Here is a 67110-nt window from a genome sequence, read left to right on the forward strand (position 1 = left end):
AGGATTAAACTTGGAGTACGTTACTGTTTTGCACCAGCTCAGTATCACAGAATCTCTCTCAGTCTGTCTCATCTTACATTGACGGTTTTATGTGGAGTGTTTATTGTTTAGTGTCCTTTGTCTGTCTGTCTGTCCAGGGACAACAGATGCAAATTAGCTGTGGGCAAACTCCGGTGCAATTGCTTTTAATTGTGCGCTGACCCTTTTAAAAAACACACAAATCAAATGAAATCTCTAACAACAGCATAACTCTCTGTGATAAATGACTTTTTAATCCAGTTTTAAGACATCATTTCATGTCACATGTACATCTTTACCTCGAGTTATCAAGTGACATTCACGGCCACCTATAAGGAAATGGGGAGAGTGAAGGGGATGATGATATGAATCCTTCTTCCTCCCATCACTTTTTGCCAGTGCCAGCGTTCCACCTATCCACACAGTGCTCTTACTCTGCATGCTGTTTGCATATAAATCAGGAGAAAAACAACAAACATTGGTAACTTGGTTCCCAGTTCAACACACGAATTGGCAGCCGTGCGTTATGGGAATTATCAGAAACAGTTGGAATGTGTTTTGACCGCTTGGCTGAAAACTACCAGCTGTATGAATATGCAGCTTTTGTGTTTTTAAAATTGCAACGGGAGACACGACACCAGGTGGCTGACGGCTTATGAAATTATACGGAGATATGGATGCAGAAATCCGAATTGATTTCTACAATATTGCTGAAAAAAAAATAAAAAAACTCTGATACTTGCAGGATGGCACCGGTGAGCTCCGGTTTTATGAAACCGTCATCTGTACGACTGAAATGCTGCAACGCTGTGTAACTTTTCTACCATAAAATAATAGATTTTAAATCATGTCGGATCATAAACCAGCCCCACTACCTGAGTACCAGAGTTTCCTGATGGACAGTAATGTAAACTGCTGGGGTGGTCGGTAGCGTAGTGGGTTAAGCATCCGCCCCGTGTGTGGAGGCTGTAGTCCTCGCTGCAGCTGGCCCCGGTTCGAATCCTGCATCATACGTGTCTCTGCTTCCTGTCTATCTTTAGCTGTACTATCAATAAAGGCATAAAAGGCCAAAAAAGTAATAATAAAAAAAAAGTAATGTAAACTGCTGCGAACCGTAGCTACTGTTAGCTCCATCTGTTAGCCAGGCTATGTGATCAGAGCCTTAATGTTTGTACCACAGGCATTTTTGACCACCGGGGAAGAGGAGGTTTTCATGCCCGCAGTGCATGGGAATGCATAAAGGGACTAGAGCCAGAAGCGGGTATTGTAACTGAGCTCAGCAGCCTCTATGGACATAATGACAGAGGTGAAAAGACCAAAGAGGACGTTGATGGAGGAGGCTAAGAAGAGAGTGATTGAGCAAGAAGCCATTGGGCAAGAGTAAATCTGGGACTGACTTTTAGTCGCTGGCAAGAGCTCAGTGGAATAAAAGGCTGGAGCTCTTGTGTTGTTGCAGTTGCTCGATGTTTGGCTGTTAGCAAAGTTGCGGTATTACACAAATTCGGGGAAACTAAATTGCGATTTCTACCCGGAATAACTTTTGCTGATACACATTTGACCTTCAGAAACACACAACAACTAGTTACTGCCATGTGACTCTGCAGGGTGTTGGGAACAAAGGCAAACACACAAACCCTCCCACACACACACATGGAGAATCAGTGTTTATAACTCACAAAAAAAAGAAAAAAGAAAGATGGACTCTACATTTTCCACTCAGCCTCAGGGTACAACAGCCTTGTTGAGACTACCTGCTGTGCTAAATAGCTACAGTGACTTCACTTACCCGTTTTCACGAGCCCCACAGCACACAACACACACATGCAAATTACAAAAGAACAGTTAGGCATCTCCAACGTGAAGGCCTCCAACCCTGCAGCCGCCTCTTTGCTCTCTGCATCTGCTGTTAATTAGCAGTTGGAGCAGGCTACGCCGTGTGACAGCCAACCGAACGCATGTATCTGCTTGTAGGACTGGACAGAAAAATCACAGGAACTATAGTGCCCTACACCGTCTTGACTCCCGGAGGGTGATGGAGAACAAAGCTTCTGTAATGTAAGAAAGCAAAGATAGAAAATAACATAACCGCAGACAATGCGAGGGCCTGCACAGCAGATGGAGAACGTCTTTAGAGTCTTTTTTTTTTTATGATGAAACCCCAGGCCTCATTTCCATCTTTAATGGTGCAGCCCGGCTCCTCTCTATAACACTATTTTCCTTACTGCGGATGCAAGGACACTATAGGCGGTATGGGAGTCAGCGGACGAGTCCTCATTAGTTTTACGATTCCCGTCGTTCTGTGCAGTTAAACGAACGCAGGAATTCAAAGTGAGAAATAATAAAAGGTGGGTTTCGTGCTTAGCAAACCCAAATGGCAGCTTAATAGTTTTACTGCTCCAAATTCCCACTTTGAGCGAGTGTTGAGGCTGGAAGCGGAGCTTCAAATATCCTTAGGTGTTTTGGCTTTCTCTGGACGGACACTGTCAGTTTGATTTGTCGATTCAACAGCGGGCGTTCGTTTGCTTTCTTTTGCCATGACCAACAAGTAGCGCTCATGAACTTCTACCACTGCACCATTGAGTTATTATTACCAACTGAAAGCACTGCTTCTCCACTCCCTGCCATTGACACCTTTCACCCACTTCTTCCTATTCTTCTTCTTCCTCATCTTTCTGCACTCTTCTATGTTTTCTTTGGCGCATTATCACCACCAACTGTCACTGATTGGAACAGCGTGAAACTGGCAGCAGGTATGTGGATCACATTGTGCACAAGATACAAACAAAATAGGGACCCACTCATTAAAAAAATACTCCATATATACGAAAAAAAAAAAAGAAATATGTCAATTAAGGAGTCAAAGTCAACGTACGACAGCTTGGACAGCTGCGTTAACCCCATCCACTCTTTCAATTTTGTGTTAACACTTTTAGATTTAAGATTATCCTCTAACCAACTTCACCATGGAGGTGTTTTAATTTGAACTAGTAAGAAGTAGTATGATGCCACATCCAGACAATTTGTTCACTAGTTTACTACAAAGCTATGATCTAATACGCACTGATTTTTGTCACATTCCCAGAGGATCTGGAATCACAATCAATCTTTGTTTTCCAGTTTTTTTAGTCATGGCTAAAGGAGATTACCATCTAAATGTGGGGAAATCCCAGATACAGGTCAAAGCAATGGAGAGGTCACATGATGATTAGCAATCTAGGAAATTCACCGTTTATTCCGCTGCTCTTTTATCTGACCCTTGCGTTTTTATTGTGTCATATTTGACTCATCAGGGCTCTGAAACAGGCTGGAAAAAGGGAACATGAAGCGCTGAAATGATGCACGTGTTTTCAGATATTTGAATGTGATAAATGGTAGATAATGGTTAAAACACTTAGGCATGCAGTAAATATGTTTCCGACAATGAGCACTTTACTGGTGGCCCTCCTTAACTCACATTTTAAACCAAACTGTAACAGCTCTCTCCTGCCGCTGATGGCAAACACTAAAAGCCTGAGGTCAGGAAGTTGCTTTGTACCTAGTGCCTCCTGGGATACGTAGTTTTGGTCTCTCCACCCCATTCCCACTCAGCAGTGCGTGATGCTCACCTCCTGCTATTAGACACAGCATCAGTGCAGCGTGAAAACGCGGCTCGAGTGCTTTGAACGCGCTTCCTCCTCCTAGGCTGGACAGAACAATAAACCTTTACATGCAAGAGAGGAGATTATTAGATTACGAGGAGGGTTACGCCCAGATGATGTTTTCACAGATAGCAACTGACATGGGGGTTTATTTGGTTAGTCTGCGAGGCCCTTTAAGTCTGCAGAGGGAAAAGTATGTCAGAGACGGTGTGCTCGGCTAAAATATGCATCAGTTATACATCATACAGATTTCCTTAAAGCAGCATTGGGTAGAAATTAGTATTTTTGTGATTCAGTATGTGTAATACCACTGTGGTAAATATGGACACGTGTACATGTGTGGGAAGTTGTAGTGCACAGTTTTTTTGGGTTGTTTCCTTTGAACTGACCTGAAATATTAAAATGTTGCAATGATTTTGACATGATTTGCTGTGTGTGAACTCGAATTAATCTGCAGTCTTGGCACAGTTGAGTCAACTTTGGACAAAAGCGCCAATTTCGGTGACGGTACAGATGCGAGAGTGGTGTTTCCTCATCTAACTCTATTCTCCAGATGTCAAACTATCACTCTATAGTGTGTTTCCTGCTTGTCCTGCAGGTTAGGACAATGAAAGTAATAATGCTGAGTGCAGGAATCTGAGAGATCGTGGCCTCACAGCACCTGAACCACACACAGCAGCAACATATAAGGTCTCACTTCTTTCCCATGCTTCCCCCACCAACCTGCATAAGCACTGTGGTTTATAGGACTCCCTAATGGAGGCCTGATGTCTACTTGGCTTCCAACCCAACACAATCCCATTAAGTTCTGGTGAGTGGGCACATACTATATCTCTGTGTGATGCTTGTTGCTGCTGCTGGCTCAGCAAGAAGTTTGGGAGGAGGGAGGCTGATCTCCTGGAGACAGCTAATGGAGACCAGGAGCTGATTGTGTTGCCGGTTTTATTAAAACGTGGACACCCTGTGGATGTCTGCATGTGTTTAACTGACTGATCCCTCCTATCCTTAAACAAACTGTAATTATGTGCATGTGTCGCCGCTGAGAACGATCATCTATGATCATCATGAGACAATCATATCTGTTAAAGGAGCTGTACGTGCTCAGGTTTGTACACCAGGGACGGAATAACTGGATTTGGTCTGGAGAAAATACAAATAACTTCATAAAATAATGACTAGAATCAGGATTAGTTGATCAGTTGAGCGAGCACTGAGTATAATGAGTAAAACTCATCAGACATCTTCAGTTACTTTAGAAATTAAGATTTCTTTCATACGAAACACATGAAGCATTTATAAAATATGTTTTAGTTGTAAATTAAACTACCTGACATTTTATACAAGTACACCTGAAACCATTAGTTTCCATTTAGTTTATATTTTGATAATTGTTTTAATAATTTTCATACAAATGTGAAGATTTGCTGCTTTTATTTTGAAGTATTTTAATCATTTTGACTGATTTCTTTTCAGAATAAGTGTTCACTAAGGTATGTCCACACATGTAACTTTTACATGTTTATTTTATTTGCATCCACTGTCTGTTTGTACCTGCTGCTGCTGTGTTTTTATATAAAAAGGAGACATAAACATAATGCAATAAAAACAGCCATCCCCATTTCCCGCACAACCCGAGGGTGACATCTTCAAAATGCATAAAAGAATTAAATATTTATCGATATACACTTGAGGACTGGGCCGGCTGGTGCAGTGTTAGGCCTCTGCATTGGGGTGTCGGCTGGCTGGAGGCAGCAGAGTACAGTTTTACCCGTCATTATATTTTTTCAATTTCAAAGGAGTTCCCTCACGTCCCCGGTGTGCATCGTCAGCTGTGACGTCCGAGCCACGGTTCACTCCAGGGATGGAAGCACTGCACCAAACTACTACCGCTTCAATTATAAATCATTATTTCACAATAAGCAGTTAGTTAGCTGAATAAAGGTGTCACGACCTTGATGCTCTTTTTTTTTCACCGCTGTTCTAGTGATGAAAAGCTGCAGATTAATGGGAGTAACAAAAGACAAAGAAATGAATAATTAGAGGTGCCATGCACAGTTCAGTGTGCGGACTATCTCCTTTCCCAAAATTACAGGTGTGCCTTTTTTTTTTCTTTTTTGTTTTTAACTCTGGTCCATGTTCTCTTCTTTTTTTCCTGCAAACTAATGACCCCAGCTGTCCACAAAGACAACCAAAGGTCTCATTCTGATCTGGAAATGGGATGATTGTGTAAGAGATGAGCCAAGCTGCAAGTTAAAGGATGCTAATTTTTTATTTTTTTATTCCTCAGACATGGTTATGAAACACGTGAAAAAGATGTGGAATGGAACGGAAAACTTTAGTGTCCTTTTTTTCCCTTTAACATTTTATAATAGTAATAATAGATTTCTTTTTCCTGCATTACGTTGTGTAAATAAATTCTACAAAGATTCTCATTCTACAGACAGTTTTAAGCCTTTGGAGCCCTACAGATAGTGACTCACTGTGGATGCCAGAAGTGATGACATCATTAGTCATCATAATGAAATATCAATGGAAAACTGTCCTGCATAACCTCATACAAAACGCATAAAAACATTATTTATACAACCGAAATGGAGGATCATAACTGCAGCACACACTGACATGGATTTCTAAATAAAAAATCCAAAATAGACCTTCACCAAAAGACATATTTGAACCCTTTTAATGAGAAACAAAACCAAACACATATTCTAAACTGCAGTCTGTCAGTGTCATTACACTAATGAAGGGAGTCTCTGAGTAAAAACACTGTCACTTCCAAAAGGAAAGATCCCAGTTTTTCTTCCATCTTCTAGCTCTGAGCCATGCGATGAGCTCAGTGGGTTTGTTGAGTAATGGACTGAACTGATCAAAGCCATCCAGAGTTAGTCATGTGTGACAGACAGAGACTATCAAACCCAGTGAGAGTTCAGCGGGTTCATATATGACAGGTGAGCCGCAGCTGGGGCCCTTATGAAGAACACATGAAGCCGGTCTGTCGGACGGCTTCTCACGAGAGGAGGGATCGGGACAGGGGAGGAAGAGGAGGGAGCAAGTTTGAAATGATTTCCTGGATCTAATTATAGAAAAAAAACACGATAAATATTTTGGTGGCTCTTCGAAGGGGACTTTTAGGGGCCCTTGGGACGTTCCAGGGGGTACGCCAGAAAGATGAGAAATAGTTCCCATGGAACAGGAAGCAGAGTGTTGTTTACTTCCAAATTTGTACATTAGATAGCGAGGGACTTGTTGCAAATATTGATTGGCTTTTACAATACCCAATAGCGAGTGTGCGTTACACTTTCCCTGCTTAGACATTGCAGGTAGCAATGATCTAGTGTCAGCATCTACCTCCTAGTGAACATGGATGGACCCGGACCGAGCACAACATCTGGCAAGGAATATAGGGTTGGCAATTTTGGGGCCTGATTTTGGAGATAATTTATTTTAATTATAGATTAATTGGAATGTTGAAGAGGGATGAGTGAATGAATGAAACACCTTTCCCTCTCACCAACACAGCCAACTTTTGGAGGCCATATTGCCTCCTGGATGTGAGTGTTTAAAGGCCCCTACAGCATCATTAATAACTTCTTGCCTGCTGCACCAGAATATATATTCATATAACACAATCATGATCGATCATAAAGTGTCTCACCGTTTGACCCTGATGATCTGATCTCTCATGGGCTTGATGTCCTGAAAACTTTGCTGGTTGACCAGACTGTAGACCAGAATGAAGCCTTGTCCGTTCCTGATGTAAAGGTCTCTCATTGAGGCGAACTGCTCGGTACCGGCTGTGTCGAGGATCTCCAGCACCGACGGAGAGGAGTCCACCTCGATCTCCTTTCTGTAGAAATCTTCAATGGTCGGGTCATACTTCTCTATAAACGTCCCGGTGACAAACTGGACCGTGAGGGCGGACTTCCCCACCCCGCCGCTGCCGAGCACCACCACCTTATACTCCCGCATAGCGCTCCTGCATGCAGAGGATCAAGTCTACAGCAGCGGAGACAAGAAACGCATCCCCACGCACAGACAGTGGCCTGGACTCTGTGCTCTACCAGCCTGCGGTAAATGAGATGCTCTCGCAGTTGAAGGCGGGTGAATTGACAGGATGCGGGAACATTTAGCCCCTGAGACGCACAGCCAACAACCTCTACTGAAATATTCCCACGCTATCTTGCAGGGACACCATTCCAGAGGCATCCATAATGTAATAAGGCGTCGGTGTGGTTAGAATAAGATTGGCTATAATTAGAAGCAACTAGACGGCACATCTTTGTATGGAGGCTAACACTACATGTCTCTGCACGGTGGGCTTGAGTCGTGTTAAAGGCAAAGAGCTTGTTTATCCTGAAGAAGAGCACAGAGCTGGAAATCCACGCCTCTGGAGTCGGTGCATCCACTGGATGTTGCTGTTTCCTGGAAGATATGGGGGGTGATTAGTGCCACACACAGAAAAGAGTGCAAGGATATGAGGGAAGTGTTGAGCCGCATTTTGTAATAACGGTGCATTTTGTAATAAACGTCCAAAATGTAGTTATTACATTTTGGACGTTTATTACAAAATGCACCGTTATTATTATATTATTTTCATTTCATTTTGTAATAACGGTGCATTTTGTAATAAACGTCCAAAATGTAATAACTTTTTAATTTCATTTTGTAATAAAGCCACATTTTGTAATAACGGTGCATTTTGTAATAAACGTCCAAAATGTAATAACTTTTTCATTTCATTTTGTAATAAAGCCGCATTTTGTAATAAACTGCCGCATTTTGTAATAAACTGCCCCAACGCATTTTGTAATAAATTTTGCCGCATTATGTAATAAGTTATTACATTTTGACAAGATTATTACCAAGTGCAAAAAATCTGCAATTTACATAATATTCTCTGTTAATGCAACCCTTGAATAGTGTACTGATAGTAATTGCTAAGTACTGCTACTAGGCTAATACAGTGATACTAATAATAGGCCTAGCTTTTACAAATACTTTAAAGTAAAATCAAATACAATTAACAAACAAATAAACTATGCTTTAGAATTGTTATTACATAATGCACCATGTTATTACATTTCCTAGAAAATAAAAAAGTTGCAAGTGCATTTTGTAATAACTTATTACATAATGCGGCAAAATTTATTACAAAATGCGTTGGGGCAGTTTATTACAAAATGCACCGTTATTACAAACTGCGGCTCAACAGGGAGACTGGGATAAAGATCTCAGTGATTATAATAGAAATTTGCATTAAATCATCTTTTTTTTTTGGTAATGTTTTTAAATAAAATGTGTTTTTCTTAAAGTCCCCATGAAGTCAAAATTAATAGTCAATTAGTTTTCATCACGTGTCACATATACTCCAGAATCCGATCCAACAGTGACAACAACATCAATTTTTTAGGTATTTTCAGCTGTTTTTCATTTGTCACTTCCTGAAAAAAGGCTAAAAAGTTGTTGATGATGTCATCCTGCACTCGTGGGCGTGTACTAATTTAACATCCAATGAAATGCTTTCTCTCTTACGACGCTGTGTTTTCGATTACTGTACAAAAGTAATGACTTTATTTAGTAATTTTGGTGAAACTGGGTCATATTTTATACAAAGTATATGTTCTTGTTTTCCCTCTAATGTGATTTACAGAGCTAATTAACTGCTGTCAACAGAACTGGGCTCAGCAGCCAGAACCGGACCTAGTACGAGCATAGGAATAATGTTACACTACCAAGGTGAATCTTGAGAAGATTGCTTCCTGGTCAGCATCCATCACCTCCTGCTTCTGCAGACTCAGTGGCTCTGTAGTGTCTGACTGTATCCTCCAAACAGACACAAAGAGTCATAAGTGCAGTGGACTCTAGAGGTCTTTTGTCACTTCAATGTTAAAACATGTCGTCTTTGGGACATTGCTGTATGGAAGCTGCAGAGAAAGTAGGTTAAGCATCCATTAGATGACAGGAGTTGTTCCAGACGAGTCTCAAATGAGTTTTCTGAATGTGGACACCAGCAGGGTGCCCCCCTTTAACTTTGTGTCCAGTGCTCTTGACCCTGTCTGGGACATGCTGGTTGTTATCAAATGTGGTATTTTCTTTTGTCAGGACAATCTGTAGCATTTCAGAAACAGTGTGATCGCTTCACTAGGGAAAGGCGTTTGAGCATTTATTACCCATCCTTGATATTAAATGTAATTTCTTGTATGTATGCATGTACTTCGGCAGTACTTGCATGGCATTTTGGCATACTATACAAATTACTAGTGTACTAGTAATTACTACTTGGTAAGACATAAAATTCCTTGTACGGCTACTTGTAAGTTGTTTTTTAGAGCCTACTAGTAGTACTAATGCACATTTTGAACCTTACGAGTACTACTAGTGATGTCCTTTTGATTTTATTAGTCATACAAATATGAATTTTGGGTGTTAGTTCTAGTACTAGTAGTACATTTTGTCTTACAAGTAAGGTCAGAACGGCTACTAGATGCCAAAATGCCAAACCAGTACTACCAAAAACTAGAGTCTGACATGACCCTTTTACTCGTCACAGTTAAATAGCATACCGACTGTACCAGAAATGAATATATATATAGAATATCTTTGACTACTACAACTGTAGCCATTAAAATGTGGTATTAATGACCCCTCATATAGATGCTTCTTTTTTTTTTTCCAAAAAATGCTCCACTGCAGTAACAGGAAATGACATAGAAAACAACAGACAAAAGAGTTTGCTCTTCCCAGCCTCGGCCTCAACATGTTTATCATCTGTGGTAAAAAAAAAAAAAAAACTAAATTCTTGAAAGCTCAGATTTACAAATCTTGTCATAAGCGTTTGTATATTTGTAGAGCATATTGGCCAATTAGCCTGTGGTCTGCTGTTGGCTTACTTTTATCGCAGTGGTTCCCAGAGTGGATTTCAGGAGACTTCTTTAGTCAATTAGCCTTTCTGGTCTACAGTATACAATTATAATCCTGCAGCAATAAGCATGTCTTATTAGGGGTCGTTGGAGATTTATGATACACAAACAGGACCTTTGCATGACACAAATACACGATCCAAGCCGTAGAATTCATTTGATTTTCTTTATTTCTTTCTTTCAATAGATTTTACACTATCTTGCTGGAACCAAAGAAACATTTGACTATAGAAACATAAAATAGCACAAAATATATGCAAAAAAAAAAAAAAAGAATACATTTAAAAATGATTACATTGAAACTATAAATCCGATGAGGGTCTTCTTGTCAATTTATCTTTATGTCTTTACTTTGTTGGTGGGGGCACACTGCAACAATGATGGCACAGGCAGTCAACAATTCAGAACCTGCAGTCTCCGGTGTAGCGCGCTCTGCTGGCTAAAGCTGTGAATTACGGGCTCCGAACAGTCCCATTGGAAGGCAATGGGACAAAAAAAGATCTCGCTACAGATTCTGGGAGACTGGAGGTAAAGACCGATGACTGTTCACTCCGTCGCAGTCGCCCCCTTTTGGCCTTTAACCGTTAAAACCTTTTAAAAAATGATTTCAGATATAAAGATACAATATTTGAAATGAAACTGAGAAAGGGGTTCGAGAAAACAGAGACTCCGAGTCTCCTGAATAAATTTCATAAGAGCTCTTTAAAACGTAAAACCTTAAGCACGATGGACTCAAGATAAGGCAAAGTGTTTGGATAAGCTGAGTCTGCTCAGTTGACCAACTGCTCAGAAAGTGCTTACATTTTTCTTTTCTTTTTTTACCGTCAGTCAATCATTGCCAACACATTTAAAAAAAAACATCACATCTCATGAGGACTCCATACACAAGGGCATTGTGGGGTCACCAAATGAGGACATTTTGTGTACAGACTTCTGTTTTTTTGTCACTAGAAACATTCAGTACGTTATCATTTTAGTAAGAAAAGAAAATATTGTTTTCTCATGCAACATGTTGAATTGAAGTTATTAACTGGTAGTATCTGCTTCTGATTGATAGTCGGGGGGGTGTCGGAGGGGGCAGAAACCTCTAAATCCTTAAAGGAAATGAAAAAGATCACATCTTTAAACAATATATAAAAAGTGCAATCCTTAACTCTAGTGATACATACGCCTCGAATAAAATGTCTTGGTGTGGAACCTAAAGGTCCTTTGTCGGGGGGAGAGAGTTGTATATCTGAACTTATTAATTTATAGATTATTTAGTTCTTATATATATATATATATATATATATAATATATTTATATATAATCTATGTAACATTGATGACTTTAAATCTATTTAAGTGTTACAGTCACAGCTCTATAGAGGCTGTCATTTGCTAATGAAAATATTAGGTCATTGTCATAATCTCAGTGAAGAATAAGAAATGTTCGTATCTTCTTTACAATCTACCTTGTGTACAGTGTTCTAGCAAAAAAAGAAACAAAAAATCAACTTAACAATGTCATTTACAAAAATACCGAACTTTAGTAATCGCAACGTTTGGTTGCCACAGCAACAACTTAATATTGTTATGAAATACTATTATACTAGAGTGAAAAGTACATCTTTTTTGAAATTTTTTTCTCTTTTTTTGGTAAAATGTCATCTATACAATAAACATTTTTTTTTCCCAACAACACAAGCAACTCTATAACTATGCTCATTACTGCAACACCGTGATCTTTTTATCAATGAGAAGGCAAGAAAGATCCAGTAGCTTTCTGTCGGTGGGTCGACTTTTAAACCCCCACCCCTCAGACGTGTGCGACTTCTCATACGCTGACCTGACAGGTTAGACCTTGAAATGACCAACCGTGCAGAATGTAGCACAGCTCAATAAATTACATTCATTTCAAAATAGAATAGTTAACAACATTGTTTTTGACTAAAATTTGACCAAGAGTGACATAAGATAAATTACAACAAAATAGAACTTTTACCACCGTCCACAAATATTACACACAAATCAAAATGCATGTGAAGAGACAATCAAGAGTGAGTGGAACCAAAAATGTGGAGCCAGAGTGAAGCGCTCCGGCTCCACAGGTATGATTGTGGATTGTCAATGTTAATCAAGCACCATGAAATTACATCAGAACTTTTTGAAAAAGAAAAAAAAAAAGGGGAAAATAAGATTTAGTAATCGTCGAGTTAAAACACGCCAAACAAAGAGAGGGGTTGGTCTGAAATAAGAACAAGTTATGATCTCAGGCTAAAAGACGAATGATTGTTCTGTGTGGAGGTGGAGATGGGTGGAAGGTTTGGGGGTGTTCAAACATACCTTGATAATAGACACAACACAAATTTTAAATAACTTTGAATACATTTCTAGAACCGTGAATATAAACTCTCAAAATAAGAGACACTTTACATACATTACACAGTTTACAATACAGTTTTTTTTCTCACTCACGTTCCTCATGTAAACTACTCAAACCATGGTAAGAAACGATGGTACACCGTGAAAGTCACCAAACATTCTACAAAGCTATTTTTGATTTGTCGTTTCTTTAACTTCTTTTTGTTATCGATAAAGTCACTTGTGATGTTTGATGAACGCTTACCGGAGGACTGTTTTTCCGGTAGCGGTTTCGCAGGATGTGATGTCTTCCCTCGAAAGGTCCATGTAGCTTCTGACAGCCAGTGTTTCTGTGACTTTTAGTGATACACTCTGGATGCATGTGTTGTTGTCGTTGATGAGCATTTTTTAGGCACTTCTACAGTTTTTCTAAAATGGAACAGGATTATCGGTGATAGTAGGGTTGGACAGGACAACCGACGGTCACAGATAGCCCTCCAGTCGAAGTTCAAGTCATCTTTTGCTTGACGATCATCGTCAAATGCACCTTTTTTTGTTGTTTTTTTTGTTTTTTGTTTAGTCTTAGCACTTAAGTCCCTCACCCACCCCCCGAAAACCTCTCCTACCAGGCCTGGTGTTGCCATCACCTGCTAGACCTCGCTTTTAGTCCCAGTCTGCCGGCAGACCATCAGTCTCCAGATACGAACACACATGCACACACACACACACAAGGCTTGGTATGTCTGGAACGAACCCTCAAGCTTTGTTAAGCCCTTGGCACAGACCTGAGCCTTTAGGCTTTTCGGTAAATGGCCACGACTATCTTCTGTCAACACTGGGCACTGTCTTCCCCAGTCCCGACTACATGCAAAAAAATCCGTGCACAATCTATCCCACGGCTCCTGAACCCAGCACCGAAACAAATAAAGGGTGCGTTCTGAGCAGCTTTCGCAAAAAAAAAAAAAAGAGTGAGGAGAAAAAATGTGGCTCTGCTGTCTTGGCAGGTTTATTCCACCGACCTCTTCCAAGCTGCGACTTTGGCAAGATGTTTCCGGAGATGAAAGGTTGGCAGGGAGGAGGGGAGGGTTAGCTTCATCATGGCATCTTTAACAGCATCTGGGGCAGATGAGGGTCTCTGAGATACCCTCGGGCGGGGACAGTCACGTTGAGAAAACACACGAGTCTGCCCCCGAGGACATTCAACTTCGTAGAGGGGGAAAGCAAAGACCGCGAGACGACGAGGACCCTCTTGAAAGCGCCGAGTGCGTTGGTGTGGTTGTGCACGGGTTTTTTTCTCTGACTCTTCCTGTTTTCCACCTCGACATTGAGCACTATAGTTCTCACATAGTGCAAATCAAGCATCTCTTTTTTTTTTTTTTTTACTAACCAAAGGGATGAACGTTGTGCAGCGGTTTTTAGAATAAATATGAAAGAGAGGGGATCCACGGTACTTTGGGAGAACAGGTGTTAAAATGACCTCTATAGTGTGTCTGCTATGTATGTAGTACTATACATAAGAATATTTTTGACTTTTTCATGTTAATAGTTTTTTTTCTAGCAATACATACAGTATATATCTTTTTTTTTGTGTGTGTGTGTTACACCGGCACTGCAGTTCTTATGGTTAAATTGAAGTGTTACACTCTTAGCATGCAGGTTGCTGGACCTCTATGGGAGAGGTAAGGTAGTATTTACACAGGGGCTGTTTTGGGTTTCCTAGTGCAGCTTCGTGACACTCCATTCCCTTCCTGACGCTTACTTCAGGATGATCTGCAGGAGAGAGAGAGAGAGAGAAAAGGAAGGAGAGAACACAAGGGGAGAAACGTTTAGTTCACCTGTAAGAGAGAGATTTGATTTATTCACATGTAACATGGCAAATACGAATGTGCATTTCGACTGATTTTGATTCATTAAAACATATAAGAACATATGTAACACGGGTACATTGAATCGATGCTTTTATTGTGTGTGTTTGTGTCTCTTTATAATCTGTTTTTTGTGCTGATTTGAGGCCTCAGTGTGCTTCAAACAAAGTGTTTGTCGGATCATCAGACCAACGCCTGAAACCACCTGAAAGACGACGCAGTACGTTCGACAGTCACGGTCACTTTATGTCGCGGCTGACCTCGCATAAAGGTGTAAGCAGGCAGAATTTCAACTTCTCTTAGTGTCCGTGTGAGTGTTAGACTTTGATCCAAGTGTTAGACTAGTGATTACGGGAGCGAGGGTCAGAGCAAGGTCGGATCAAGATCTCTTTGCATTTGGTCCGTGCACAAATACGACTTCTGTGTTGAGATCAATCTCGGGATATCATCGGATATCGCCTGACAACAATTTCGCTTTTTATCTGCATTGGTTTACATCTGTTCATAGATTGAACATAATCTCTCGCCTATCAAGTTGCTCATCAGGAATCTGTTATCTGGTTTCCTGGATATCAACGGGTTCCAGCGTAAGCCTGTAAACTTTGGTCGTTGCCATCCAGAGGGCTATATCACGCTTTAGACTCGCTTTGGCAACACTTTTGTACTTTGTTGAAGCATTCTGAGGCATCAAGTGGGCGATGTGTACTTGAGACAATCACAATACTTCTTTGTGGTTGAGTCGTGGTTACGCCACCTGTCGGGTGTTTCATGCAGATTTGCAAATAGCATTTGACCCAGGTCTGGTCATCTCTGTGTGTATTCTCTTTAGGAGGTAAAGACTAATCCAAAACACGACAAAGAGAGAGAGAGAAGAGGAAGAGAAAGAGAGAGAGAGAGATTGCCTATAAGAGGGGAAGACAGGTAGAAGAGCTGCTGGCTGCCATCACGTGGTTGCCGCTGGCAGCGAGCCAACACAGAACAAAGCTGCATGGTGCTTGTTAATAGACAGCAAAGGACAGAAGCCACTGGTCACATCGCACATCACAGAAGGTTCGCCACACATGATGTGCACGGGCTGAGAGGAAAAGCCCGCTCCATAGAGCAGTATGGAGATATTACCCAGGTGCCAGATGGGTGGGATCAGCCAAACCCCACCCGTCTGGTACCACAGGGGGCGGGGAGTGAAAACAAACACCAGGATTTGTTTGCAGGTCCTGTTTGTCTTAGATGTGGCGCAGTGATACTAGCAGCATGTTTCAGAAAAGGTCAGCAGTTGGATATTAAATGAAGCTATCAGCAGAGTTTCAGGAGCAGGAGCACAACTCTAATACACCCTTGTCTCCTCTCGTATTCTGCACCCTACATGCCCACCACGTATCTATCTCCTATTTCTTCATCTCCTTCCTACCCTCTTGGGGTCCTGAAGGCGGTCTGCTGTGCCCGGTTGCTTCCCTACAATGCACAATACACTCACAATCTTTCCTTTTTGCTCTCTTGCTAGAGAAGTGTGTGTTACAGAAGTCATGGTGGAGGTTATTATTCCAATCGCACTGGACCTTTGCGACTTAGTCTGTTAATTTGAATAAATGCGATAAGAACAATGACAGATTCCCTCCGCAGGGAGCTGAGAGCTCGAACCGTCGTCCTCTAGCTGAAGAGCCGCTCGGTATGACGACTTCTAATTCTGTTTAACTTCCTGCCAGTTCAGTGGCCACAGTGAATCCTGTGAAGTTTGGGATGCAATGCCATGTTCAGACAGTCGAGGGCGCTGCTACTTCAAATCTCCCAGCGAGAGGAGTGACGTTACCCAGAGTTAGCGCATGGTTTAGATGAGCTGGAAGATGGGATGATGTGATTGGTCGCTCATGTCTTGATGACAGTTCAGAGGGTCATGACTTGACCGGACTCTGAACCTCTCAACATGTTTGCAACAGCCTGTCCCTCTTTGCTTGTTTATTACTCACTGTTTTATTTACGTCTGAGGTAATCAGTGTTCATCCTGCAGCTCACGATGAAGGTGCATGATTATTTATGTGACTACAGTTCTCCTCACTAAGCTCTGTCCTGACTGTCTTGGCTCAGGATGTGCAGTACGTGTAAGAAGCCACGTAGCAATTAAGGAGATGCTGATGCAAACCGGCTCGAGATAGTACGAACTCAGGATTTCAGCAGTGTGTGCTCTTGAACAACAGGAAGGAGGGGAGGGGGCAAATCATACGGTGGGGATGACAAGGCGTGTACTGTATGCAGTACAGCTGGTGATTATACATCAGTGTTAACTGTGTCCTCGCTGGTGGGATCTCTGTGCAGGGCGGGGGGGGGAGAAACAGACGGGGACAGAAGGAGACAGACAGCGAGGGCTGACGTCATTGTTTCTCCGGCTCCTTGTCCCACATGCATCTTTAAAGAGCAGCTCTGCTTCCTGCTGCTACTGCTGCTGCATGCCAATTACAGGAAGAGACGGTGACTCACAGGAAGTGCACACACTGCTGGCCTATGAGGGGCAATAAAGCACGAGGTGGATCAGTCGTTAACGGTGGAAATGGAATCTGAAAAATTATTTCATTTATTTTTTATTGTCATTCCAGATGCGAGATTAGTTTTCAACGTATTTCTTAAGAGACTTAAGTTCATATATATCAAAGCGAAGAAAATAGAGCGACACACAAAGAGACTCTATATTTCTACCTGTGGAACACTTCTCATCTGTCCATCTGCGTGTCCTCAAGGCACCTCTGTGCTGAACTAAATGATTGCCAGCTGCACGAGGCCGGAGCGCCAGCATTGTGCTGAAATTTCCAGGTTTAAAATGGGGCACACATGCGTCACTCTGGCATTCAAAACTGGCCCCCGCTCCCCCCCCACCCCGGCTCCTGCTGACACGCAGCAACAGGAGAGCTGCCGATCAGAAAGCCATTTTTAGACGGCTTCTGTGATCATTTTATTTCGGCGTCCGTCTCGCCCTGACAAGTGGTGGCCCCCGTTAACTGTTTCCTCGCATGATTTACTCTCGCTTTTATCCGGCGACCGGGGGGGAGGAAAGGTAAAAAGGTGAAAACTGGGTGGAGTCGAAACAGAGGAAGGAAAATAAACACAACATGGCAGCTGTTAAGTGCTGCAGAAACCGCCTGTATGTGTTTGCTTGAACGTGTGTGTTTGCGTAGCACACAAGCAGTACAAATGAGGGGCCCCTGCTGCAGATGGAGAGCCTTTTTGTTTTTTTTTGACAACAACAAGAAAAGTGGAAAATAAAACTTAAAAAAAAAAAAAAACAGAAACATGCAAAACAAAACCAGGAAGTAGTGCAACACAACACAACTACTACTTTGCAAATGTGGGAGCTCTGAAGAAGTGCTTGTCGGGAGTGCCTAAAGGGGCCGTGCACGGCGTTTTACAAAAGAATACAATAGAGCACGCTGCTCGCACCCCCCTCCTTCCTTTTAAATTCTCTGGAAAATACCCACTCACATGCTTTCATGCCAATGTGAGTTTGCCCAGTGCGGGCGGATGGAGGGATGGAATCGGGCTGGGCGTGGGCTAAGGCTCAGCTGCAGGTTACTGCGGCTCACTGTTAGAAGGCAGTACTTATTCAGAGCTCCAGGGACTGATGAAAGAAAGCTTTAAAAGGAGCAAACCTGATTGGCTGGTGCTGTTGCTGCGTAGGGGACACTTGTGGCAGGAGTTGTTGCTGCAGAGACAGTAGCAGGCGTAGCACTGTACATCATTGGGACTTTGTTTTCAGGGTGGGAAAAGGGGGGGGGGGTTGAGTAAGGGGGGGGGGGGGGAGAGGGAAGGAGGTGGTAGCAATGGACAGGTAGGTGGAGCGTTATGGTAACCATGGCAACCGTTGTGATGTGTGTGTGTCGACGGTATCGTTTTGTTGTTGTTGTTGTTGTTGTTGTTGTTGTTGTTGTAGATGGTGGTGGTGATGGTGATGGTGGTGGTGGTGGCAGATGTTACAGAGAGCCAGCAAGCCATCGTTAGGGTTACACCGGCAGATGGCATGCAACCATTCACAATGCAAAGCAAGGAGGACAGAAAGGAAGGAAGAAAGAAAGTAAGAAAGAAAGTAAGAAAGAAAGAAAGAAAGGAAGAAAGAAGGAAAGAAGAGAGCATGGGAGGAAAAAAAACAAAAAACAAAAAAAAACAAGAGGAGAGAAGCTGATTACAATCACAAATAAGGAAATTTATACGGAAAATCAGTTTGCTATTTTTTCCCAGAGAAGTTGAGACACCAATGACAGAAATCAACGACACTTTTTGGCATCAGGGATGGGAATTTTACTTTTTTTTAATCCATGTGGACTGACAACAGCAGGAAGCACGCCAAAATAAAACATGCAACTCTGATGGATTGTTGGTAAAAAAAATCATTATTCCTGCTTTTCATTTTTCCATTTACTAACCTAGGACCTGCTGGTTAGTTGTTTTGTAATTCCCATCACCGCTGTTTAGCAGAGACAAAAGCTCCAGCTATGTGGCTGAGATCATTTCTCTGGGAAACTGATTTAAATTTCCTGATCAACACAGCACAGCAAACAGACAGTAGCTATCCTACAGCTTAAGAACAGATCAGTATTTTAATCCACGCTACCATTTTAATCATAAACACATTAGCGAGAGAGTCAGTAGGACTGAGGACAAGGACTGAAGTCACAACTCTTTCAGGTGATAGAAAATGTTTCACATCATATGTCAGCATAAAGAAACACACAGTTTGATAAACATTTTTTTCAACACCGCCCACAGGAAGTGATGCGCTGAGGCGATGACCTTTTTTGTCTCACCTGCAAGGGCCACTCCCCAAACCCTCCCTCCACTCTTATATACACATATATATATATATCAAACAGTGTGTGTGAGAGAGCAAAGGGAAGGTCAGGACCTACCAAGACTGCTAGCAGGTGTCATGCACAAGACTGACCCTGTTGTGTTCATGCAGAGAAAGACAGAGAGAGGGAGGGGGAGAGAGAGAGAGAGAGAGAGAGAGAGAGAGAGAGAGGAGGAAATAAATGGGTTAATCGAGGGAGGAGAACAACAAGGTTAGACAAGACAAAAAAAAAAAAAAAAGCTTGAAGACGTCGCTCAGGTCAGATGCTACTGTTACGGTGGTGCTGTCAGGCAGTTAACAGGAGCAAGCAGAGGAACTCACTTATTCAGTTATGCATTAGTGAGAAATACTGCTGATATACAGACAGACGGAGGATGTGTGACTGTGGCCACGTTTAAGCAAAGCCGATTCACAGAGTTTATCGGTTACTGTTTGAAGGAAATGATGGATAATTAAGCCACTTATTTACTTCAAAATTAGCATTCAGTGTCACACTGCAGAGCCAACTTAAGTACATCAGCATGCTGCTGTTAGAGATCTCGCCATGAGCCACGTGCAGCCAAGATAAATCACTCGATGAATGTGCTAAGTCGACTTTTCCATCATTTTCTAAGTCATCCTCGGCCACAAGAACCCTCCGTTTAAATAGCTACAGCTACCGCAGTGCATTAATGTGTATAGGGAAAATAATCAAACAGAAATCTTAATAAGTGAAATCTAGAAAAAAGAGAGAGAGAACGCTGACTAATAGAAACTACGACTAAAGAGGTGACAGAGCAGCATCATGCAGTGTCAGTACGATGATGTGCACAGGCTTGCATCCTGATCTGGACTGTGAAGACGGGTAGGGTTTTACTGCGTCAGAACAATTCATGTAAGCAGAGAAACCCCCCCTCCCCGTGTGAAGCTCAAAGATTTGCAATATCAACCCAGGGCTACTTCCCACACACAGATGCAGAGAGGGAGGGAGGGTCGGGGATGAGGGGGCTGTCAGGCGTCTCGCACCACAGGGACACAAAAAAAAAAGAGACGAGGTAGAAATAAAGAGTGAGGGACGGCAGTCTCATCCTCATGACTCAGTCTGGCTACAGGCTAACGCATTAGCTGCGGTTAACTGATTTAGCCGGTGACCCCTCGGGGGCTTAAGCTGCTGTTAGTGTGTGTGAGAGGAGCAGGCAGAGAGAGAGAGAAGGCTTTTTATTTGAGGAGGGGATGTGAAAAAAAAAAAAAAACCTGAAGAGGAATAAGGGAGCGGACTTTTTGGGACTAATTTGGGGAAAATTGGAGCAAAATTGCTTTTTTTAAATACAGGATTCTTCGAGGTAGATTAAAAACACACTGAAGGGAGCTCTGTTTGCTCAAAAATATAAGTCACTACTGCCTTTAAAAGTCTTTGTGTTGGATACAACTCGTTTGTATGCTCAGGCGTTGGGAGACTGACAGGTGTGTCATATTCATGTGGTAATATATCACATCTTTTATTGCTCTGATCAAAGCCTGCACTGCCCTTCCACCTGGGAGCAATTACATGTTCGTACTGGCAGATCAAAGTTTCGGGATGGTACTTGAATAGTTGTAACATTAGCGCACACGCCAGCGCAGCCGGTCTCCTTATGTGCGTCACTCTGTCTTTTCTGACTGATCACGAGAGATGCTCTCCGATGCGTGACGGGACGGGAGGTTAGCTGAGCACATTCAGTGAGCGTTATCTGTGTGTGTGCGCTCGCATGCTCCGCATACCTACGGGCGCTTTTGTTTGCGTCTGCGTGTTATCTTACCTGTGGGAAAGAAAGCGGGCTGCTGGAGCTGTGCGTTGGCCAGCGCCTGCTGGTAGTGCAAAACACTGGGGTTGAACAGGGAGCTCGCTCCGTTGCTCTTCTCGAGTGCTTGTCTCTTTGGTAGGGGCTGGAGGACGCCGTGGGGGAACGCCTGTGTCACACAGCACAGCAGATTTTGAACTGTATACAAGTCAACACTGATATTTGCTTTTTAAAATCTGTTATTTGTCTAAGCACAGCACAACAAGGCAAAAATGGAAACTTGCTGTAACTATCACAAGGACAATGACAAACTACAACGTAGCAACAACACATTAAAGAAAACAGTGTGAATAATTTTAACATTACATCGTTCATTTAATTAACGTACAGTACAGTCTAGAATCTGATCGTAAATGATAAATATTTATACTTAAAAGTGTCTTACAGGGTTTCACAAAAACAAAAGAGCCAACTTAAATTTTGTGAGTGGCTACAGTACAATTAAAGAAGCTACATGCAAAGCAAAAGGTGAAAGGTCAAAGTACCAGGTCTACAGTTGCCTCGAGGGGTCGCTTCATTGCTTTGGCAGTCGACTGAGTCTTTAATTAGCAGGCAGCGAGCACATGATGGCAGTGGGCCAATGGGATTCAAGCGTATTAACATACAGGTAACAGCAAGCAGAGGTGCGTCATGGGGGACAGCATTGCATTGTGGATAGGTGAGAAGGAAAAAAACAAAAACAAAAATAATCTGAATGCAAGTATACCACATACAAAACAATAGGCATGCACATAAACAAAAATTGTTTTGTTTACTTTAAAGAAACATTGCTACTTTTTGTTGTTTTTTTGAATTAGTACAAAAGCAAAAAAAAAAAAAAAAGCATCTACATTAACCTTTGGTTAAAAAAAAAAAAAGCAAGAATCTATGATGTACTTCAGATCTACTGGGAAAGCATTTAGTAGTAACGTCAACTATTTCTGAACAAGGAAATCAACTTTTGTTTTTTTAAATATCTACGCAAGAAGAAAATGCAGTAAACACAACTGATTGAGACTATATGTGAGATGTGAACATAGGGACGCTACAGTCCTACACACACAGTAGTTACAGTGCTCTCTGGGGGGTTCACTATTGATGATGTGCGGTGGATTTGAAGGTGGGACGGGGCCTGAGAATTGTCGTAAAACGCCCACAACAGATTTGTGAGTGAGATTTGATCAAAGCCCCTCGAATGATTGACCTCAGCGAGGACGGGGTATGTTGTGTGGACAAAAAGTGGTTTAACGATCACATCCTTTTTGTTTCTGTAGTCAGGCGTGAAGTTAAGTGACGAATCTCGAGCGCGTGTTAGTGTGTGACGCAGTGTTATCGTTCGATCACAGAATGTGGAGCTCTGTTTATTCTTACGTTCCTCCCGAGATACGACAAATATCTTCTACAAATCTAGTATTAGTACGAACCTACATTTATTTCAAGCTTTGTTCATTTATTTAAAAAACCTCCATACATGTGATGTCACTGCTGAGAGAGAAAAAAGAGATGACATGGATGTGATGAGCACAGCACTTAGCGGTCCATGCACAAGCCTCTTGCCTCTTGTATGTGGATTTTCCGTGCAATACATGTCCTATCGACAGAGCAACAAACGATGCACTGCTGATGCGCTGCGGTGTTAACAGATCTGAACACGGCTGGTTAGTTAGCCTCGAATGGAAGATGGTCAATTAAAGTGACATGGAAAGCAAAGAGATGGCCGCATTCGACTTGCAATGAGGAAGAAGACCGCAGCGTGGCAAGCAACACATGATGTGGCACAGCAAAAACAACAGAATCTCAATACGAGGATCTTCTTACTGTAACTGTATCAGTTAATGTGTAACCTTATCTACAGCACACTTTAGCCAATTTGCTTTAGATTAAAAAAAAAGAAAAAAAAGAAAGTGAATTATGGGTAATGATATTAGCTATTTGCAGCAGTGCAGCAATACAGGTTTTATGGCTCTCTGCTTCAATAAAAGTGTTAAAGGGCTAAAAGAGAATTGGATCAAAGGTGCTGACTAAACAACGGATTGTCCTAAGGTTAACCCTGCTCACCTCTGGCACAGCGTGTAACTGCTGATGGTAAACTGGGAATTGGGTCATAAAGTTGATAAACTGGTCTGTATTAGGAACACAAGGAGGTGTTTGAAGCGTGGGCTTTAAAAAGAGAAAGCTTGTTTGACCAAGCGTTGTGTATCTGATGGGGAAGTTGCTGACAGGTCAACAATCGGGCTTTATTTATGCATGTGTCGATTCCTTTTCATGCAGTATGTGCACAAAGCAAACTAACCTGCAGTCACGGTCGCCTTAAACCGTCCACGCTGTGGACGTATGGAGGAGAGGACAGTGGGGAGAGCAAGCAGCAAAAATGGAGCCAGCCAATGAGAGAGGTATGTGCAGCGCGTAAAGCATGCCCATGCCATGGAGGAGAGAGAGGGGAGGTCAGCACGCTGGTGCAAGACGAGGTGCGCGAGTTGCGGCAGCCAAAAAAAAGGGCGACCGTTCAAGAGAAGCCACTCAGAACCTGAGGGGTGGGTGGGGCACAGCCAAGACACACTGCCAAACCTTTCCCCACTGTCTGTCTGCATCCGTCTGCCTGTCTGTGGTACACTTTCTCTGTCTCTTCTCCAACAACCATCCCCCCACACCCCACACACACACATGCACACACACACACACACCCCGTGTGGCTACATCCTCATCCATCCCTGATTCAATTTGCACTGATCTGCAGAGAGCCGCACTTATCATTGAGAGCAAGGGGGGGTGGTGGGGGTGGGATGGGCCAGCATATTGTCTCCGTATGAACCAAGGGCATTGGAAAATAAAAGCAGACTGCGGTGAGATAATAACAGATTGTTCTTGCGGCATTATACTGATGCGTTTAGGTCCCACTAAGCCCTGTTTATTGTATACAATGGCCTCGCTTTGGGATGACTGTCGTGCGTGAATTGCACACTGGAGTCCACTAGAACGAACCAGCAGAGGTGGGGTATGTTTTTATACAGTAATAAAGCAGTGCTCCACATTTTATGTTACTGTGGGTGTCATCATCTACAGCGTGTGCTTACTGTATATGCTGCAGGATGATTTGTAGTAATGTCAGTGAGCCTGGGTGTGTTTTTAATTGTTTTACCAACATGTTTGGCTGTGTCTCCTGGACTTATGCAGCTTTGTGCTCATATGAAAGTGTGAATAATACTTTACGTACAGCATTTACTGGCTCTTCAACAACCATAAAACCATCCTATAATAACTTGTTTATTCGATGCCCTATAAAAGCCTCCCTGGATATTATAATGAAAGGTTAAGCTCTTATTGAAAAGTTCAAGGTACACTGTACATAGGTGCTATAAAAGACTTATTGTCCCATTTAGACCTTGCAAGCTCTCGCTCTAAACAAGCCAAAAACTTGTGTAATATGTTTAGTTACTAGAAGGACACGTGTGTGTGTGTGTGTGTGGGGTACAGAAGGTAGGAAAGTAGTGCTGTGCTCTCACCATGGCTGCAGCCGTGGCGGCGGCTTGCGCGGCCACAGCTGTCTGGTTGGCCTGGTGTTGGGCGGCCTTAATCTTGGCCTGCAGGTGGGCCGGTGGGTGGAAGTACTTGCACTTCTCGCGGGAGCAGCGGCTCTTGATGTAGTCCATGCACACGGTGACCGTGTTGTCGCTGGTGTCGATCATCGGGCTGTCGCTCGGGTGGGCGAAGCGGCAGTCGGTCTCCCCGCGAGCGCAGTTGCCCCGCTGGAACTCGCGGCACACCTGGGAGTGGGGAGAGTCGGGCGCACGGACAGGCAAACACACACACACAGAAGTGGACAGACACGCAGATGTATGTGTGCAAAAAGAGAAAACAAAGAAAGACACACAAACTGTTAATACTTGGAAATGATTAAGCAGTTTTATCATCTTCTTACTGTAACGCAAGATCAACCGCAACAGTAACTGAGGCAATATTTTTACAAAGTATTTGACATTTTGGTGTCTGGCTGTTTTGCAAATGAGAATCTTGATGCATATTTAAACACAGCATGGTGAGCCAACAGGCCTTAAGGCTTTTTTCACACCAAGTCTGATATTTTTGTACGATGAATGTGTGTGTGTGTGCTGCTCTCCTGTGAAGTAACTAAAGTCTACAACAATAGAGGATGGCCAAGAAATCTGTGAATTGCATATTTTAGGGTTGGGGCGAATTCATCGGATGTGATAATCGTTGCCCAACCCTGACATATATGAGGAGAAAAACAAAATATATAAGGACACTGCAATCTATGTCAAACATGAATGACTTTGAAATCACTCAGTGTCTTTGCTATAATCACAAGAGGATCTGCTTTTGACTTGTACTCTGAGACACACACACGCATGTGCAAAAACACTGGACACACACACACACACACACATGCGCGCTTTGTGTGGGAGTTTATACGCCTCTCAGAGGGATTCGGTTTAAATTAGAGCCAACTTCTTTCAGTTGCTAAGTGATAGCACTCCCAGAGAAAAACACATACAAGGGCACACACCTACGCATCACCTTCAGGTCTTGGGGAGATTATTGTTTATCTTTATAAATGTAGTGGAAAAAAAAAAAAAAAAAAAAAACTCCCCCTTTTTGCACTGTTTCACAATCAGCGAGCTATTCTCATTCAGAGCTGTTTGCCAGGGGGCAGATGGAGTCCCAGTCTCACTGTGGCTGTCTCGCAAGTACCGGTTTGTGTTGAGCAAATTCCAAATTTGAAATCACTCACGCAAGCGTGTGTCTGATATGAGCCGTAATTATTTCTGTAAGGGAGGTAACACAATCGGGTGTACCTTCAAGGATAATACAGATGTAAGGAACTATCAAGTGAGTAACCTGGCGGTGTTATTGAGAAGAAAATCACGTGTGCCTTGCAGCATTTCTGCACAAATCGGACTAAATCTACACACAAAATGTGGCCTGTGTGAGCCTGAATTAATTATTCGGGCTTATAATTACTTGCTTATGAAACAGATTTCAGAAATGAACTTAATTTTAAAGGTTAAAGACTGCTAAGAATTCCCATGGAGCTTTATTTTGTTTGTTGCTATGCCAACTCCTATGGTAACCAGGGAGGACGTTAGTATTATATCTTTCTGTATTCACTGCACAGTACAGTATGTAGAAAATCTTGTGTGTCTGTTATATAAAAATGAAGTGAGATTAAATAAATGGCACTCATTAGCACCGCGTATCTGCTGCGTCTCTGTCACACCCGTAATCACAGTAAGGCGTCACTGTAATTACACTTCATGACCTCGAAGAGGACATTAGCTCTGATTAGCTGTCACGCTTGTCTTGTTGAGAGAGTTTGGACTGTGATTGGGTGGGTCACCTCCAGCTTGTCGGTACGCAGCAGTTTCTGGTTGGAGGAAGAGCCGGCGGACACGGAGACGGGCGGGCTGCCGGGGACGATGACGGGCGTGCTGGGCAGGATGTCTGTGGGCACCAGGCCCATGCTGTGGGACATGGGAGTCAGGTACGGCGTGTAGCTCAAACCTGCGCTGGAACCCAGACCCTGGCTCACCGGAAACGTCTGCTGTAGACGGAGAGAGAGAAAAGACAGCTTACCCCACACTCATTCCTCAAGATATTCTGTCTTCTTGTTTTAGCTGTTTTTCCACAATCTTAATTAAAATGGTGGACGGGGAACGAAAGGAATGGCTGAACGGCAAAGATGTAAAATGATGGATGTAAGGAGGGACGGTGGGAAGTGGAGGGTGAAAGGCAGAAAGAGGGAGAGGATGGAAGAAAGAGACACAAGAGGCAAATAAACGCAGCTGTGCGGCGCGGTGAGAAAGATGAGAGGTGAGGGGAGGTGGTGACAGGTAGAGAGAGAGAGAGAGAGAGAGGGGAATAGATTTCAGAGAAAAAGTGGAGAAGCAAGGGTAGAAACAAGAGAGGAGTTTTTTTTTTTAACCTCTATGTTCCTCGGGAAGATTTTGCTGAGCTGGCGTGTTCTTTTTCGGCTACTCCCAGCCTTATACTGATGCAGTCAAACACATTCACACCTGGCAGCTGCCCAGCTCAACCGCAGTCTACCGCTGACTGCCGAAGCAAACTCCCAGAGACTAGTTAGGCACTTTTTTTTGTGCTTGGCTCAAGGGCATCGCGGGGACTGTTGTGCAAACAAACTCGGGATCTTTTTTAGCCTGAGATGTGGCAGGATAATCTGAGAGGAAAGATTAAGTGTCCAATAATGGGCTGTGTGGATGTCGTCTCACAGAATTCTCATATTCTCTCGGTGAATCATGCTCGGCGGTTAAAGGCTCTGCCAGTCGACACTGAAAGAAATTTCAGGGTCACTTAAAACATGCAAGTTAAAGCGCAAACATCTGCTAAACCTTGATACATAAAGATGTTTTTAACGAGAGCGAACCCTAACTTTTTACAGTTCGCGGCTATTTTTCACAGTGAGTCACGCTGGTTTGCCACAGCGGCGAGGCCGGCACTAACCACGGGTTGCATGGTGGTGCCGGGGATCATGAACTGCATCTGTTGAGCCAACATGGCGGCCGCTGTCTTCTGCTGGATCAGGTTATTTCTCCCGTTGATCTCCAGCTGGGTCTTCAGGTGAGCGGGCGGGTGGAGGTATTTGCAGTTCTCTCGCGTGCAGCGGCCCTGAGAGGGGGAGAGGGGGGGACAAAAAGTTGGTGGAGAAACAAAGAGGTCATTAACAGTCTTTTCTGAAAACATCGAGTCTCTAATCAACAGAGCGAAGTGAAACGCAGCAGTCTTTGTGATAATAAACCTGGCGGTGAACAGGTTGTGCGTCTGCCTCGGGACATGGCACATATGTGGGAATTTGACTCCAAAACATTGAGCGCTCGAAGACAATCATACATATTCATACTTTCGGAGTGTGTCTCTGGCAAACGATGAGTGCTACACATTGATTGTGTTTGTGACTATCCACTGGGGAAGCAGGTAGCACTCTCAGAGTCAAAACATTGTTGTGAAAGATGATTACCGGGGTTGCTAGCTCGTGTAACCCTGCAGACTCGCCAGGGTTCAGAGCAGACGGGGAATTTCTCTCGCTCTGATCCAATCGAGACGAAATCTCTGTAGCTTTGTGACGGACAGGTCATCGAGTATTCTCTGTGGAAATGCAAATGCGGGGGGGTCGGCGGGGTCAGGCTCGCGGAGACCCTCTGTGGATGAAGGCAATTACACTGTCAACCCAGAGGCTAATGGCAAACACAATAATCCAGTATGGATCCTCATTGTGCTGCTTATTGCGAAGGTGAGTGGGTGGAAGACAGGAGGAGAGGTCAGGAGGGAGCAGCATAGTGACGGGGAGAATACAGCAGTGGGAAAAGAGAGAGAGTGTGAGGAAGACGGAAAGTAAAGGTGAGGAGTGGAGCGGTGGAAAAGGTGTGGGCAGAGTGGATTGATATGAATTAGGACATGTCATGGCCCGGCGTGACATGGCACCTCTCTTTGAATGTGAAGCTAAATTAGAATCGGTCCGAACACCCCTCGACTCCGCGACAAGGAGGAGTCACAACACAGTGTCCTGATTAGCAGAGCTGTACTCTCTTCAGAAGAAAAGTGTGACAGCTCCGCCACGCTGCAAATGAATCGGTTTTAGTCACTCGAGTGCTGTAGTCAAACGTCAATTTAAGCCCTAAATCAAACATACAGAGGGAACCAGAAGAGCCAGGCTCACATAGAGCTGGAGGATATATTAATAATATTGATATTTGTGTCAATAAATGTGTCTTTTTCTCAAATTTGATTCATTTTAATCGATACTCTGTGAACTATTAACCAATTCTAGCATTCTAGTGAACTTCATATACAAGCCTATCGTTATTAATTGATATGCATAGTTGTGATAAAAAGCTGAGCCTGAGGTCTACAAGCAAATAAATCAGTAAAATAAAACATTCCCATTCTTATACTATTCTTAGTAAAGCACATAACTGGAACACATCCCGCGGGCCTGTGATGCAAATAAATAAAAAGCATGATATGGATTATTTCTGTTGACGCTCACACACCGCGGGGATTTGAAAGAGCTGCTAGAACCGTTCAGGTCTACACTGCCACACTTAGACCCTTTGTGTTTTTCTACGTTGAGGTGAGCAGAGAAGAACTTTTAATCAAGCGCGGCTCAAGGTATAAGCCCCAGTGTAAATAACCAATAATCTTCAAATCTCATCAAAGGAGAAACTAATAAAAGCTGGCTGTCCTTTTTCTTCCTGACAGATATTAAAGACACCCCGCAGAGCGTCGAACACTGTTGGCATTGTTACTTTTCTTCCGACTGATTTGAAGCTTCCACAAAGGATATTAAGTCTGTCGATACTATGGGCTTCTATTTTGTTTTCATGTTAAAAAAACAAACATAACAATTATTTTTGATTATGAGGCACGAGTGACAGATAGCAGGTTGGACAGGAGCTCTGTAACGATGAGCGAGTCGCTGACTGACCTCTGCATCCCGCTGCGAGCCACCGATACCCGCCCATCGCGGTTCACATGCACAAAGTCACACCTGCCCACACATATGCAAACTAAATCACACGATCACAACAAGCATCGCCCACATTTGTGTGTGTGTGTGTGAGCCCTGTTCAGACCAGAGGAATAATGTTACCGCTGAACCCCGCAAACCAAAGACCTCAGAGGTGTCAAAACTAATTGGAGCCTTACAGTATGAAGTACCACTGGGGAAAAGGTGTGTGTGTGTGTGTGTGTGTGTCTGAGTCCAACGCGTGGGCAGGTGTAACAGTGTGTGTGTGTGTGTGCGGGAGAAACCGTGTGGGCGGGTGTGACTCTGCGTGAGAGAGAGAGGGAGCTGGTGCTGAAGCTGAGCTCTGGACAGCATCCCAAACTGAGTCTGCAGGGAGGTGCAGCATCGCCCATCGCGCCCTACGGAGATCGCAGACGGACACGAAATAAAGACGCGCGCATTGCGGCGCGCGCGAGCACACACCTCCTCACACTTTGTCGGTTATGTGGACTTAAGAGTGAAGCCATTACCCCCCCTCCCCCTTTTTGCCCTATACTCAGTTCATCTGTAGCCTGTGAGTGACACATGCTTTACGCAATCGCTCACCGTTACTCCCCGCTTAAAAGAGATGAGGTAAACGGGCGAGTGTTTCATAAGGCAGAGGTGCCGCAGCACTAAGTGCAGGCCTTGGACTCGTAAAAAAAAAAAAAACTCCTTTCATCCTGTCAAACTCAAGTTTGAGAGCCTTTTCTTTCCGACGTGCTCGTGATCTATCGCAGCATTGTGCCTGGTCTTTTGCATAAATTAGGCTCGATTTGTCTTCGCTCTTCCTTTTTTGTCTCGTTTTGGTGGTGATGAAATACCCACACTGGGGCTGGTAAAGAAGTGTTTCCAACACTATTTGGAAACCAAGAAAGAATCCAGTGCAGCATTCGACTTGATAAACATTTAATAACCTGCAAAGTTAATATACACAAAGTCTAGACCGATGAAGAACTGTCAAGGAAGGACAAACATCCTATTGAGGAGGTAAGTTATCGTGCAAATTAGAGCAAAAGCAAGAGTCTGTATGAGGAGGGGTGGGCGCCATCTTGTAATGTTATCCAGTTTCCTTCATGGATCCATGGTGCAGGCACAGATGAAAAAGATGAAATATGATCCAGGAAGTCCAGGATGAGTAATAGATCAGCTTGAAGAAGCTAAATCAGACTCTAAAACACTGCACAGCGCTTAAATTTATTACTGTGACAGTGACTCGACTATCGCAGGGTTAGTCTGTTCACGTCCTGTAGTATCTGGACCGGACTTGGTCTTTTACTGGCTCAGACTCCTGGAAGTCTCAGCACCCAACAGTGAAGAGGATATGGATTAGCTATAAATATGGTTAAAGGACATCAAAATGGCTGATATCCTTTGGGGAAGGTGTTAAAGCATTAGGTCGCGAGCACAAAAGAGGAGATCAGTTCATTTAGGGGAATTTCAGCTGGAGATATGAGGTCAGGTAGTCCGAGGTTTTTTATACCGTTTAATCCATTCCTGGAAAAAGACATCCAGGCATCCAACAGCTGTCACCAAGTAACAATGTTGATAACCGCACACGCACATATTATGACGCTTTCATTAAACTCGGGGAGGTGTTAATTTATTGGCACTGTGCGCAGCAGTTAAAAAGCTTTCACCCACATCGTGTCTGCGATGAGCTCAGAGTAAGGGTGAAACTCGAACATCTGCCTTATGCGAGGAGTAATTCTTGCTTTAATAAAACGTGATAAGAAGCACGCGGAGGTGGCTACACGTAGAGATTACAGTACATTTGGGGTGTGCGACTAATACTGATGATCATCAGTGAAAGGGTCGAGGCTGCCACCACTTGGGAATTCAAGGCACATACGATGAGGTAAGCGCTGCCGAAAGGCGCCGCATCACACTTGAAAAAAAAAAGAAAAGAAGAAGAAAAAAAAAAGAGGAGCGCTCATGGCTCATGCTTCAGGCAGCGAGGTGGTCCACTGATGTGACGATGACAGCGCTGTGCCGTCATCTGGTTGCAGACCTTTATCTTTCTGAGAGGGTGGCAGACACACACACACACACACACACACCCCCACACACACACACAGAGACACACACTGTGCCTTCTGTCTAAGCCACCCACTCGGAGCGCAGCAGAAATCCATTCATCGCGGGCATTGCCTCCGAGCAGCCGTCTATGAAAAGGATCTTTGAAAAGCACCAAGGCACCTCTGTGATTCACGCGCCAGCCCGCCGGTGTGTAGCCATAGCTACACGGAGAAATTATACCTTTCAGCAGGGTTCGCTCACATGGCAACCTCTCATTGTAGGCTGCGCCGTTGCCCTTGTGTGCGTGTGTATGAAATGCTATGATCCATGCTTTGGGATACACTAATAGCTGCTTTGATTCAGATTGGATAATTATCTCCTTGCGTCGCGGTGAAAAAGACGAACAATGAAGGAGAGATCAAAGATAAATTATCGGTTGTTTTCACTTGAAATAGATCCTCCGCGCGAGAGACGCTACTGCTGGCACATTCTTCCGATCCTCACAGCCATCGCCGGCAAGATAGCACTTATTGTTTGCCAAGTTTCCATACAGTAGCGCTGTCAATAGAAATGTGTTCCTTATTAGGGTTGCTCCAGGGGGGGAGGGGATAAAGGCAGCTAATTTCATAAACAGATTAGGATTACACTAATTTCACCCATTGAGGCTGCCTTAATTGTTTTTATTTCTTGTAATTAGGGCCCATTAGTTACTTCTGGAAATCCATTCTGGCAGAGCTGGATGTGAATTTAACCTCATTCTGCTACTTTTAGTCAGTTTGGATCAAGCCATATGCTAAATTAGTCAGTCGATAAGTCAATCAACAGGAAATGACTGAGACAATGACTAAAAATCTGAATCAGTTCTTAATTTTGGTCATTTTTACCTCAGTCGCCGTTTCCAGCCTTCAAAAATGAGTCACTTGTATCTGTTTTGTGTCATAAGATGTGTTTCCATCCAACTGAATCTCCAGTAAATCCAATCAAAAAGAAAAGAAATGTTTTTTTGTTTTTTTTTTACATCCACTATCGCTGTGCAAATATTAGGAGTTTGTTCACGAGATAAGCAGAGCTGCCGGCGATTCTCCGAGAGTCAGAAAACCAGAATGAGAGTGCGCGACGGGATGACGTAATGAAGTGCCGGCGGTGAAAAACAATGCAAGAAAACGGGATGTAAATAAGAAATGTGTGTTTGCAGGGAACATCATCATGTTTGGGGTGATTGTGAATAGATGGAATAACCATGGGAGCCTTGAGGAGGAGACAACAGTGTTTCCGTGTCCCCTTAAGCTATTTAAGTGTAAGCAACTTGAAGACATCACCCTAGGCACTGGGCACAGACAAAAAAAAAAGAATAGACGAATCAAGAAAATGATCTAGAGATTAATCTTTAATGGACGTATTTGTTATTTGCAACTCTAAGCCATTGGTGCTTGTTGGCAAATTCATTTTTCTCATTGTTCCACTGATCACGCTCCAGATCAGACCAAGCACACAATGTTCAGCCGCCAAAAACCTTTAGCGAAAAAAGAGGAGAGAGAAAAAACAAGGCAAACTCACACTGGCATGAGGACGCGAAGCACAAAAAAACAATTCACCCGAACACAATGACAGGGTGCTGAGGAGGGTACAACATTTCTTCTGCCCAAACACGACATAACTATCGTGGCTGCGACACTCTGACTCGCAGCAGAAAACATTCATCCTCCGACCATATACATTCTCGACTTCCCTGTTGTACTTCTAATCATGTTTTCGATGTCTGGATGTCTTTCCGCTGTCAGCAGATGACATTTTAAGAACCAGGCACGGATACTGTTGCGAGACAGCTGTAACCCGCGAGTCAGGCCCGATACAGCTGTGCTATTTCCTTTACAGTAAAAACTATCTGACAGAAGGTGAAATCAAAAGCGTTTTCTATGAATTAATACTCCTGCAATTACAGCGAGACAGTCACATTCAAACAAGAGCCATTATTAAACTACAAGCCCTCATGGAACTGGCCCAGAGTCTGAGAAACCTAATTAGCCCGCACGTTTACAGGGAACAGTGGCCCAAATGGTCCATGTATAAACTGGCATTAGCATCCCTCTGCCTGGGCTTTTTACGCTGCCATCTTCATCAGTGGCAGAAACCCTTTCCCCGCTCCGACCCCCCACCCTCCTTCATCAGCCTGGGCTGAATGGTCAGAGTGATGACTGTTGTGTGTCTGTGGGTGGCACAGACACAGAGGGCCAGTCTTCCTCCCCCTTCGGCAGAATAGCGCTTCAGTTGTGGGCCCCTCCGTTCACCACTGTAACATTTGCATTTTGCCCTCAATGGGCGCTCTATCCTCGGGCCTGCTGGAGACAGAGAGTGGCTGCCTATAGACTGCAGCAGACAGAAGAGCTGTAAATGTCCCTGTAAAGGCGTCTGGAAACTCGCCTTTAATAGGACATCCCTGCGGTTTAGCTCGTCCCTTAATAGGAAATCAAGCGTCCTGGTGGATGTACTCGAAATGAGCTTTTCTTTTCCCGCATCAACACTTTCAAATCACGGGGACAATATTGACGTATAGTGTCAGTATCTTTAGAATCCATGTGACTTTTCTCCAGAGGAGCTGGGTAGGCTTTGCATGATGTCTTTCTGATGCAAGCGCAGCGCTTGGTGACGTGATCGATGGCCGTGTGATTGGCAGTATTGGCAGACTACAATCCAGAAAGAAAAAAAAGATCAGGGAGGAAGATTACAGGGAAAACATAAGGTCAGCAGGCGGGCGCTACTTGTGACAGCTGAATGCGCCATCAACGCTGCAGAGACACTGGCCCCCTGAAGGTCAGAAACACTGTGATACTGAAAAAACAACTGTACATCGAGCAAAGGGGCAGACTTATCGTGAAATACCCACATAGGCACAGGGTCAGGTCTTGTTTGTGGAGATTTGGCTGGTACTTTTTTTATTATTTCCGAAAGGATATACCCTACAGAGAAACTGTAACAACGCTCCCTCCTCTGCCTTCGTTTATCCGATTGTCCTTCTCAGTGCGAGAGAAAGAAGGCCGCTGTGAGAAACTGACACTAATTTTTCTGACATGAAGCCTGTGATATGTGTAATCCCCTTAGAGCATAGCCAAAGAACCTGTTGTATCCCTGCTGACCAGCAAAGGCGCGGGGGTGGGCAGGAGCTCGCTCTTTCTCCTTGTCTATCAGTGTGCCCCTCATATCTCTTTCTTTTCCTTCTCCCTCATCGCCTTGTCCTCGCGGCGCTCACCCAATCCTTCCATTAACGATACATCATTTGCATTGTTGAGGCTCATGCTCATCCTTTGGCTGGGCGTTTTGTTTACAGATATTCGTATCTGCAGGTTATAAATATCTGAATCTTGGCTTTCAACAGCTACTGGAACGGATCCTGGAGCGATCCTGGTTCCAGGAAGTTATGCCTCACCTCCACACTTTGAAGAAGAAACATAAATGTTTTCCTTTTCCTGACCTCGTCACGCTTTTTTAGCTCGTCTTGCGGCATCTGAAACAAAAAGACTTCCTTCTTCTTGTTCATAATGTCCGCCTTTCTTTCCCCGTTTGCTCCGAAAGAGTCCTTTTTCCCCCAGCGGCACTTACAGCTGGTTATGGGTCAGCCTATTATAAGTTCACAAAGGAAACCACTTCTGTGAAAGCCCCTTAGCTATAAGACACCGACAGGACAGGCGCTGCGGTGCTCACAAACCCTGCGAAAAAAGCGGACCCAGTGATCCTAGCACCTGGTCGAGTATCAAGGCGCTGGATGCACATGGACAGGGCTTCCCTTCATCCTCAAACTCCGGGAGAATGCTCCCTCTTAAGGATCCTGTTTTGTTTTTTTGGGGGGCTCTAATGGATCCGTTTGGACTAATGGATCTGTTTGAAGCGGTGAGGCTCCAGGACACCAGGAAACACTGAAAATCCATTATGAAATGATAGCCAGAGGCTCTTTGCTTACATTTGGGCTGGTAATGGAGAGAACATGAATCAATGGCGAAACAGTGGATAAGAACGAGTCTGTAGAGGTACGCCGACTCCCAAATCCTCCCTGATTACGCTGTGATAAAGTATATTTGGCCTGGCTATTAGACGACAGTGCAATTAGTGATAATGTGAGTGGATGCAAACAAGAAAGGCACTTAGTGCAAAGGACAGAGACCAGGTAATTTAGGAACAATAGTGTGCTTTCTTTTTTTTTCACGTGCACGCGTACAGTAAGACTGTGTTGCCTCAGCAGTAATTAAGTGCCTTTGTTTCGCCAGCTGTAATCCCACAGATGGAGAAGGAGTTCTGCTGCTGACGCCTGAGATTACCCGAGGAGAGAGAGAGACGAGGAGGAGGAAGAGATGCACAACATGGAAGAGGAGGAGGGGCAAAGGTGAGACAAAACGTTTGCCCCCCTCCACCTCCGTCTGAGATGTGTAATAACGGCTGCCCACAACCCAAGTCTCTTAAGTGTCCATTTATCTCGCTTCAACTGACACACGCTTTAACATTTCATCAGTCTTTCCCCCTTTGGCTCGCGTTTGTTTTTCCTCACGAGTCATCGCGGTGGAGTGGTGTTGTGCATCAGCTGAAAAAAAAATCCCATGCTATAGCGTTGTCACTATGCAGCACCGGCACTGCAGCGAGCGATCGGTTAGCTCCGACTGCAGCTCGGGGCGGTTTCATCGGAGACGTGGAAGCGCTCGAGGTATTTGGAGATGTTACAGTAAGGCCGCCGGTATCGAATACGCGGCTGATTGCGTGCGAGAGAAAAGACAAGAGGAGAAGGACACAATGCCGGGAGTCTCAATCAAAGCCGCAATTCCCTCTTCATTAAGCTCTTAAAGTGATTTTTCTTTACTGGTGCGCCTAAACTGTCTGCAGGGCATGTTCCTTTAAGAGCCGTGATATACTTGCGCAGGTTATGAAACCAATTTTTTTTTGTTCATCTGTCACAGCGGTTGAAGGATTTCAACAAAGGAGCTTTCATGTAGGACAAAAAAACAAGAAAAGAAAGAAAAAGGCACAGGCGGTTTAAAAGTAATAGCCTTAAATTAAGATTTCAGGTGGTGACTACCCACGCTGGATGTGCGTGTGTCTTTGAGGTTAGGGCTGGAACAATTATATTTTCATTTTCTTGATTAATTGATGAGTTGATAATCGATCAATTTACTGAAAAACAGATTATATTCACATCTGGAGATAAAATCTGAGAATTTGGACATTATTTCTTAAATAAATTCATCGACTATCAAATGAGTTAATGAATTCACCAGTTGACGATTAATCGACTAATCGTTGCAGCTCTAATTGGGGTCAGTGTTTTTGCAGTGTGGCTGCGGAGGCACCTGCAGAGTCCAGGTCCCCTCTGCTAATCCAGCCCGAAGCCCGAAGCCCTGCTTCAGTTAATCTGATCATCTGTGACCTGCTGAGACATGAAACCCACCCTCCAGAGCTCCTCTAATCTGTGCACACACACACACACACACACACACAGGCATGCGGCTGACAGGTACGCACACAAACACTTATGCCGGCGCGAGCTTGCATTGTAAGTGAAGCAAACTTGTCTCGCTCTTCCCACACGTACACCCTTCTACAAACACACACCCTCGAGAAAAGCCTCTGCTATGACAATGCCACATCTCAGTCTGTTGATAGGTGAGTCACAGCTAAAAGACTGAGGCATTAGCCTGCTTTCGACAAGCTGTCATTTCCCTATGCTGAGAAGATGGATCTTGTCAGCTTTGCGCTGATATGACAGCAGTCCTATAGCCGGCTATGCTCCATAAAGACTTCACAGAAATAGGTTATGTTGACGCCCTAGTTTGAGACGAACTGTGTCACAGCCTCATGAGGAAACAGCCGGAAGCCAGGAGGCCTTATTTTAATTTCCTAATTTTACATTTTGTTAACACATACCTCAATTTCAATCACTCTCTAGCGATCAAAGCTCTAAAAGCTCTAAAAATAACACTACAAACGCTAATGAGAGAAACAAACAACGCGGGAAATTAAAGAAGAAGGAAAAAAGGCTAGCCTACATCTTCTTTCCCCCCGCTGACACCATCGACCGCGTGTCAGAGCGTGTTGAGGAGTTGTGTAAATCCATAAAACAGATAAAGGGGGATAATGAGATGGAAGAGAGAGAGCAGATCTATTCATCAAAGCCTCTTTCTAACACACTCAGCAGATAGAGGCAGAAATGTTGCATGGCTGCTTACTCTCCAGTTTGGAGATTAAAGCTCCGGGTTGCTTGCGAAAGAAAAAAATAAAAAAGTTGAGCGGTATAGGTTTATGATTCAAACTACAGAGAAACTGAAGAGCCCGCTTACTTAAGCATCTTGTTTTTGATCATATTATTTGATCGAGTCAGACTGTTTTGAACTCAAATCGAAGTTTCTTGTTTTGATGCGATAAAATACTGATCGTCTGGTGTTGCAGCGATATTCTACCGCTTCTATCAGAGTAGACGCCGAGGTATGACGTTCGCAATGCGAACACCGGTCAATAAATGTAAAAACAACAAACGCACAATGCGGTTTTCACATAGGTTGGGTGCAATTTCATTTTTATGAAGGCAGCCAGCGGGGGAATAAGGCTCAGCATCGCCCCGGATCGGATCGGCGGTGTTGTTTGTCGGTTGTGATGATGAGGCCTCCGAGGACGTTCTCTCCTGTGGGGCCTCCGAGCAGACTCTAAGCCCACACGGAGATGATGAAAACAGGGCCTCGTGAAGGTTGAGAACACCGAGGAAGAGAGGGCTGGGACGAGTGCTTGTACTTGGTGCGAGTAATAAGTGGGCAAAGACGTGAGATCAATGACTCAAACCTTTGAGCTGCAGGTTGTGTTTTATCTTAAGACTGTCCGATGCAGGTAAACATATTGATCTCTGTGATAACCCATGTCACCACAACACCTTTTTCTTGTTTTTCCTTCCAGTCAACATAAAGTCAAAATTGATATGAAGTGTTTTTATCACGTTTTTGAAGTATTCTTCATGGCGTTTTTTGGTAATTAAAAAAAAGAAAGAAAAGAATAAATCGCTACCAGCGCCTGATGCAATCATTAAACCTGACGCCGTTCCTACCGCGGATGTTTTAATGATTTGCAACACCAAACGCTAATACCACTTCTCTCGTCATCATCCTCCTCCTCCTCCTCTCTCTTCCTCCCCTCATTCCCTCTCCCCACCATGGGTTCGCACTACTCTGTGTGACGGTGCGCGCTACCAATTAGTGTCCTCCACCTGTCGCTGCGGGTCACTGGTTGCAGGCATCTGCTTGGGTGTGAAATTGCCCATCTCACTTTCGTCCATGAACTTTGCGTCGCCTCCCCCCCGCCGCCTCTCGTGTCGGCACGCACACATGTACACCGGCTGCAGAGGCACAGATACGCCGCTACGACCTGAAGTTGACCTTTATGGTATGGTATGGCCACCCTGTGTGGTAGGGTCAAGGGTGTGGTGCACATAATACCTGTAGCTTGGACTGGGTATTAAAAAACTATCCCTACAAGAATAGGACACATTACCGTGCATGTTTTTTTTTTAAACGTGTATTTATACCATACGAATACGACAGCTCGTATTCTTTTCGGCGACGTCACCACGTTCTCAGAAATAAACTGTTCCCAACAGGAATGACAGCCACGGCTTGCAAAGACACGAGCCAAGCAGTAATAACAAACAGAGATTTATGCTTTAATAATAGACATCCGGTTTTATTGTTGCCATGAGAATTTACACTGATCTCAGCCGAACAAAAGAAGCATCTTTAAGAAATGGTACCAAATCTGAATTAGCAGAGTGCGGCTTGGTATGAAACATTTACAACAATAGCAGGCTCTGCCTCTAACTAGACAGCTGTAAGCCTTTCATTCACTAATACATGAGAGCCATTTACACCGACTCTAAGACTTCCAGGCGAGCTCTATCAAATTTGCCCAATTTGGAGCAGGCCTATTAAGCTTGACGCTTCTGAGCAAGTTGAATAAATTGTCTACTGCACGTTCTTCCAACAGCGGCATCCGTTTTGGACCAAACAGAGGCACACCCTACGTCGTTATATCACATATCTAACGGGCTAAGAGTCTGCCTCTTCGTTACGTGCATGGTGAAGGTACAAATTTGAAGTCGGCGTGCTAGGTGCAGCAGGCAGTTTCACGCAAAGGAATCATGTCAAGTCCGTCACTCGTCAAGCCTGAATAGCATATGAGTCAGAACAAGAGCACTTCGAGGAGAAGGAAGAGGAATGAGATCACGCAGGGCGCACACTATTGTCACTTTAGCATGCTTTATAGAGTGTCAATCACTGTCAGCGCAGTTTATACTCCTTATTTTATTAACGCAGACTCTTTTAGAAACGTATGGGCTCAGGCGTTTTCTGCACTGACACATGGGATTGGAGTGTCATGCTAGGCTTGTAGACACAGACCAATAGGCATTTAGGTAAAAAAAAAAAGTGGAGGGAACCCATTTTGGTCTAGGGCCCCTAAAGACTGCATTTCTGTTGCCTCATTAGGTGGAGCCAATTAAGAAGATCTCTGTCTCATTATAAAGGCTGGCCCCTGGGAGACAGCTGGGCCTGTCTATCTCGCTGTTTGTAGCTCCCTAGGTGTGTGTGTGTGTGTGTGTGTGTGTGTGTGTGTGTGTGTGTGTATGAGCTGGGTGGGAACTGTGGAGCATCTCGGTGCTGTGTCTTTGTAAGTTTGTCCATTTTATAATCAGACGAGAATTAACAGAAGCCTGGGGCGGGAGCAGTCAACACGTTTCCTGAGCAACGATTAATTTCGATGTTTCATATGGGCCACAGCAAACGCCATATGCTTCTGTATGCTGGCCATGCGAGGAACATACTGTGGCGAGCGACAGGCATCTCTGGTCTTTCCAGGACGAAAAAAAAAAAGATTCTTCAAGGATATAAACCTGAACAAAGCAGACCAATAAACACGACTCTCGGTAGGAATTAGATCATGACAACCTGAGTGATGATGAAACTGCGTATCAATAATTAATGAGACCAATGCTAAAAAGGTCAAGCGCACAGCGAGCCTCCTGCATGACTCGCCATAGATCTGCCTTTCGGCTTTTACTGCAGAGGTGCTCGCAACGGCATCGACTACTGCAGCGGTAAGGCAGTTTGAGTCCAGCTGGCTTTGAAATCACCAAATGTGAGGATGCCATTGATTCTGCAGTACTGATTTAAGTTGCTGGGTGTTTTGTTTTGTTTTTTTTGCAGAGAGAAAGAAAGAAAGAAAAAATGCAGAGAATCTAGTACTTTATCAGCACTGTGGGCAGCAGAGAGAGATGGAAAAAAAAAAGAAAAGAGGATGACTCAGAGGCAGTGGGTGGATTGAGACCAGGTGAGACACTGGTACAGCAGATGGGCAAATTTTCAGCGCTCAGTCCCTCCATCATGTTGCAGGCGGCTCGCTGGGTGACGAACACCTACTATTCAATCTGACACGAGCAGCAGTAGTGCCATACATTCTCTCTCTCTTATAGAGAAGACATAATGGAGGTCAAGTTGGAGTACGCAGAGAGTAGGCAGACTGCCCTACATATGAACTGCTGTAGCAGACATTCTGCTTCGACTTGAACGGCATGAATCACGCTGATGTTATCGGGAGAACACGTACTTTTTTTGATTTCTAAGCATCGCAGCATCACACTCGAAAAACAATAACAAAAGACGTGGTGTTGTGAAATAGCGTGGAATCATGGGAGTTGATGTTTTCATTGTTTAACCGCTGTTGGTATTATTTTTGGTGTGACATGTTCAAGTGGTTTTCAGGCATGTGTTTGAACTTGCTCCAGAGATTTTTTTTCCCCCTGTTTAAACCGCAGTGTTTCTGTTCAAAACATGGTTATATATGAAATTATATAAGTGCAACCTTTAGTACTTGCTGTGCTAGTTATGCAGTGGATTAATTAAATATTGTCTTTAAATATGCTATATATTTTTTTTCCTCCTTTGTTTCTATTTTGTTTACTGACCTTGTATTTGAAAAATCCAATAAAGATATTATTAAAGCTTGAATAAAATCATACATTTCTCTGGGTTTTAACATCATTGGAAACATTTGGGGTAATCTGAGTACATTATTAGACATTTTAATGTTCAAAATGTTCCTTATTACATCTTTAACATGCGATCTCACGCTGGACGTTTTGACACCTGCTTTAGTCAAGCCGCTTTCGTCTTTTCTGAAGTCTGAAATATGGCTTGATATTAGACAGAAAACTGCCTTCACATGTGCTGCTACCCGGCTATTCTCAGTTGTCTCCGTGTTTTATTTTTAGTTTGGCTGCCCACATTAAAGGGCAGAGCCGCTCACCAAAATTCCTGTTGCTAGAGGACAAGATATGCTACCAATCTTTTTTTTTTTTTGTGGAGTATTACAGTAGCACTGCATTTTCCTGTAATGTTTGAATATTCTAAAAATAATAGTGTCTACAGTTGGTTTCCTCCGGTTCTGCGGCTCGACCCCGGGAGGCAGTGAGATGTGGGGATCACAGTCACACACACACACACACAGATACACACAGATGTGGGTCAGCGCAGTGGCCCAATTAAAATGCCAACATGTACCCTACTGTATCAGCTTCTCTGATCAACAGCAGCGCGGTGCGATGCTGTGACTCTGTAGTAACATCAATAACCTTTGTAAATATTTATCCCCGGTAAAACTAGGACGACACATATTATCACAGGAAGACAGGAAACGATAAGATATAGTAAAACAGTAACATGGAAGACAAAGATTTGTGTTGATATGATCTCACGAGACTGATAAGAAATGAGAAATATGAAATGAGAAGATGAACAAAATGTATTTCGGCTGTGAAACGCAACTTTCTACATGACTCAAGTGTATCGATTACCAATTACAGATGTTGATGTTGCTTTAAAATAATTTTCCCTCACGACACAGGATGGTCTGACGAGCTGGACCTGGGTCACGAGAGACTTTAACAGTGAGCTGATCTGACTCCTCTCCCTCCCTCTTATCTCATCACTGGAACTTTTTTTTTTTCTAGATCTAGCTAGACCGGGCCCCGTGGGGCGTAGGGGGTGAAATCACACGGATCAAATGAAATTTGGCATAGTTTGCACTGGGAAGGGCGTCGAGTGTGCGTGCATGCGTGCGTCTGCGTACGAGGAGGCCTGTTTAAGGAACGGTAGCGGTAGAAGGGAGGGGGGGTCTTCCAGGGGCTCATCAAAGCATGCCGAGTCCGCTGCAGCCCCCCCCCCACGTTAAGCTCAAGTCAGTGCCTCATTGTGTTTGTGTGAATGACCCCGGGGGAACACCAGCACCCGCTGCGCTGCGTGCATTCCCCTCCACATGTTTGCTCTGCCCAGGGTGTGGCCCAGTTCGAGAGGATTACGCTGAGGAATGCAGCCGAGCCCATCTTTTAAAACAAGAGAGGAGGAGGGGGGTGGGGGGGCTGAGGCCATGGGCATAAAGTTCATGTTCACTGAAGCTTCCTAAATATCCCCCCCAAAAAAGAAATATGCAAATGCAATAAGCCCGGAGGGAGAGAGTTACAGTTAAGTCAGAGGAAAATCTAAAGTTTAAAAACAGGCTGTGTTTGGTGACTGGTTAGGTTTCACCGTCTGGTTTCTGTCTGGATGGTGGAACAGATTAACTCAAGGTCGCTGGCACTTTCCTTCTGAATCTTAATAACAATCTTAGATAATTGGTTTAAAAATATTGCTCCAGTTCCCTGGCCCGGCTCGACCTGTCACTTACTCCTCCCCTGGTTCTCTTCCCTTCTTTTATCCTCTTAGCCATTCAAATTATTAACACCTTCCCTTCTTGCCGCGTTCCCTCGCTTCTTTATTTACCAGCTTCGGACATCCCACGCCCCCAAAAAAAACACTTGTGCTCTTTTGAAGCAGGGTCCGGATTAAGATGTTCTTACCAAGTGACGGAAACCAGGGCACTTCACCCCCCAGGGGGATTGCGGCGGGTCTGTGACACAAATGAGAAAACACTCCGCACACCTGAAAGTAGCTTCTATTGTTTCTCCGGGTTCGCCACTTTCTTTTTGAAAACCGCGACTTGACGAAACATGATAGTGCCAGGATGCTCCAGACTATCCCCCCCCTCCACCTCTCAGACTATTGAAGCTCAGTCAAGCGTGGAGGTCACCTGGTAAAATCTGACTGGCACGAAAGAAGATCTTAACAAACCTTGTTATCGGGCATCTGATCTGCTGTGTAAAGGCTTAAAGGTCCTATGTTTTGCAAAGACAAATGTGGAAGGCCGCAAAATACATGTTCTGCAGTACATAGTGTATTTTTAGTCCTGTTTTCTGCTTTGTTTAAAACCTGCCTACATGTGTTATGTCATATTTGCACAATGACAAACAGTCGGAAAAGACAAATTGAGACAAACGCTCTGGACGTGGACAGTCTTTCACTGCAGAGGCAGGAAATACAACCCAGTCAGCACGGCCACTAAAGAGAAAGCACTGGAAGAGCAGAGAAATAAGCATCAACAAAAGGCTACTGTGAGAGGCAGAGCCAATGTGACATCATCACATGACTGGTGTGATTGCATTTACTTCCATTAACGAAGCCCTCCCCTCATCCCCACCACCGTGGTTCCCACCGTCAAGTATCAAAGAGCTTAAAAGAAATGGCCCTTAGCCACAGCACACCATTTGCTGCCGGAGGCGAAGTGCTGCCTGTATTGATTATCTATCACTTCCTGCCGTGAGTGATGTTAAAGTTTCAAGGAAGGGGCGTTCGACCCAAATATGAGTGATATTTCAATCTTTCAGGCTCCTGTCTGCTCGATTTTTACCTTTGGTTTAAAATTAAGTGCAGCTACGACTCTTTTGAAGGAGCAGTGTGTGGGATTTAGGAGCATCTAGCGGCGCAGTGGATGATTGCAACCCTGTCGCCTCACCCTGTCCTTCCTAGCACGACTACAAGTGTGGGAAAAGTACCTATCTAGAGCCTGTACTGTCTGTGGAGATATAGTGCCAGAAGGTTTTCTCAGGTCCTTCGTTTGATTACTTAATATAGATGAGTCTCCACATGTTTAAATCATTTACCCGTATGGGCGTCATCCAATGTTGCCACACTGTTTAAGCATTTATAATTTGCATTTACATGCAAACCTGTCTGCACATGCACACAGTTTGCATGTCATTTTCCTAATTCAAAAGATAAAGCGGAGGTCAAACGTATGGGAATAAACATGTGAACACTGATGACAGACACGTTGGAACGTGTACGAGCGGAAAAAAACTGTTGACACGCGTGAGCATTTATCACTGCTACTCCTGTCACCAGTCGAATGTTTATGTCAGGTGAAATGAATGATACCTGGTATCACGCCTAGCAACCAAATACAGCTCTGGCTGGACAGAGACGGAGCAGCTTGTCCTATTCTGAGAGATGACAAATGTAGCACAGAGAGACTATTTCTACAGCCCGCAGAACACTCCTGTAGAGCGGGAGGACAAAAAAATTATTCCCTAGACATCACACTATAGAAATGCTGAGAGCAGCGTAGTGGAGTCGGGACACTGCAAGCTTTATGATTGAGAAAGCAGGAATGATTCCTCACCGTCGCTCGTCCTACGCCGAAAAATGCAAAAAGCGTGTTTTATTTCTGTTTCCACTACACCTGTCTCTATCTTTAGCGTATGTCAGCCTCAGACCCTGATTAGAAATCTGAAAGGCTCGGTTTCTCTCCGGGTCAATAAGGACGGATGCACACACAGAAGCAATAACTTTTTGGATTTTCTCTCTTTCTTGCCACACAGTCCTGCTGCATTGTGTTCAAAATTAATAACAGCTTTTAAAGGCTGCATTGCAGAAGAGGATTGCCAAGAGTTTGCCACATTTTTTTTTTTTTTTTTACATGCTGTGCAGCTCAAACAACCAGCTGATCGTCCAGAAAATTATTTTATTTTAGCAATGGGTTGCAAAATTTGAGATTCGAGAAAGAGGCCTTGTCATTGCAGTGAGTGTTTTTAACCGACCGAGTCTGAAAAAACAACAACCAGAACAGTCAAATCCTCCACTGTGTTGGCATGCTTGGCTGACAAGTGCAACAACAGAGTTACACCTCCTACTCCACTCGTCTGCTGAGCCGTACCTTTTTCACGTGTTTGTGAAAAGGACCCTTCTGATCATTGGCCAAGTCACGCCTGGCAGCGCACCACCCTGGCATGATAACCCGATCAGATGAGAAGACCCAGGAAGACGATACGGGCATAATGGGGTGGAAATCAGCCTGCCGTGGAGCGAAACACATTTCCTAATGCATAATAAAGCATTCATTCTCTTAGCTGTCACGAGGAAAAGTCTTTGGGAGAGAGAGAGGGGGCGAGTTGGAGTTAAAAGTACAGAGAATCCTGTATTCTCGTTCTGTCACTGGGTCGTGTGGTGAAAAGAGGGGGAGAGCGAGAGTGGCTGCAATTAGACACAGATTCTGTCTATACATTTATCAATTTAGCCCAATTTGGCTTTAGCTGATGGGATTTCCCAAAGCTGCCTAAAATTCCTAGATATTATAAGCAGTGGTACGGTCACAGCCACGAAGCCCAGACAGTAGATGTAATAAATATTCTTGTTCCCGGGATATTAGAACAAAAAAAAGAGCCATGAAAGAGCGATAGCCTCAAAAGATATCCTCACCCCCGACTGGCAGTCATGAAACATGCATCATTCGGCTGACTGCTAAGTTAGGTGCCTATCTTAACAAGCCAGTGGAGAAACTACTTCAATGCGCGCCCGCACCTCTTTCAAGAGAGTCTGCCGCCTGTGACCACGCAACACCGGGGTAGCCTTTTTGATGGAGGTGACCATGGGTTGCGCCAAGTCAACCACGCCCGGCACAAGCTGGATTGATTCTGCGGTTCAACCAGGTGGCAACGTCCATAATTAGGAGAGTGGCTTCCACCAAGTCTAGTAACCAGGCTTTATTCAGCCCTGAACTTCACAACAGCTCTTCAGAAACCTCTGCATGACATCATGGATGTCCATGTCTACATCCCATGAGCATCAGATGATGCTGACAATAGCTAGACAATAGAAGTTGCCATGGTGACGCACCGTGCCTAGCAAAGACCTCCTGTTCAAATCCTTCAGAGCACCTTGCATCAGACAAGGAAGATGACCCCTTTGCTCACTAAGGTCAAGTATCCCTTGCAGAGATACATCAGGGGTTGGGGGTCGGGGGGCTGATGAAAGGAATGGAGCAGACCACATTGCCGGTAATGACAGGAGTACTGATATAGAGGCTTTTGAGTGTAATGATGAGAGAGTGAGAAGCCCCATTCATGAAATCGGAGAACAGGGGTTACAGAATAAGTAACCTCCAGTTCTTCTGGGCTTGACAGCTGCCTCTGTGAGACATCTTTAGTCCACGCTGCATGCACAAGATTTACAGATACATATGATGCATGAAGTTATGGTGGATTGCTTCAAAGCCTTTTTTTTCCGTAGAAGAAACGTCACTGAGGATAGGTTAAATGAAAGGTGGCACTAGTGCCCTGGCCATTTAGTTTCCTCGGCCACGGATGACTGGTTGTAGTTTTCAGGAACAGCGAAATCATGTCATTTGCGAAAGGAACCCATGTCAGGCCTTCCCTCACATGACGCAACGACAAATCGATCCCGATTGGCTGTCAGCTGTTTGCTCATTAAACCATAACGGCGTGACAGCCCGCGAAATCTGGCAGCTGGGAAGGAATGTCACTCAATGACTGACTGCAGGCAATAACTCAGCGAGTCTTACCACGAGCGGAGTCTTAGCCAAGAAAACTGCTGATATCACCATAAAGCCAGCTTGTTTTCATGGTGACTAAATAAATAATTGACATGAGCAACTTGTAATGAACAGGGCTTTTACACGCTGTGAATATCTCGATGGATTCTGAGCATGGAAAATGTCAAAGTGTGGAAATCTTGCCAATACGCGTCCCCTGCAAAGCAGCAAATTTCTGAATAAATTGAAAGTTTTCAGCCGGAGGAGACGGTGTACGGTGTGAATCTCCTCTCCCTCTGACCTTGTACACAACCTTGAAAACTGTGACACGGACTCTCGGCGCGCTGCGCTGCTGTGTATGTGAAACGCAGCCACAGTTCACAGTCCACAAAGAAGACAAACTCCTCATAGTTCCAGTGTTCTGCTCTAGTTTCTTTGGCTATTTATCATTGTCACAGCTGTTTTCTTTTTCGGTTGTTTTGTTTTTTTTCCCAGACACAGCTTGAAAATATTGGGTTACTCTTGGATGCAGCATGTGGGGGCTTGTGCGAAGCGACCTTGTTGTAATGGGGGAGACTTTCAAAGTGCCAGGTGTTGAGCTAATTTACCACCATTTACCACGATGAAGCATATGGGACATAAAAGATAAAGCAGTGACGTAACGTCTGATCAGACGGTTCAACAAATTAACTACAGGCCTTTATTTGAAATACTTTAACATGGCTTTAATTTTCTATCTTTACAACATAACACTGTGAGAATCAAACATTACAAAACAAGCGCTGGCTGTTTATGTTGTTTGTTGCTCCGTGTGTGACAGCTGACAGGCGCCCAGGAATAGAAACCTTGGAATGACTTAAGGCGATCGGATGTTCACGCTCGCAAGTATAAATGATGGACAGGGGCATGGTAACGTTAGAAGAACTTACCGTATTGAAAAAAACACTCTCACACACACACACACACACACCTGTGGTGACAGTGAACATGACAACAGACCTCTCTGGCCTTTAGCTTCATAGGTCAGGCTGGTCTGCTAACTGCAGCACAGCATGGAGACCTGACACACATGCTAATTTGAGCAGACAACCTACACCCGCCGACCATTGGGAAGCACAAAGCTGCAACATTTCACCTCAGATGCGAATGCTACGGCAGAGATGAACGCGATTATTATTTCATGTTTGCTTTTTTGTCAGTTACCTGTTGTGTCTTACCTTTAATGAGTCAAAACAGGCGATCACCCTTCCGTTCTCCACCTGGCAGCTTTTGGGTGGATGGGCAAATTTGCATTCCTCATCGCTGCGCGAACAAGTCCCTCTCTGAAACTGCCGGCACACTTCCAGGGTCAGCCATTTTGTGTCCCGTATCGAGGCGATGTTTAGAGCCATGTCAGCAGCGCCGGCTGTGGAGCTGGGGTGGAGTGGAGCCACTTGGTTTTAAGGAGGAGGCTATCCTCTGAGGGCTTGATTCAGAGCGTTCCAGTAAAAAAAAATAAAAAATAAAACACGCAACAACTAAAACTGATGGAACATACAGCTATAAATGATCTGCGTCAGGTCAGTGGATGAGGTTTGTCCTCGCGGACAGGATAGTAGAGGTAATGGAGTGGAAAAGTCTCTGTGACCGGAGCATGGGACTGCACTGCTGTTGTGGAGTTTGTCAGTCAAACATGTAATTGTTCATCAATCAGTAAGTGTCGGGTGCAGACCTCTGACAAGGCAGAGGGGGCATGCTCGGAGCCAAGCTCAACGGTTATACCAGTGTCCCCAAAATGTCCTTTGTATGACTGATGATATCTGTGCAGGGGTGGATGTTGGGGAGAAAACGTGGTGCTATTTTCAGGTGCAATGGCACAGTTTAGGACGACACAAAGTTTCTGTTGTTTTAAAGTCTTCAGTACCTACTCTATGTGAGTTTTGGCACCTTGGCCAGCAGCGCAGTAGCTCCACCTCGTCACTTGCGGTTTCTTCACACTAGAGCACAGGTAGGGACAAACCAAAAAGGTCAGGGGGTCTTTGCAGGCCGCGCTACGTCCTGTCACGACCGCGGGGATTCGCGCCCGGAGATCTTCAAGTAGGGATGTCGTCTCGCAAGGCACTTTCTGTCAGCGATCTGAAACGGAGAGGAGAGAAAGAGAGAGAGAGACAACAAGCAGAGTGGTTATTTTCAGAGTGAGAAAACGACTTGCTAAGTACGACGGCCCGACTATTTCTCTAATAGGCTTCAACGTGCGTTAACAGTGTTTGTGTATGCGTGTCAATCTGAATCTGTGTGCATACTGGCCCAGAGGGTTCGCTAGCTCCAAAGGGTGATGAACCAGAGAAAAAGGCAGTTGCGAGGTTATTCAGAAAGCCACTTGAGTTTAAGTCCCCCAATCACTACTGTGTGCCATTGTGCCCGGGCTGACTACAAGCCCGCTGGCTCTCCGACATATTGCATACAAAGCGGTAAATGGCAAAAGCCTCGGTGCTATGAGACAGTGGACAAGAGCGTCGAGTCAGAGCAGAGATAGAAAAGAGCCCCAGGGTCCAACCCGCCCAGTGGAGCCATGCACGGCGGGATGGTGCAGCCAATAGAAAACCGCGCAGCGCAGCACTATTCCGGGCAGCCGTCCAGCAGCCACAGAGGGACCGAGACAGATGCATATGCCAGTGCCAGACACGATTATGACGCTGCCCAGTGTCCTGCAATATTCACTGGTCTCCCACCGTCCAAATTAGACAGCGGCTCATTGACATCGGCCTGTCAATTTACATTCAAGAGGGGAAAATGAGCGTATGTGCATGTGCTCTCTGCCTCGGGCCTGTAACGACACCGGTGTCTGTGTTTGTTGTCTGAGGAGAGGAGAGGAGAGGAGGGGGGGTACAATCGGTGCAGCAACAATCTGAGGAAGTGACCTTTAGCTTGAGCGTACGAAATCCATTACTAAGCTACTGCGCAGGGAGCTCTTTTCTTGGCACATCTGGGAATGTTTTTCTCCTAACTGGGGGGCGGGGGCTGAGGACACCAGGCCGACAGAGGAGAAGGAGGAGGGTTGTAAAAAAACTTTGGTTAAAAGACCCCCCCCCCCCCCCAAACCCGTTACTGTTCTAAACATGGAGCAAATACCAAGAAGACGTTGAAATACTGTGAGAACAACATCTTCAACGGCCTCTAAAGGCCTATGACAAGCTCCACTTGGTGTTAATGAAGGCAAGTCTAGACTTGTATTCGAACCATCTATGCTACTGTTGAGGAGAAATCCCTTCACAAATTCCCCTCATAGTTAGAAACCCTTAGACGCTTGTCTTACAGGTGTACAGTCCTCTGGGTTCAGATTTTGGTTGGGCACGGTGTTTTCTGTCTCCAGTTGGAGATGTCTTAATTCTGTTTGTAGTTTTGTCTGAAGTCTGAAGTCAAATGGCTTACGACTTGCCTTTTTCCTGGTCACAAATACACCGATAAATCTCCCACCAACACTACCCTGTTTCAAAGCCGACGAATCCAGACCATTGTCCGGCTAATCATATTGTCCCACTTTAGTGCTGATCATGTGAAATGAGAAGAGAAGCTTCCTCGTCCGATCGTACCGACGCCCCGGGCTTCACTCTCCGAGGCAGGATTTAATTTCACATCATCTCCCCGGAGGGAGAGCCAATCGCCGCGAGAAGAAGGAAGTCAGGTAAGAATCATGTCAGATCTGACCTTTAACAATTAATCCCTTCTTATTTTTAGAAGACGTCTGTGATCGAGCTAACCTACTTTGTCAGGGAGTGTGAAGGGACCGTGGCGCCGTTTCTGAAAATGACTTGGCCCTCCAATGATGGAGCAAGTTGTGTTAAAAAGATTATGGAACACAAGTCGGTTTTTTAAAAGTTTTACGGCGCTGAAGGCGGGTTCATAAAACTGAGTGGGCCGTCAGAGTGGATAAGGAGGGGATTGTTGGGGGTCATATGGAAAGCTCACACGGGACTCAGACATTCAAAACAAACTGTGAGGACTGAGATCAAAAGGACCCTCATGTGGGTGATGGTATGATAAAAACCATGAAGGAACACGCATGTCTGTACTACTGTATGTTTGTGCAACATGCCGAGGGAATTCAACTGCTGCTCGAGCGACTGTTTGTTAGTCTTTAACGAACTAGTCAGACGACTGATTCAACAGAAAAGTGCTTCAGCTTCTGATGCCACCGTCGCATGTTAGTCATCCTTGGGGGAAAACAGTTATCACCGTCTTAGGAGCATGAGAAAGTCAAACACGCAGTGGAAAGAAAATTGCTCTGCAATAATCACTGCTTTGGAAAAGCAGCTGAGGTCGGAGGCAGGTTTTGGTTTGACGTGTCCTTGGACGGCCACGGTGTTATTGATATGAAAGGAGGGAAAGACAGATGGTCAGCAGGTACGAAGGGACCATACAGCATGTGATGTTTTGACCTCAGAGATTAGCCGTCCCCGTACCTGCCTTCAGAAGTGAAACCGGCTTCTGTTTCTGCAGGTTCGAGTCCTTCCGGAACAAAAAAATGTAAAGAGCTACTCAAAAAATCAAGTTTCAAGTCTCTGTAATAAAAAAAAGGATCATTTTTATACCAGACACTTCGATGACTGAATCTAACTTTCTTTGCAACGTGGTCGCGTATGACTGAAAACATAAAGGCTCACTGTTTATCTTGAGTTCCTGTGAGGAGGCTTTGTCCCTTCTGTGTCCTCAGTACAAACAGTGGACAGAGGGAGTGACCTGATAAAGGGGAAGGGGGGGAGAGATGTGAAGAAAAGCACCACAGTACTAGACTTTATGGATTACTGACGCTTACTAAGGCCAGCTGGCTGGGGCATTATCTTGGTCAGTCTGCTTAATTGAATGAGAGTCAGCGGGACTGGGGCCGTCTCGAGTGAAAGTCATTGGCTTGACCTCTGAATACCACGTATGTAACCCATTAGTCTGGTATCTGTGCGCTCTGGCTGCAGTTTATCTTAGCTGCTTGTATTTGTTCGGCGGAGACGATAAGCTACCTGGTTTCCATTGGTCGTGAGCCTCGTGACAACGCTTGCCCGCGCTCCTGCCAGGTGTTTCCAGCGAAATGAAGCAGAGACACAAACGGCCGTGAGAGACAAACGCACAAGCAGGGCACCTGAGTGGCTGTATTTCCATTTATTACCATTTCATGCTGGCAGACCGCCGTTCTATGGTCATTAGCATGGCCGAGAGGAACAAGTGGTCAATGTTTTTCAAGGCTGCGGAGAGAGAGGGCCTCATTGTGGAGAGGGGGGAAAAAGGGTATATGCTCAGTTTCCAGTGACTAATGGAAACCGAGTGAGTACAGGTTTTATCAAAATGTCCTCTAACAAACCTAACCCAGCTTTCAGGGTGACATCACCAGCTTGCAAAATGTTCCTTTGCATCCTTCCAGAGCCGATCAGAGCAGGGCCATACCCTGCCTGGGCAGCCTAATTCGCGTTTAATGCTATGGATGCTGCTGCGATGCTTATGAAATTGTCTTTGGCATAAGCTACGGCTCCTTGAGTTCAATATTATCAAGTGCCATTAGCGATAAGGACGGGTGAGTGAGCTCAGCAGAGGCTATACCGGGACTAAGCTACTGTTCCGTAGGCGACACAAGGAGCATTTCACGGAGTCAGCAGATATATGTGCCCCATATCATAATAGCCTTAGCTAAACCGCGATGACCCGAATAGGCCCCGCTCATGATATGGGACCAGGCTCAGTTTCGTAACACGATGTCCCTTCGCGTCATTTAAGTTTGAATAAGAGTGTGTTCTTTGTTGTTTCTAAAAGTGACTGGGATTGATGTCAACCCCCCCGACATTCACTGAATGGACTTGTTTACTGCTTCACCACAGGACTGAGGCAAGTCATCAACTAATTACAGTGTGGTTCGGCAGCCAGAGGTGAACAATGCTGCTCGGATAAACACGATGATTAGCAGGATACCCGAGGTTATTTCATCTGAAAGTCTGGTGTGAAAACTGGAAAAACACTGCACTTTAACTGTGTTTCATGAGTTCCAGTGACACTCCACATACGCTAGAATAACCCGATAAGGAAACGCTAAGTTGAATTAAAGCTCTAGCGGATTGAAATATGAAGTGAGACGTATCAAATGGATGGAAATCTTAAGCCTTCAAATTACAGCACTTGAAAACATAAGAGCTGAATGATTCAGCAAACTCACCCTGGTGTCACGGAGCAATCAGACTCCGTCTTTCAAGCAGAAGATGTCTGAGAAAACCGACCGACCACTAAATCCTTTTAATACCGACTCGAGGTGCAATTTGCATGAGAGTCAATTCAGGGAAAAGGGGGATTTCTGGCTGACGGGGTCTTGCAGTAAGGACTCGGTGCTTGTCTGAGACTTATCCCATTATTTTCTCAACAGGAAGGGCTGGACTGATGTTCCATTTTAGAAAACACCCACTTCCCCTTGATCCACGGCCAGACGTATGACACCACCCCTGGCCTTTTCCATGCAGGCGATGATGTCCACTACTTGACCGCGACAGGCCCCGGCTAAATCTAGATAGACGGTGGAAAGCTAGAGACACGTCAACCATAACACCAGAGGTTAATTATGATGCGGGCCTTATTAGATCTGCGAAGTTCCATCAGCTATTTGTGTCCTCATACACAAAGAGTGTGTCACAACATCAGACCCTGTCCTGAACTGTCCTGCCTTTAGTTATTCGGAAAATGTGCACACCAGGAGTTACAAGGAGTGCAAAGAAAGCAGCGACGGGGGCAGATGCCACACAACGCGACAAGTTTTTCTCTAGAGAGTGAAGAATATGGAGCCCATGTGGCAAAAAAAAAAGAGGTCCTGACATTTGCACTGAGGAAGGGGCAAGTCAACTGTGATAATAAACGTCTCTCCCTCAGGAGTCAAAAGAGAAAGTCCATTACGGCGCTGGAAACTGCAGTACGGGGGTAGTTAGTGCCTGAGCTCCTGTGCATTTATCCCGCACTCTCTTCCCCCTTTTTTCTTCTCCTGCTTTCAGCCCTCGCACTCTTTCTCTTACACAGATAAAACATTCCCTCCCCTCCCTCCCCACCCAGACTGGTATGCAGCACACTGCAGCAAAACTCCTGAAAAAAAAAAAAAGGAAAGGAAAGAAAAGAAAAGAAGATCTTGCCAAAATGACGGCTCTTTCCCACCTCGTTTCACCAGGTTCCCCCGGAGCTCTGCTTGTCTTGTCTGCTGTCCCCCCCCCCGAAAAACACACACAGGAGGCAGCCGGCGCTTTCTGTGACGCGGAGCTACGGTGCGGCTCTTCCTTCAGCCTCAGCGACTCGAGTTAATGACCATGTGAACTGTTGTCATTCCTCGCGAGCTGCCGAGTGCTGCAGCCGGAGGTCCATGCCTAGACAGGGATTTTCTTTCGATGTCTCTCTCACTCTCTCTCTCTCAGAGCAAGCAAGCGAGGCAGGCAGGAAGCAGAAGAGTGTCTACTCCAACTATCTGGCTGAAACGCTTCCAGCCAAACCCCCTCCCTCCCTCTCTCCCTCGACCGCACACACACACACACACACACAAACACCCCTAAAGCCAGCCCCTTCCTGCCTACCGGCCGGCCTGTGTCGGGGCCCTGCCTCTTAACAGCTCCAGCCAATGGCAGGGCAGCCGATCTGAATCACAGCCTGTCGATTGGGAGAGAGCAGAGATGGGGGGCGAAAACTGTGCTTACAGTAACAACCTCGAAATGCTGATCTTAAAAGGTATTTCCCCAATTTCATGCCCCTGCTCAACTAGCTATCACCTTTCGCACGGTTATTACATTTTGATTCGAATCAGCAGATGAGGCGTCTTCGAGCAGAAAACCAGATCTAGGTGAAGTCCGGACGGCTCACACGATACCAAAGAGTTGCTGCGGTCGCATAATGAAGACCGGCCGTGTCCTTGTCTATGTTCTATCATCACATTTAACACCATCCCCCCAGGAAACAAGAGCACTGCACCTACTTCCCCCCTCCCGACTCTCCTCTACCTCTCCTCAGCATCCGTCCTCTAAACTCATCTCCCTTCCAGACACCCTGTCCTCCCTTTCTCTCACACATCTGACCTCCCCTCTCCCTCACCTGTGCTTCCCTTTATTTCTCAAAGTGACTGCCTTTCAGGCGCTGTTTGGGCTGGAAACATTGCTTCTGTTATTATTATTGCATCAGAATTTTCTGGGATTTTGAGAGCCTTTGGTTTGTCTCCTCCCACCGGCCCGTACTATCTCTCTCTCCCCCTCTCCGCCCAGCTGATGACATGCTGGTTGGCATCATAATGAGCCGTGAAAACCGGGAGCGTCACAGAACTGATGAGTCAGAGATCCAGCTTCATGACTTTTCGATCCGGATTCAATAGAACAGCTGTAACCGTCTGTCTCTGCCTCCACCCCCCTCGTGTCTCTCTCCGGTCTCTGTCTCATACAAAGGTTGTGAATGACGCTGCAGCCTGGGTGTTTTGTTTAACATCAGTGAGGCTAAACATGTTTTCCACTTCCACGAGAAACAAATCTAACAGCTCTATATAATCTCATGCTCCGCAGGCAGTAGGTTTTTTGGGGGTAGACCGGGGGTTGAGGGGATTAATCTCTCGAGCATGAAAAACTGTCGACCTCAGCAACCTGAACGCTGACGTCATCTGACGGCATAGGGGCACCTGTAATCGAATAACTCAAGAGACGAGCACTCTGCCGTCACACGGAGCATGAAAAGGGAGGTGGGGGGGGGGATGTCAGCCTCTTTTGTCGAAAAAGCAAAAGTGTCACCTTACACCTTTCGGTGAATGTAGTCCCGACTATCACGCTCAGGTGCAAGAGATTTGAGGGGGCAGGAATGCTCCAACTTTACGTTCCTGCAAGATGAAACTCGACTCGTTGCCCTGCGCGTCCAGAAGAAACTCAAATTGTTCTGATCCGTGCAGATACAATACCTGTTCCACAGGCCATCCCTGCTGAGAGAAGAGACGGCTTATCAATTCCTAAATAACCACATTACTGAATATCTGTCAATAGCTGCGTAACAAGCCCCGCTTGTAGCTAATTTCCACCGGCAGCCCTCAGATAGCCCGACCTCCTAAACAGATTTGTCCGACAGGAAAACAAACAAAAGCCTGGCAGACAAACAAGCCGAGCCACTTCCTTCCCCGCATTGGTATCCCCTCCCCTCTTATTATCCCCTGTCCTGTTTGACCCCAAACGGCTTGGCTCGCTTTCGCACACACAGGCCAGACTCTGTGGCCCAAAGCGGCTTCGTTTGTTGTTTTTTTTCCACCTACAAAAAAAGGGAGTATTCTGAAACAAAGGCTAATTATGAAGATTGATGGTTTTAAAATTAGTGAGTTAGTGCTGGTTGGTTTTAACGAGGCAGATCCACGACGACGACGACAACAAAAAAGCACAGTGGGCTCAGAAATAGGGCACCGAAAGACAGATCAATGAAAAGGCAGCTGTCTTTTTTCTATTATTAGCCGTAATCAAATATCAAGCGGCAGAGAGTTGCTTCCTTCCGCTTGAAGCCCATTCTGGTGAGTCTGTCACACACACACAGAAGAAGAAGAAGAAGTCCACGGGATGATGGGGAATGAACGAAAGCAAAGGCAAGCGGTCAAACCGGCTCAAATTTAAAGATTGCCTATGATCTGGAGGTTATTAATGCACTTATATGAGCAATAATTCACAGACTCTTTACCTTCTTACACTTTGATTTTTGCATTTTGCACTAATTACTGTGCAATGATCACAACTTGTTAACCTCACCCAGGGTCATCTCATTAGATCTGCTTTAACTGTTGTCTATTAATCCACATGTCCTTAAAGTTAAGTTAGTTGCACAATGTCACTACCTCAACATGGTGTTATTATACTGTTGTTGTTTTTCTATTTATTGTATATACTTTTTCTTAAATTTAAATTTGCCTTTACTTTTTATATTTTATGTTCTTTTATATTTGATATTGGGCTGCTCCAGGACCAGGGGAAACCAATTTCGTTTCATCCCATGTTTACATGTGTTGTAATGACAAATAAAACTCCTTGAATCCTTGAATCCTAGTTGTGCACTGAATTATTGCTTTACACTGATTTATCTACCATATAAGCAGTGCACAATTAATGAGTTATAGCTGGTGTTTGTTATGCTGCACAGGGACGTGCTGCATGCTGATTTAATCCTTGTTTTTGTTGTTTTTTTATGGCTCTGCTTTCACCATCAGAGCAGTGATTGGGGAGCTAGCCTAGCAATCCAGACACAGGCGTATATACAGGTTTATGACACAGGAGTAGCATCACTAGGAGCCCTATTTTTAAATGTTTACCAGACAGCCAGTGACAAAGTGTGCGAGCAAAACACCCCTAAAGCCGTGCTAGCCCGGGCGGGCTAACTACCTGCAGCTTACCTGATGACGAACCTGTCACATCCAGCTGCACTTCAACCGCCGCCGCCGCTCCTCGACAGCGCTATTTCGGTTTGGAAACAGGACCCAGGACGGGGTAAAAAAATAAATAAATAACAATAATAATAATGGCTTCGGAGAGTTCTCGCTGTTTTTCCCTTTTGGCAGCCAACTTTTACCGCTTTGTCGTAGTAAGTAACGCAAGTATCACTCCGCTTAGCTCGCTAACTACTTTTAAGGCTCGGGTCGGAAGCAACAAGCGATTTTGACAGTTCGATGAAATGTTGAATGTGCTTCAGCTCAGGGAAAAAGGGGGGGGTTTGATTTCAGATTTAAACGTTAATAACGCATTTACGAGCGAGTGTTTGACATACAAAGAGGTAAAGACTCACATCGAAAAGTTGTTATATAATATATATGTATATTTCGTTCAATTTAAACAGTGGAGTCTACTTCTTGTTTGATAAACAACGCAAGTCCCACCCTACTGTGAAGGTGGTACAGTCCAGAGGAACCAAGGGTAAAGGGAGGGAGGGAGGGCAGGAGGAGGAGGAGGGGGGGTGCCTGTTACCTAGGAAACAACAGTGAATCTCCCTGGGGGAAAGATGTGGCCACTGATTTATGAACCAGTGTCTGTCTGTCTGTCTGTCAAAATAACCTGCTAGACAGGAGGGAAACATTTAAAGACGTTTGGCAAAAGCCTGTTGCAATTTACTCTGTGAGTTGCTGCATGAATCCCCGCAAGTTCTGACAGTTTTGTTTCACAAATGTGCAGTAAAAGCCATGACTTCCAAGATAAATATTGAATATTTACATATTTTAATGACTTTAATCCAGTGGTGATGAGTGATTTTATTTGTTTTGGTTAAACACACATCTACTGAATCACCCTCAATTCAAAGAATACATCGTATTCCCTCTAATCATCATGATGTCGACTTATTATATGATGCTGTCACCGTTTCGAGGCTGTCAACAGCCAAAACGAGACGTTTCATTTCATTTTTCTAGACTGTAAATCAGCACATCGTCACCGCTCACAGAGGAGCGTGCACATCCCCGGCATTTTGCAGCCTAATTGCATACAGCTGGTTGGATTTAGCAGTCTGTGACACACAGAGACCCGTTGTCAGCAAGAAGCGCGGCGAGTCAACAAGGAGCAAGTCACAAATATCCCCGGAATGAGCAGAGAGGCACAAATTTAGCCCCACTGACTGCTGCCCACGCCATGTGCTGCCTATTGAGCGCATGAACAATGAACATAGCCATCACAGACTGCTCTGTCAGGGCCAAGGCCTGCTTCAGTGGAATGCTACTGGGAATGAAGGCATCACACTTTGTCAGGGTGCAGGCCTCTGGAGGTGTCAAGGATGAAGACGTTATTAGGGCAGCAGTGGATTGATGTTAACTGTAATATTTCAGGAGGAAAACAACCGTCGTTTGACGCACGGGAAAGTGATGGAGCTCGATTCATCTATCATGTTGAAATTCAAAGACAGAATGAATCTGGGGTCGCACTGGTGATGGGAACTGCTGACACATGTTACTGCCTTGTGTCGGTGACAGCATACTTCATCATGTGACATTTGACACGCACCACACTGGTGGCAACGTTCAAGTTCATGTTTACTAAACACAATCTCACGCAGACTATCAGTAAAGGTCTGTATTCTTTCTTCATCCCAGTCTTCCTGTGTTCTTTGAATTAAAAAAAATATCACAAACCCTAAAAATCCAAGGCAGAACCACTATGGGGGGAAAAAAAAGTATTTTTAAGACGTAAGTGATTATGAAAAACTGCTCACATAGGTCAAGCTCATCCCCTAAGGCTTAAACATATTGATCTCAATGCAGAGGAGGCATTTGTAAAAACGCTGCTGCTGGCATACTTCTCTAAAAGTCCCCGAACGCCCACACACTTGCAAAACAAACGCACAAGCACACACTGGGCTCATACTCATAAAAAAACACACAAGTATACATACAGTAAAAGCTACAAAAACAACAAGACATTTGCTTTATTTGACTTGTTTGAAGCAACGTTGAGGTTGATACACTCAGATTTGTATAATTTGTCCCTCCTGCTTTATATAAGACATGTGTTTTGAGTATGAGCATCATTCTTAAGATGTTTACCTGGGGACATGTTGGATTATTTTTGAAGGACAAACAAATCCCATGTCTTCTGCAAAGTCAACACTCTTGAAACAAGTTGATCTGCTCACAACTGTCTCACCTCAATGGCAAAGTAGAAGAAAAAAATCCACCTTTAAGACTGAATACTGGTCAAAGATGGATACACGTACACAAATATTCACACACTGGCAAAGTAAAGCATACCAAAGCAGATGTCCGTGTGTGTGTTGTGCTCATTAATGGGTTTTTGACTCTACATTTGTTGCAGTAGCAGTCTGTAGAGTGGACCTCGGGATCAACTGAGGGGGCGTCAGGCAGAAAAACAACCGCAGTATCTACAGAACACCACTGTTAGTTCCTCTCAAACATAGAATGAAGAGATCACAGTAGGAAACAGTTTGCCCCTGCAGACAGAAGCCAGTAAACAGATACTCAGACAGGAAAATACATGAACACACACACGCACATTAAGGCCAAAGCTCTGACTCCGGGGTCTATCTGCATGCTCACATGCACACCCACACACAGTGGGCAAAGCTCTCACGTCAAGGACAGTATTGATCTTGGAAATCTCTGTGCGCTAAATGAGAGCACACCTGATTATGAAAGCTTTTAACCCAAATGCTTAATGCAGCGCAGGTTTAATGGAAAGAGCTTATGTCTGACACAAAGCTCATAGAGAGAAAGTGCCTACGTGTGTGTGCGTGTGTTTCATTGTGGTTTATTCAATTTGATTGATTGTACGCAGACCACCTGGGCATTTTACTCCCACTATGACTTTGATGAGCGTTTTACTAATCACAAGGCCTAAGTAATGATGGATTGAAGATGGTCCCGCTGTCATTAAACAAACTGATCCCCAAATGGGTGCACATTGCACCAGGAGAGCTTACTCAAAACGCTGAGAGGATCCATTTTGAAGGCGGACTCATTTGTCCACCGAGAAAATACTAGTTATGCATCGCCATAAATCATCTGCTGTGTCTATATAGTGCTTCATCCATTCTTCCAGGATCCATTTCAGCATAAAGGAAGGTCCCATGTTATCCATATACTGAATCATTATGTGAGTCGGTTCAATAGAAACTCACTTCCTGAGTGCGCTGCTGCGGAATTTCCCAAATTTAGTTCCACATTTTGAGTAACACGACCTGTGAGCTTTGTAACAGGGAAAACAGTCAGCTTGGCTCTGCTCAAAGTTAATTATTAACGTGGTACAGAAGGTTGTTTGTTTAACTGATGCCAAATCTGAAGTGCTTGTAGGAATTAGCATAACTCTGGCATCCAACTGCTTCTGATTTGTATATTTTATATTCATATATTTCGTTCACTTTAAACACGGAATGGAGTACAATTCCCACCCGTCAGTAAAGGTGGTACAGTCCTGAGGAACAAACCTCAACCCTAACCTTTCCAACCACTATTGTATGTTCAATACAAAGAAAATCAGCTGTTGGGGCACCAAGGTAACTCACGTATGGCTTTCCTGTCTCGCTCTACTGTCACTGTCAAATAAAGCGAACAAATCATCTGTCATCCTCAGTTATTTAGTATTATAAAATGGAAATACTGTACTAAAAGCTGCAGACATTTTTACTTGTTTTAGTTACGTTCTACCTGATGAATGTAAGTCCAAAATTCACTTTTCATTTAGCTCTGTTTTGGTCAACTTCTAAAAACATATCTGAGTCTTAAGCAGCTTAATGTTCCAGTATGTTCACCAGCTTTCTGCCAGGTTGATGAGAGTGCTGAGAAACAGCAACAGTTCAACAGTCAAAGGGTAACTTTGGTATTCTCAATCCTGTTTTCTCATGTTTTGTGTCTAAATGACCGATGGGGACAACAATTTTTGAAACTGGTCCAGGATTTGAGAGCGAGGGCTGCAACTGGATGCCACAAAACTGGCTGCAATGTAATCCTTCGAGGCACCCTCGATGTACAGTACGTCCACTAAAAGTGCCACAGATATGCTCAGGTTGTCATTATAAGTGTCTGACAACATTATGGAAAGATTCCCCAAAGAGACAGACCTTTTTATTGTTAAAGATGCTTTTTTTTTCCCTTAAAAAAGCTTTTTAAAATCACCACAGTCTATTAAATAAAATGTAATTTAACATCGGAGTTACTGCCTTTATCAAAATTTCACTTTAAGTTGCACAAATGAAAAAAGAAAAAAAAAAAATAACATATTCATTCATTATATTATTAACACAAAAATATTGATTACTGCAGCTTTAAGTACAGTTAGTTACTTTCCACCAGTTTTTTTTCTTTCTGAACAGCGCGGCTCATATTTAAAACTTCAACCCTGGTAGTTGGATCCATAAAATATACCGATGATAGATGCTCCATTTGTGCAAGTTCATTACCAAAATATATTGTGTAGATTTCAGGAAAAACACACATTACTCATCATCTCAGAAATATGTGTTCCAGTCTCTAAAAGCAGACTTTTGTTCAAGTAAAGTTAAAGGTCTCATAATTAGGTATATTAATCCTTAGTTTGGAGATGTCACAGCTTGGATCCCTCCCTAGAAACCCACAGGAATAATGAAAGATAATATTAGACTACTTCATTGGTATTCAGCCCAACAGAATTAGATTTTTACTACAAGTGTCTTACGTTTTGAGTATTTCATAATTGTAGGATTTGGTCCCACTGTGGCGTAAATCCAATAATGAATGTTGGCATTTCAGAAAAGAAAACAGAGTCACAGTAATTGTGAGAGATGAAAATCTTGGAAATGTCAGGAGAAAATGGCAAATCACCATGACAACACAGCTATTGTCTTGTCAAGGTTGCACTGCGTGGAGTTCAGAGGCAACGAAATGAGACCCTGACTGTGTTTCTCCATCAGGAATAATTGCAATAAATCGTCTGTTTTCTGCAACCCATTATTCACCACTAAAATTGAATTTACTTGTTCCCTGAAATTGCACGTCCAAAAATCAATGTGGCGTCATCAGGCCACCGCCCGCCCCTCTCCCTACAGTCTAAAGTGCTTCCAAATACAGTAAGGGAATTTATATTATTCATGAGTCTAGGTTCATACAAGGCCGGCAGCTCGTCCCAGACTCCTTTAATGGCTGAACCGCCCTTCATCACTGCCGAACCCGCCCTGTGATCCCAACTTGGCAGTCACTTAGCCCAAAGGATTGAGACTCTTTTGAAATATTCAATAATGCATTAAGGATCAGAGAGAAGTCAGCTAATTATGTTCACACACTCTCTCTCTCTCTTTCTCTCTCTCTTCCACGCAAACACTCATAAACACACAGAATGGAGTTGGAGGTAGTAATTAAGTATTTTGCACTGTGACAAGCTGTAATGATGTTGTTGTGAGTGAAAAATGTGTTTGGATTTTTGCCTGTGATGACATGTTGTTTTTTTTCTCTCTCTCTCTTTCTGTCTCCACAGAAAGGATGTCGCATGTAACAAGCAAGAAAAAAATAATGTGTGAGAGTTTCCGCGGCCGTGTGTATGTTTCCCTCAGTGTAAGGCAATAATAAGCTATCTCAAGGCGACTTGAAATATTGATGTTTCTGCTGCAAGGCTGCCGGCTGCTGCAGCAGGTCACAAGGACACTTCCAATGCCTCATAGGAGAGAGCAGGCAACCCCCTCCATTAGCAAAGAGACGCTGCCCTCATAGACAATGTAACAGAGCAGAGTCCCGCCTCTGTCTAGGTCTGACCCTCGTTCTGTCTGGCTCTGTAATAGGAATTTTAATAAAACAAATTGACATCCTTGAAGGGGAATATGAATGAATTAAATAATTAATATGAAACATTTTGAAAGCTAATGGTGCGTTCAGGTGGCATACAAACACAGTCCTGCTCTGAACATACACAGTTAATGTGACACTTTACCATCTCATGACCTTTTTAGACTTCCTTTAACATATTCATAGCGGAACAATTCTGTTGTGTGTCATCTTTTATGTCACTTGTTCCCATTTCAGTAACAGTTTTCACTAAAGGTTGCTCTCATCCACCTCGGTGGATAATTCAGCCCCTGTTGGCCCTCTGTTTCTCCCACCTTCTTTGCATAAATTAGTCAGTATCTGCTGATTAACTTTGATTAAGACTTGATTAATATCATGACATATTTGGACTCACAAAAACAGGTTCACAACTGACTAAAAACACCCTTAAAGATCATTTAGAAGTGTTTAAATGTTTCTCAAACTGCATGCAAAACTAAGAAGATTAGTCTTATTGAAAGAGGATCATGAAGTAAGGATTATGAAAATTGATAGTGACCTTCAACTCATGTCATTTGTCAGTAAAGTCTGGCTCGGAAAAGCAGCTTCTAAAAGAACGATAACATGACCCACACACACATTATTTCCTGACATTCACATCTTCTCACTCTGTTTTCTGCACTCCGGTGGATCAAATAGGCATTCGGGCATTCATTCTGCTGCTAAATGAATCGGGCACGCCATATTTTCTCTGTAATTATCGATTCCTAAGTAGCCTTGCAAGCATCATCAGTCAGAGCCTCCTTCAAGTACAGCAATTATGATATTACTGTAACCATGGCGACTTATTTGCTGTGTGATTTGCGGTGGAAATGTATTTATGGACGAGAGTGGGCGGAGGATCAGCGTGTGTGTGTGTGTGTGTTTGTGTGAGTGTGTGCCAGTGGCTAAATCAATTAAATACCTTGCCAACACATCCTTGCACACACACACACACACAAACACACACTTGACCTCTGAGCTTGAGGCACAGTTGTGGAGTATTATCCAGATAACACCATAAAAGTATGAACATATATGGGTATATGTATGCAGAATATGCAATATACTAAAAAAATAATAATATAAAATGCTCTATTTCTGCATATTTTATTGGGGAGTAAAGGTTAAGTTGGGTCTTTCTTTCAATGGAAAGCATCTCTATGTATTTATTCACATAAAAAAAGCAAGATTAAAAATGTTCTGACTTCATTATTCTGCTAAATTATTATGATAAATGTTCTGTATCAGAGTTCTTGAACTCCAATAATGGTTTGGCTACGCCATCTAGTGGCTATGGCCGGTACAGTAAATGGTAAGTGTAGTTCTTCAACTGCAACACACCACAAATGGAAGATTGAATGTTTCTGAGAGAAGACTGCTGTCACATATTTACATTTATAGAGCTGTGGGGGACAAGCTTATGTTCATCAGCTCCTCTGAGTTTTATTGGGTCTTCATTCTAACATATCAGCACAATGATGGCAAACATTCCATTCACTTTGATTTAAAGGTTGTATGATAAATAGAGCTCGCTGCATGTGGCTTGGATCCATTCCCAAATCGTCCTCTGCTGACTGGAGAAAATCATCGAGCACCTTCTTCAAAAATGAAAATGTTCCCGCTGTCCATGGTCTGCTGGAGCCACGAGCTCCTTGGCCTCCCTCCAAGGATGAAGAAAACAACTGCTCCTGTGGAGTTGCAAGATCATCTCATGTCTGGTTCAGAGCAAATCATATTTTTTTTTACCCGCTTTCTGGAAACAACATGGCATCGCACTGATTTATGACCTTTCAACAACTCACAGGAGCAATTCAGATGATGACTAATGTAAATAATCGTCTGTATTGTACTTTAACTTTTTCTGCATTGAACTATTTCATCTCTCATCATAACCTTTACATGTGAAGTGATGGGTGATGGTGACACAGGTGGAGGGATGAGACAGAGCTGGACGTGGCATGGAGATGGTAGGATAGGTAGATAATCCACAATCACACAAGTTGGCCGTAATGCTTGTTACCATGAGGGAGACCGGACGATCTGGAAGAGTCTGCAAGGAGGCCATGTCCAATAACACACAGAGACAGACATGGCATAAATTAAAGGTCATGACAGTGTTTTCTCATCTGAATCAAGGGTCTAAGGGAGCTGTACAGATTGTGAAGCCCTCGCAGGCCATTTTGACATTTGAGATTCGGGGCTACAAGAAAAAAAAATCACTTGATATGGATGTGCATTATGCTCATATAGTCTCAACACCTCTATCACACCTGCTGGCTTTGCACAGATACAGTCCTTAGGCTCAATTCAGACCAAATCCAGCATGAAAATGCAGGTTTTTCCATTAGTGCACGGGGGTAATGGGTTTGAGGTCCTCCAGTGATTTAGTTCTGCACTTCCATAAAGCTGGGAGACTCACAGGAGACAAATGAATGAAAGAATACTTGAAATTGAAGCTGCGGAAGCAGCGATGTCTTGACTTTCAGTCTCTTGCATGGACATACAAAGATGGACGACACGTCTCCATTTCCTCCATGGAGGGGATGTCGTTTATGACCGATACTAGAGCCAGCCTTCAGAAGGCCTTCAAGATATTTTAGCCTCGCTTTTGGGGAGCAACTCGAGATCGAAAGCATCAGATGATGTCGTTAAGTTTTCAAACTTTCCCTCTGGAGCCACAGAAGATATTATAAAGTTGAGAAATATTCCTCACAAGTGCCCCTTTAACACCGGTGGGATTAGGCTGTCCTGTAACCTGGATCTTGGATTTCATGACTTTTCAGTGCCCCTGGGTGTCTGGAGCTCTGTCTTTAAATTAAGATGTCATAAAAACAAACCTTACAAAAGCACAGATATGAAACAACATGAGGCCCCCTTAGACTGCCACAGGAGGGCAGCACAGAAAAGGGAATGGCTCCATATTGACACAGCTCATTCATGACACATGACTAGTAGCAACATCTCTGCAGTAAATTCCAGGTAATACACAGACAACTTACTTAATTACAAGAGGACAGGTAGTTATTTTGTAAGAAACAGCTTCAGCTTCAGTCTTCTTCTGTTCACATCCACTATTAAGACAATCACTTCTTTTTTTTGCGTTTATTTTTCACAGCTTTTAGTTTTGAAACGTGTTCTGTTTGATTGCAGAGCCGTTTGTAACTGTGTTTTTTTTTTTTTTTTTT

At 44.1% G+C, this 67110-nt stretch overlaps 2 protein-coding genes across 17 annotated transcripts in view; both read right to left on the minus strand.

Annotated features, from left to right (window-relative positions):
* LOC104926639 (ras-related protein Rap-2a) overlaps positions 1–8160 on the minus strand; it is an 11981-nt gene extending 3821 nt beyond the window's left edge. Inside the window, exons 1-2 of one of the 3 annotated variants that reach the window (XM_027291744.1) lie at positions 7315–8160; positions 3229–3718 (exon numbers count right to left, since the gene is read on the minus strand). In XM_027291744.1, coding sequence (XP_027147545.1) covers positions 3535–3718; positions 7315–7628 — 498 coding nt within the window. In that variant the 5' untranslated portion in view covers positions 7629–8160 and the 3' untranslated portion in view covers positions 3229–3534. Of the gene's footprint in view, positions 1–3228; positions 3719–7314 lie in introns of those variants that run through there. The other 2 variants (XM_027291745.1, XM_027291743.1) reach the window with 2 other exon arrangements.
* A 2571-nt stretch (positions 8161–10731) lies between these two features.
* mbnl2 (muscleblind-like splicing regulator 2) lies at positions 10732–58317 on the minus strand. Of its 14 annotated transcripts, none has more exons than XM_019278538.2 (10): positions 58049–58317; positions 48885–49782; positions 27894–28058; positions 26773–26976; positions 24920–25180; positions 21923–21976; positions 21396–21546; positions 19676–19711; positions 18422–18474; positions 10732–14691 (listed from the first exon to the last, which is right to left on the minus strand). In XM_019278538.2, the coding sequence occupies exons 2-10, from the start codon at positions 49056–49058 to the stop codon at positions 14677–14679; spliced, it is 1113 nt and encodes a 370-aa protein (XP_019134083.1). In that variant the 5' UTR covers positions 49059–49782; positions 58049–58317; the 3' UTR covers positions 10732–14676. The 14 variants fall into 14 exon arrangements, with proteins under 14 accessions (XP_019134083.1, XP_027147167.1, XP_027147166.1 ...); XM_027291366.1 differs by having other exon boundaries at positions 18422–18516; XM_027291365.1 differs by lacking the exon at positions 18422–18474 and having other exon boundaries at positions 58061–58317.
* Positions 58318–67110: the final 8793 nt, after the last annotated feature.

The sequence above is a fragment of the Larimichthys crocea genome, chromosome XIX (genome assembly GCF_000972845.2).
Source record: "Larimichthys crocea isolate SSNF chromosome XIX, L_crocea_2.0, whole genome shotgun sequence".
Taxonomy (NCBI): domain Eukaryota; kingdom Metazoa; phylum Chordata; class Actinopteri; family Sciaenidae; genus Larimichthys; species Larimichthys crocea.

Bases quoted from the DNA above. Each gene is read 5' to 3' on its own strand.
- mbnl2 (XM_027291365.1), bottom strand. From the start codon at position 49,058: ATGGCTCTAAACATCGCCTCGATACGGGACACAAAATGGCTGACCCTG. The intron at 21,977-24,919 runs GTGAGAGCACAG...TGCTAATTAAAG, and splicing joins CCGCCACGGCTGCAGCCATG to ACTCAGTCGACTGCCAAAGC. The intron at 19,712-21,395 runs GTAAGATAACAC...TGAACACAACAG, and splicing joins GCCCGCTTTCTTTCCCACAG to GGTCAGTCTTGTGCATGACA.